The sequence below is a fragment of the Pinus tabuliformis genome, chromosome 5_2, assembly GCF_031772625.1.
Source record: "Pinus tabuliformis cultivar Carrire ecotype Pingquan chromosome 5_2, CPIR1, whole genome shotgun sequence".
Classification (NCBI taxonomy): domain Eukaryota; kingdom Viridiplantae; phylum Streptophyta; class Pinopsida; order Pinales; family Pinaceae; genus Pinus; species Pinus tabuliformis.
In genome coordinates this window covers 432,254,825-432,326,913 of record NC_142306.1, presented here as the reverse complement: position 1 = coordinate 432,326,913, position 72,089 = coordinate 432,254,825, and the positions used below count along the sequence as shown (strand labels likewise).

At 35.2% G+C, this 72,089-nt stretch overlaps 1 pseudogene; it reads left to right on the top strand.

Annotated features, from left to right (window-relative positions):
- The first annotated feature begins 45,666 nt into the window (after positions 1 to 45,666).
- LOC149159492 (putative pectate lyase 18) lies at positions 45,667 to 52,590 on the top strand (annotated as a pseudogene).
- The last annotated feature ends 19,499 nt before the right edge of the window (positions 52,591 to 72,089 follow it).

Sequence of the window (72,089 nt, the reverse complement as noted above, 5' to 3'; positions counted from 1 at the left end):
TCAAGCGCAATTCATGCACCCAATATATTGGATGGCTCTGGATTGGATCCCTAAAGGTATTATCTCCAGAATACGAAAAATTTGCTGCAGATTTTTATAATTAACTATAAATTAATTAATTATAATTAATAATAATTATTTATTTTTTTATTTTATTAATTAATTATTTAATTAATTAATAATATTAAATATTTGATAATAAAAATAATATTAGCAAAAAAATAATACAAGATAAAAATAAAAATAGTAGTAGTAGTAGTAGTAATAATAATAATAATAATAATAATTAGTAATTTTAAAATAATTATTATGAATGGTTGCCCATGCGGCGTTGGACCATGGTTGGCCATGGTTGTCAAAATGTGACATTGGACCATGTTTGTTAGAATGTGACATCAGACCACAGCTGATATTATAAACCCAAGGTATAAAAACCTTTAAAAAACATGGTTGGCCATGGTTTACAATCATTGATTTTCATACTAAGAAAATCTTTGTAATAATGCAACATTGTACCATCGTTGATTTTGATATAGAGACAATCTTTGACACAATGTGACATTGGAGCATCATTGGTCATGATTGTAAGCACAAGGCATTTATATTAAACCCTATGATAAATATTATAAACCCTATAAATAATATTATACAGTAGGAATATGAACCCTTAGATTAATAAACCCAAGGGGATAATTTTAAACCTAAGTGATTAATATTATAACCGCAAGGTATATAAAAACTAAGATAAATATTATAAACCCTAAAATAAACATGGTTGACTGTGATTGACCATGGTTCATTTTCATATTCAAACAATCTTTGTCACAAAGTGACATTGGACCACGGTTGATTATGGTTTAGGATGATTGATTTTCATGTCGAGACAATCTTTGTCACATTGCGACGTTGGACCATAATTGATTTTCATATTGAGAAAATCTGTCACAATGTAACGTTCGACCATGGTTGACCATGGTTGACCATCATTATAAACCCAAGGCATTTATATTAAACCCTAAGGATTTATATTATAAACCCTATGAATAATACTACACCCTAGCAAAATAAACCCTTAAATTATTAAACCCAATGGATTAATATTATAAGCCGAGGGGAAAAATAAACCTAAGGGATTAATGCTACAAACCTAAGGGATTATCAACCCAAGGGAGTAATATTAAACCCAAGGGATTAATATTATAAACCCTGGGTATATAAACCCTAAGATAAATACTATAAGCCTAAAATAAACATTGTTTACCATGTTTTACAATGGTTGATTTTCATATTGAGACAATCTTTATGACAATGCCACATTTGGCCATAAGATTAATATTATAAACATTATGAATAATATTATACTTTAGGAATATGAACCCTTAGATTGATAAGCCCAATGGATTGATATTAAAAACCGAAGGGACTATAAACCCAAGGCAATAATATTAAATAGATGCAACATTGGACCATGGTTGACTATGGTTGACCATGATTGTAAACCCAAGGGATTTATATTAAACACTAGGATTAATATTATAAACCCTATGAATAATATTATACCTTAGGAATATGAACCCTTAGATTAATAAACCCAAGGGATTGATATTATAAACCCAAGGGAATAATAGACCCAAGGGATTAATTTTAAAACCCCAAGGTATTATAAACTCAAGGGAATAATATTAAACCTAAGGGATTAATATTATAAACCCAAGGTATATAAACCTAAGATAAATATTATAAACCCTAAAATAAACATGGCTGATCATGGTTGACCATGGTTCATGTTCATACTTAGAGAACCTTTGTCACAAAGCAATGCTGGACCATGATTGATCATGGCTTAGAATAATTGGTTTTCATATTGAGATAGTCTTTGTCACATTGCAACATTGGACCATGGTTGGTTTTCATATTGAGAAAATCTATCATAATGTCATGTTCAACTATGGTTGACCATTATAAACCCAAGATATTTATATTATAAACCCTCGGAGAATGAACCCTTAGAATAATAAACCCAATGAATTAATATTATGAAGGGAATAATAAATCCAAGGGATTAATACTAAAAACCCAAGTGATTATAAACCCAAAGGAGTAATATTAAACCCAAGGGATCAATATTATAAAACCTAAGATAAATACTATAAAAAATAAAATAAACATGGTTGACCATGTTTTTCCATGGTTGATTTTCATATGGAGACAATCTTTATTATAAACCCTTAGATAAATACTATAAACCCTAAAAAAACATGGGTGACAATGTTTTACAATGGTTGATTTCCATATTAGGAGAATCTTTGTCACAATGCAACATTTGACAATGGTTAATTTTCATATTAAGCCAATCATTGTCACAATGTGACATTGGACCATAGTTGTGCATGGTTGACCATGATTATAAACCCAAGAGATTTATGTTAAACTGTAGGATTAATATTATAAACCCTATGAATAATATTATACCCTAGGAATATGAAACCTTATATTGATAAACCCAAGTGATTGATATTATAAACCCAAATGGCTAATATTATAAACCTAATGTATATAAACCCTAAAATAAATATTAGAAAACCAAGGGAATAATATTAAACCCAAGGAATAAATATTATGAACTCAAGCGATATAAACACTAGAATATATATTATAAACCATAAAATGACCATGATTTATCAAGGTTGTTTTTCATATTGACAAAATATTTGTCACAATGCGACATTGGACTATGGTTGACAATGATTGATTTTCATATTGAGACAATCTTTCTCACAATGTGACATTGGACAATGGTTGACCATGGTTGATTTTCATATTGGGACAATGTTTGTCACAATGTGATGTTGGACCATGGTTGACCATGGATGACCATGTTGTCACAATGTCATGTTGGACCAAGAGACAATATTTGTCACAATGTGACCATGGTTATTGACCATGGTTGACCATGATTGGCCATGGTTGACCATGGCATATTTTCATATTGAAACAATCTTGTCATGTGACATTGGAACATGGTTGACCATGGATAACCGGGGTTGTTACAATGTGACATTAGACCAAGAGAAAATCTTAGTCACAATGTGACGTTGGATTGTTAAAATGTGACATTGGACCAAGAGAAAATATTGGTCACAATGTGACGTTGGATTGTTACAATGTGACATTGGACCAAGACAAAATCTTGGTCACAATGTGACGTTGGAACATGTTTAACCATTGTTGGTTTTGAAATTAAGACAATCCTTGTCACAATATGACATTGAACCATGGTTTACCATGACTAACCATGATTGATGTTAACATCAAGACAATATTTGTCACAATGCGACGTTGGACCATGTTTGATTTTGATATTGAGATAATCTTTGTTGGACCATGTTTGATTTTCAGATTCAGATAATCTTTACCATGGTTTATTTTAGTGTAAAGTCAATCTTTGTCACAATGCAACGTTGCAACATGTTTGATTTTCATATTGATATAAGCTTTGTTGGACCATGTTTTATTTTGATATTGAGATAAGCTTTGCTGGACTATGTTTGATTTTCATATTGAGATAATCTTTGTTGAAATGTGACATTTGACCATGTTTGACCCTAGTTGACCATGATTCATTTTCATATTGAGAAAATCTTATGATAAATATTTTAAACCAAGGTGATTTTCATATTGAGAATATCCTATGATAAATATTTTAAAGCAAGGTACATAAACCCTATTATAAATGCTAAAATAAACATAGTTGACAATGATTGGTTTGTATATTGAAACAATATTTGGCACAAAACAACATTGAGCCATGTTTGACAATGATTTATCATGACTAACTATGGTTGACCATGACTTTCGATGGTTGATTTACATAAACCCTATTATGAAGACTAAAATAAACATAGTTTCCCATGATTGATTTGCATATTGAGACAATCTTTGGAACAACACGACATTGAACCATGGTTGACTATGATTTACCATGACTAACCATGGTTGAGCATGACTTTCCATGGTTGATTTTTATATTGATACAATCTTTGTGTAAATGTAATGTTGGACCATTGCTGACCATAAGCTAGAGTGGTTGATGATTGATTTTCATATTGAGACAATCTTTGTTGCAATTTGACATTAGACCATGGTTGACCATGATTATAAACTCAAGGGATTTATATTAAACTCTAGGATTAGAATTATAAAACCATATAAATAATATTATACCCTAGGAATATGAACCCTTAGATTAATAAACCCCCCTTAGATTGATAAACCTGAGGGATTGATATTATAAGCCCAAATGAACAATAAACCTAATGGATTAATACTAAAAACCCAAGGTATTATGAAACCAAGGGAATAATATTAAAAAGGGATTAATATTATAAACCCATGGTATATAAACCTTAAGATAATTACAAGGAACAATAAACATAATGGATTAATACTAAAAATGATATTGATATTATAATCCCAAATGAACAATAAACCTAATGGATTAATACTAAAAACCCAAGTATTATAATACCAAGGGAATGATATCAAACTCAAGGGATTAATATTATAAACCCAAGGTATACAAACCTTAAAATAAGTATAAGGAACAATAAAACTAATGGATTAATACTAAAAACCCAATGTATTTTAACACGAAGGGAATAATATTAAACCCGAGGAATTAATATTATAAACCCAATGTATATAAACTTTAAAATATGTACAAGATTGGTTTAACCCCAAGGGAATAATATTAAACCCAAAAAATTAATATTATAAACCCAATTTTAATAAACTTTAAAATAAGTACAAGATTGGTTTACGGTTCCCCTAAACTAATTTAGTATTAATTTTATTGTGATTATAAAAGTATTAATTTTATTGTGATTATAAACTTTATTTATGTTAAAGAAATATAACAATTAATATATATAAGAAAATGTTAGTGATTATATAAAAAGTATAGTTTTTAATTAAAATAAAAAATAATTGTTTTAAAATTCAAAAATATATATATATATATATATATATATATAAAATAAAGAATAAAATAGATTTATAATTTTATTAATTCTCAATTAAAAATAATAAATATATAAAAAAGAAAAGTTATTGTAATTATCACTACAACTCAAATCATAAAATTTTATATTCCCAATCAATTTATATTTTTTAAAGTTAAATAAAATTTAACTTGAATTATGTTATTAATACATAAATGTTATACCCCTTAAACCTATCACCATATTCTTTCCATGTAGACATTGCATTCTTGGTCGTTTCAACAAATGAAATTGTTTTTTGATTGTTGGTCATTGGTGATTACTGTGAGTGATTTAGTTTCCTTTTGATACGTTGTCCACCGAGCTCGTCTTCCTGTCTAGTTTGTGCATTGCCCCTCGAAACCTCGCGTCGTTTCTGTTTTACAGCATGAGCACAGCAAACAACTATTGCCTATTAAGAACATGCTTCACTAATTCAATTACAAGCGACTCCGTTATAATGTCCTAATATTTATTGTTCTTTGCACCAAGGATTTCCTGAACTTATCCCATTGTAATTTCTGTCGTAAGACAAAGAATGCATTCAAATTTCTACTTAGACCTTTCGTTGTCAATTAAAACATAATTACCAAGTTCAACTGTAACTGAAAAAAAAATCACAAATTTATCGATTCGGTTGGATACGGTGAGTAATTCGCCCAATTCCAATTCAGTACGGTCTCCACCGGTGAGCTTTATCTATTCGTTCACTTTCTCGCAGCCCGTGTACATTTCATTTTGTGCACATTGATATAAGCGATACCTGAGTATATAAGGGAGTGATGGAAGGTTTCAATGCCATGTTATTTGCATCATTACCAATAATATGATAAAGAATCCACTAATGAATGTGATAAAACAGGTATTGATCACACTGTAATATATTATATATCGAGCAGACACAAGCAACCTTGCATGTGAGTCATTAGGGAAGTTGCGAGAACGCGTTGAAGACAATTATATAACGCACTATGGATGTGAAGGTAAAAATGTTGTCTTTCTTCTATTTCCCATTTTGAAATTTCCCACTAGTTTCTTTTCTAAATTCCCCAATGAATTACCTTCCTCTTTCTTTCGAGAAACTACCCTGACACGATTTCGTAAAATCCCTCTTTTCCCTTGATTTTTTTCCATATCCTATTTCATTTATCCCTCTGGGTGATATTGTTTCTAAAATCCCTACTATAATATTCCTTTCCATTCTAAAATTTTTCCCTGTTTCCCACTTCTTTGTTTCCTCATGAAATGATTGCAAAATTTGATGCAGTCAATCCAGAAGGCATGTTCGAGAAACACCAAAGGATGGATAATAAATTTTTCTTGTATAATGAGGCAATTTTTTTTTTAATTCCATCTACATAAGCATGTCCTATCAGATTCTTTATTTGGTAAAAGTCTCAGGTGCAAGCACATCGTAGTGTAAGCAGGTTTGGTGCAGAAACATAGTTGACTATGAAAGAAATTTACATAGTGCTGGAGTGGTTTATCTGGCATATTTATGAACCTATACTTTTCCTGCACTTGTGTTAATATGTTATCTCATTCCAAGTTTTAATTGATGCTTTGTTTCGTTATTTACTAATCTAGGAACAAATCTTTCAAGTGCAAGATGTGTAAGTTTTGAAATCTAATCTTTTTAATATGTGATGAAGTATGTCTCATTGAATTATGATGTTGACTGTGGGATGGTACTACTGTCCCATAAGCTGCACACCCTCCTTGAAATAATTCCGCACTGCCTGACCATTATTAGCTTACACATAATCCGATCATTGTAGCTGTTGTGCCACTGTTGCCTATATCACCATTGCATCCAATCATTACGATTCACCTATAGCCGGCTCACACGAATCAACACCTGATATGGGGGGGTTGTTCCATCATAGCCAGGTGAGTGGGTCTGCAAAGATGGAGGATGACGAACCTATGACATAAAACTCTTGACGTACGTTGTAGTCACTCAAAAATTCCTTTGAGGATGTGAACAGAGCGAAGCACAGTGTGGTTTGAAATGGCACCTTTGAGGAGTGAACTGCTGTCTTTGCAGGAAATTGAACAAAACACCAAGTACAGAAACAATCCTACACTATTGCAAGAATCTAGGTTCCTGCCATTCCTACAGAAGTTTGACAGGTTCGACATGGTAGTGGTATTAGAGTTCGCAAGGATGTTCAAGAAAGGTCGAGCCAGGGTCGGGTTCTTAAAATTCAAAATTACAAAGGAGTTCATTGTACAAGCCACTGGCTTTCCACTTATAGGGGAGTGCTAGATTAAAAAGGAGTGGCTCGTGAAGAAGTGTTGGCACCGGTTCATGGTTGACAAGAAAATTAAGGTCAATTGGAGAAAGGGACTTCCATAGACTACCATGGTCGGGAAGTGGCGAGACCTACTATTTATATTGTAGAAGTTTGTAGTTAGGGAAGGACATTATACCTTGGCGTTTGTATATCACCTTTGATTGTTGTTGCATCTCGAGGCAAGAAAATTGATTAATTTTCCTCACTTCTTGCTGAGGAGCCTTGAGAAGATGGTGAAAAATGTGCAGTGGAATTGCAAGCCAAGTTGAAAACAAGCTCTTTCATCATGAGCTTATTACGATTTTCATCATGAAGAAGTTAGAAGAAAAGGGGATAACGTGTGGAGCATTTCTGAAAGAATTCCAAGTGAGGGGTGCATAAGAGTCTGCTAGCACGAGTACAAGTAAGAAAAGAAAGGCAGAGACATTATCTCCTACCGAGCAGCAAGGTAAAAGTTCACCAGTGAAAGTAGAGAAGAGGGTCGTTGAGAACACTCAACCCGTGGCAAAGAAGAGGAATACTGTTGCCCAAGGAACGAACCAGTCGAGTTCTCTAATTGTAATCAATGAATCACCCCAAGTTTACCTGACAGTTCATAATCTCTCGATGCTTGCAGATGTAGTGGTACACATTGTGGAAGATGAGGAGAGTGTAGAAGACGACGTCCAATTGTCAACATTTGCCAGCAGGCTAAGGAGCAGAAAGACAACATCGACACCGCATAGTGGTGAAGTCCACGGAGAGGAGGACGAAGAGGAAGCACACACAGAGGGTCTTGATAATTTCAGTGAACCAGACGTAGATACCCTTAATGATTTCTAGGAGTAGGGTACTTAAGATCCTACAATTTTTGAAGGTCAGGGTATTGAAGACCTTGCGTGTTTGAAGGACAGGGTATTGAAGTCCCTGTAGATGTGGAAGAATGGAGAACTGAAACCCCTACTAATTTGGAAAGACAGGGTGGTGAGTCCCTTGAGAAGCTGGGAGAACAGGGTGTTAAGAGCTCTGAGAAATTGGGTGATGTCATAAAGAAGACTTTCGACAGACTTTACCTTCATTATGATGGGACCTGTTTCAAGTCCATGGCAGAAAATACATTCACACCCGAAGATCTTATCACAACACCCTCCACTCTCTTCCTCAATAGCAAAATAGTAGATCTAGAGAAACAAGTCCATGACCTGGACGCTTTGAACCAGGTCACGAAAGAGCAGAGTTGGTAGAAATAGAGCGAGGTGGAGTTACTTGTAGATGTAAATAGGCAGAAGAAGCAAGTAAAGGTATGGAAGTATCAGGCTTCCAAATTCTATAGATGCCTCAAGAAGGTGACTAAATAGCTACAAAAGGCCCAAGACAAGAAGCCAAAGATAGTTAAGGCAGGAATAAACATTGAAGTTCAGGACTGAGGAGCTTTCCATTCATTTTTGAAGGTATTTTGCAGAGGTAAAACATTGTGTGAGAAAACACAACATTTTAGGGATGGGAGGATGTTGGTATCCTAAATTGCCCTATTTTCTACCCCATTTCCATCAAAATCAACCTCTGTTTTGTCTCAATAAAAAACCCTTCTTTCCTGCACTAGTACAAGATAGTTACCCATTCTTGCACATGCTCATATTTTATATTAAGATTTGTTATAGCACTTTATTAATCATTTTATATGGATTTCATGCCTATTTACGTACCTCTTCTAACTCATATTAATTTCCTAGAGTAATCATGGAACTTAGTATTAATTATGAATGAGTGTGACTAGTGCAGGTAGATTCCTGCATCGCCACGAAGATTGTTCGAGATTTCCAAGAAGCCAAATCTTCCACGAGGATGGGTCTTGATACTTTACTCCGAGTCTAGCTACTGATGAACTGAAGTAGGATAATAGGCGGCACACAATCAGGGAATATTTTCCAAAGTTAGGTTATGGCCAAGCAAAATTCATGTGTATTATAACTGTTGGCCAAGTTTGTAATTTTGGTTTCTAAGTTTGTTCGATGAAAAGGCCTGAACAAGAAATGTTTGTAATTAGTGAATATGGCTACAGTCGAAAGGATATATATGATATATATCATAGGTAGGAGGAAGCTAGTAGACCTTCAATTTTAATTTTGTTTTATGTAATCTCGTTAACACCTCAGGTCTGGGGTTGAACTGCTCTATTATGCATTTTTGCCGAATCAAGTAATACAAGAGAACTACCATGATTTGCATACATAACGTCTAATTTATCTTTGATGTATATTTGAAGTGTTGAGCTTTTTAGTTCCTTGGAAGGGGAACGAGCTGGTTGGCTAGGGCCCAGCCCACCCAGCTCATTTACTCCTATCGCTTTCATTATTCAGAATGACGGCGTGGATATTTCTTTTGTAGCTATGTGATGCCATAGTTTTAACCATTATTTTTCAATTTTTGAATTAAAATATCATTTGTTGCTAATGTGTGAAATGGATCTGTGGTTTGAGAGTTAGCTCTATTTACTTTGTTTATGAAATATCTTTCTTGCATTTCCTTCACTCAATCTTTTTTTTAACTCGTTTTCGATCAGATCGTGAAAGGATCTCTTTCCTGCACAAGTGCATGTGGTTACCTACACTGTGTATTAATCATTCGTTTGTAGTGAACAATGAATCACTTACCTCCATATTATTTCCAATTACTTCGCAAGTGAATGAATAATTAACTTAGTAATTGTCTTTAGCGTTATAAGTACATCTTTAGAGGATCTCGAAGTAGTTGCATAAAATTACCATAAACATATTATAATTTCAATGAACATAAGCATTTTGAATGGATTACTAATGTTAGTTAACACATGCAAAACGCTTAGATTATTGTTCGATTCTTTTGAAGTTCTTTTATTTCATGAAGTTATTTCGTTTACAAGGTTTAATGAATTGAGGCATTTCCTTTTTCACAAGCAATTTACTTTAGAATTTCATTTAGAGTTGCAATTCTTTTTAAGCACATCTTTTAGTCATTTCAAAAGTAACTTGGAAATTGGGTGAAAGAAGCTCTACCTCAATGGAAGAGTTGATCTCTTGTCACAAAAATAGAGTGCTCTAAGCCCTTAGGCTTAGAGCACCTTCATTAAGGCACAAGTCTTTAGTAAGGAAGGTCAAATATACTTTTATACAGAGATACTATACCTGAACTAGTGCAAGTAGATTACAATAGTGCAAGGACAAGTTGTTCGTATGGAAGGAATATGAGAAGGAAGACAAAATTCTGCAAGACCCACTTGTCAGACTATTAGCCATCCATCTAAAGATGAATATAGCATTTATTTCCAACATTTAATATTGTTTCCATTTCTGGTAATCTCTTTACTTGATTTACATGTAAATTATCTTTTACATTCCAGCACTAGAGTTGCTTTGGTGTCAATTACCTTTCCAATTGTCTTCTGTCTGATTCTGTAAAGCATTTCCTTTAGGAAGTCGGGTTAGAGATAGGAAAAGTTCATACCATTTCTGGCATTTTCTGTGCTTTATCTCTAAGTTTACGAAACCCTCGAGTGGACAATTAAGTGTTGAGGAGTTTTCTCAAGTGCAATTCCTGCACCCAACGTACTGGATGACTCAGGATTGGATCCCTAAAGGTATTATCTCCATAATACAACAAATTTGCCACAGATTATTATAACTAACTGTAAATTAATTAATTATAATAATAATAATAATTAACTATTATTATTTAATATTTAATTTTATTAATTAATTAATGATATTAAATATATAATAATAAAAATAATATTACCAAAAAAAAATACAAAATAAAAATTAAAATAATAATAATAATAATTATTATTATTATTATTATTTTAAAATAATTATTATGAATGGTTGACCATGCGGCGTTGGACCATGGTTGGCCATGGTTGTCAAAATGTGACGTTGGACCATGGTTAACCATGGATTACCATGGTTGTCAGAATGTGACGTTAGACCACGGTTGATATTATAAATCCAAGGTATAAAAAACTTAAGATAAATATTATAAAAAACATAAAAAATCATGGTTGGCCATAGTTTACGATCGTTGATTTTCATACTAAGACAATCTTTGTCATAATGCAACATTGGACCATCGTTGATTTTGATATAGAGACAATCTTTGACACAGTGTGACATTGGACCATTGTTGATCATGATTGTAAACACAAGGGATTTATATTAAACCCTACGATTAATATTATAAACCCTATAAATAATAATATACACTAGGAATATGAACCCTTACATTAATAAACCCAAGGGATTGATGTTATGAACCCAAGGGAATAATAGACTGAACAAATTAATTCTAAAACCCCAAGGTATTATAAACCCAATGGAAAAATATTAAAACTAAATGATTAATATTATAAATGAAAGATATATAAAATCTAGGATAAATATTATAAACCCTAAAGTAAACATGGTCAACCATGGTTGACCATGGTTCATTTCATACTCAAACAATCTTTGTCACATTGCGACATTGGACCATAATTGATTCTCATATTGATAAAATCTGTGAATGCCACGTTCGACCATGGTTGACGATGATTATAAACCCAAGGGATTTATATTAAACCCCAAGGATTTATATTATAAACCTTATGAATAATATTACACCCTAGGAAAATAAACCCTTAAATTATTAAATCCAATGGATTAATATTATATGCCAAAGGGAACAATAAACCCAAGTGATTAATACTACAAACTAAAGGGATTATCAACCCAAGGGAGTAATATTAAACCCAAGGGATTAATATTATAAACCCTAGGAATATAAACCCTAAGATAAATAATATAAACCTAAAATAAACATGGTTGACCATGTTTTACCATGGTTGATTTTCATATTGAGACAATCTTTGTCACAATGCCACATTTGACCATAAGATTAATATTATAAAGCTTATGAATAATATTATACCTTAGGAATATGAACCCTTAGATTGATAAACCCAATGGATTGCTATTATAAACTGAAGGGGCTATAAACCCAGGGGAATAATATTAAACACATGCGATGTTGGACCATGGTTGACCATGGTTGACCATGATTGTACACCCAAGGGATTTATATTAAACACTAGGATTATTATTATAAACCCTATGAATAATATTATACCCTAGGAATATGAACCCTTAGATTAATATACCCAAGGGATTGATATTATAAACCCAAGGGAATAATAAACCCAAGGGATTAAATTTAATACCAAAAAGAATTATAAACTCAAGGGAATAATATCAAACCTAAGGGATCAATATTATAAATGCAAGGTGTATAAAACCTATGATAAATATTATAAACCCTAAGATAAACATGGTTGATTATGGTTGACCATGGTTCATTTTCATATTCAGAGAATCTTTGTCACAAAGTGACGCTAGACCATGATTGATCATGGTTTAGAATAATTGATTTTCATATCGAGATAGTCTTTGTCACATTACAACTTTTGACCATGGTTGATTTTCATTTTGAGAAAATCTGTCACAATGTTAAGTTCGACTATGGTTGACCATGATTATAAACCTAAAGGAGTAATATTAAACCCAAGGGATTAATATTATAAACCCTAAGATAAATACTATAAACACTAAAATAAGCATGGTTGACCATGCTTTTCCATGGTTGATTTTCATATTAAGTCAATCTTTATTTTAAACCCTAAGATAAATACTATAAACCATAAAATAAACATGGTTGACCATGTTTTACCATGGTTGATTTTCATATTAAGACAATCTTTGTCACAATGCAACATTTGACCATGGTTGATTTTCATATTAAGCCAATCTTTGTCACATTGTGACGATGGACCATAGTTGTGCATGGTTGACCATGATTATAAACCCAAGGGATTTATATTAAACCGTAGGATTAATATTATAAACCCTATGAATAATATTATACCCTAGGAATGTGAACCCTTATATTTTTTTTTTTTCTCGCTAAAATACTAATCTATTATATATAGAACAAAAGAAACAGTACATTCAAGAGATGCATCCTCAGAGGCCTGAACCTAAGGGAATAATAGACCCAACAAATTAATTCCAAAACCCCAAGGTATTATAAACCCAATGGAATAATATTAAACCTTAGTGATTAATATTATAAACACAGGGTATATAAACTCTAAGATAAATATTATAAACCCTAAAATAAACATGGTTGACCGTGGTTGACCATGGTTCATTTCATATTCAGAAAATCTTTGTCACAAAGTGACATTGGACAATGGTTGATTATGGTTTAGGATGATTGATTTTCATGTCGAGACAATCTTTGTCACATTGCGACGTTGGACCATAATTAATTCTCATATTGAGAAAATCTGTCAATGTCACGTTCAACCATGGTTGACCACGGTTGACCATGATTATAAACCCAAGGGATTTATATTAAACCCTAAGGATTTATATTATAAACCCTATGAATAATATTACACCCTACGAAAATAGACCCTTAAATTATTAAACCCAATGGATTAATATTATATACCAAAGGGAATAATAAATCCAAGTGATTAATACTACAAACCTAGGGATTATCAACCCAAGGGAGTAATATTAAACCCAAGGGATTAATATTATAAACCCTAGGTATATAAACCCTAAGATAAATAATATAAACCTAAAATAAACATGGTTGACCATGTGTTACCATGGTTGATTTTCATATTGAGACAATCTTTGTCACAATGCCACATTTGATAAACCCAATGGATTGCTATTATAAACCGAAGGGACTATAAACCCAAGGGAATAATATTAAACACATGAGACATTGGACCATGGTTGACCATGATTGTACACCCAAGGGATTTATATTAAACACTACGATTATTATTATAAACCCTATGAATAATATTATACCCTAGGAATATGAACCTTAGATTAATAAACCCAAGGGATTGATATTATACACCCGAGGGAATAATAAATCCAAGGGATTAATTTTAAAACCCCAAATAATTATAAACTCAAGGGAATAATATTAAAACTAAGGGGTTAATATTATACATGCAAGGTATATAAACCCTAAGATAAATATTATAAACCCTAAAATAAACATGGTTGATGATGGTTGACCATGGTTCATTTTCATATTTGGAGGATCTTTGTCACAAAGCGACGCTAGGCCATGATTGATCATGGTTTAGAATGATTGATTTTCATATCGAGATAGTCTTTGTCACATTACAACACTGGACCATGGTTGATTTTCATTTTGAGAAAATCTGTCATAATGTCACGTTCGACTATGGTTGAAAATGATTATAGACCCAAGGGATTTATATTTTAAACCCTAGGAAAATGAACCCTTAGAATAATAAACCCAATGAATTAATGTTATGAAGGGAATAATAAACCCAAAGGATTAATACTAAAAAACCAAGTGATTATAAATCCAAAGGAGTAATATTAAACCCAAGAGATTAATATTATAAACCCTAAGATAAATACTATAAACACTAAAATAAACATGGTTGACCATGCTTTTCCATGGTTGATTTTCATATTAAGACAAACTTTACTTTAAACCCTAAGATAAATATGACAAACCATAAAATAAAAATGGTTGACCATGTTTTACCATGGTTGATTTTCATATTAAAACAATCTTTGTCACAACGCAACATTTGACCATGGTTGATTTTCATATTAAGCCAATCTTTGTGACATTGTGACATTGGACCATAGTTGTGTAGGTTTGACCATGATTATAAACCCAAGGGATTTATGTTAACCATAGGATTAATATTATAAGCCCTATGAATAATATTATAACCTAGGAATATGAACCCTTATATTGATAAACCCAAGTGATTGATGTTATAAACCCAAATGACCAATATTATAAACCTAATGTATATAAACCCTAAAATAAATATTATAAACCCAAGGGAATAATATTAAACCCAAGGAATAAATATTATGAACTCAAGCAATATAAACCCTAGAATAAATATTATAAGCTGTAAAATGATCATGGTTGACCAAGGTTGTTTTTCATATTGACAAAATCTTTGTCACAATGTGACATTGGACTATGGCTGACTATGATTGATTTTCATATTGAGACAATCTTTCTCACGATGCGATGTTGGACAACGGTTGACCATGGTTTATTTTCATATTGGGACAATGTTTGTCACAATGCGACGTTGGACCATGGCTGACCATGGATGACCATATTGTCACAATATGATGTTGGACCAAGAGACAATATTTGTTACAATGTCACCATGGTTATCGACCATGGTTTACCATGATTGGCCATGGTTAGCCATTGTTGACCATGGTTGGCCATGGTTGACCATGGTGGATTTTCATATTGAAACAATCTTGTCACATGACATTGGAACATGGATGACCATAGATAACCAGGTTTGTTACAATGTGACATTGGACCAAAAGAAAATCTTAGTCACAATGTGACATTGGATTGTTACAATGTGGCATTGGACCAAGAGAAAATCTTGGTCACAATGTGACATTGTATTGTTACAATATGACATTGGACCAAAAGAAAATCTTGGTCACAATGTGATGTTGGAACATGGTTAACCATTGTTGATTTTCAAATTGAGACAATCCTTGTCACAATATGACATTGAACCATGGGTTACCATGACTAACCATGATTGATTTTAATGTCAAGACAATCTTTGTCACAATGCGACGTTGGACCATGTTTGATTTTCATACTGAGATAATCTTTGCTGGACCATGTTTGATTTTCATATTGAGATAATTTTTACCATGATTGATTTTAATGTCAAGACAATGTTTGTCACAATGTGATGATGTTTGATTTTCATATTGATATAAGCTTTGCTGGACCATGTTTTATTTTCATATTGAGATCATCTTTGTTGAAATGTGACATTTTACCAACGTCGACCATGGTTGACTATGATTGATTTTCATATTGAGAAAATCTTATGATAAATATTTTAAACCAAGGTGATTTTCATATTGAGAAAATCCTATGATAAATATTTTAAACCAAGGTACATAAACATATTTTAAAGCAAGGTACATAAACCCTATTATAAACGCTAAAATAAACATAGTTGACCATGATTGATTTGCATATTGAAACAATATTTGGCACAACATGACATTGAACCATGGTTGACAATGATTTACCATGACTAACCATGGTTGAACATGACATTCCATGGTTGATTTAAGGAAACCCTATTATAAACGCTAAAATAAACATAGTTGACCATGATTGATTTGCATATTGAGACAATCTTTGGAACAACACAACATTGAACCAATGTTGACTATGATTTACCATGACTAACCATGGTTGACCATGACTTTCCATGGTTTATTTTTATACTGAGACAATATTTGTATAAATGTGATGTTCGACCATGGTTGACCATAAGCTATAGTGGTTGATGATTGATTTTCATATTGAGACAATCTTTGTTGCAATTTGACATTAGACCATGGTTGACCATGATTATAAACTCAAGGGATTTATATTAAACTCTAGGATTAAAATTATAAAACCTTATAAATAATATTATACCCTAGGAATATGAGCCCTCAGATTAATAAACCCAAGGGATTGATATTATAAGCCCAAATGAACAATAAACCTAATGGATTAATACTAAAAACCCAAGGTATTATAAAACCAAGGTAATAATATTAAAAAGGGATTAATATTATAAACCCAAGGTATATAAACCTTAAGATAAGTGCAAGGAACAATAAACATAATGGGTTAATACTAAAAATGAGATTGACATGATAAGCCAAATGAACAATAAACCTAATCGATTAATTCTAAAATCCCAGGTATTATAAAACCAAGAGAATGATATTAAACTCAATGGATTAATATTATAAACCCAAGGTATATAAACATTAAGATAAGTACAAGGAACAATAAACCTAATGGTTTAATACTAAAAACCCAAGGTATTTTAACACCAAGGGAATAATATTAAACCGAATTAATTAATATTATAAACCCAATGTATATAAACATTAAAATAAGTAAAAGATTGGTTTAGCCCCAATGGAATAATATTAAACCCAAAGAATTAATATTATAAACCCAATGTCTATAAACTTTAAAATAAGTACAAAATTGGTTTACAGATCCCCTAAACTAATTTGATATGAATTTTATTGTGATTATAAAGTTTATTTATCTTAAAGAAATAGAAATATAACAATTAGAATATATATGATAAAATTTTAGTGATTATATAAAAAGAATAGTTTTTAATTAAAATAAAAAATAACTGTTTTATAATTCATTATATATATATATATAACAAAGAATCAAATAGATTTATAATTTTATTAATTCTTCATTAAAAATAATAAATATATAAAAAATAAAAATTATATTAATTATCACTGCAACTCAAATTATAAAATTTTATATTCCCAATCAATTTATATTTTTTGAAGTTAAATAAAATTTAACTTGAACTACGTTAATAATATATAAATGTTATACCCATTAAACCTATCACCATATTCTTGCCATGCAGACATTGCATTCTTGGTCGTTTCAACAAATGAAATTATTTTTTTGGTTGTTGGACGTTGGTGATTACTGTGAGTGATTTAGTTTCCTTTTGATACGTTGTCCACTGAGCTCATCTTCCTATCGAGTTTGCACGTTGCCCCTCAAAACCTTACGTCGTTTTGGTTTTACAGCATGAGCACACCAAACAACTATTGCCTATTAAGAATATGCTTCACTAATTCAATTATAAGCCACTCCGTTATAATGTCTTAATATTTATTTTTCTCTGCACCAAAGGATTTACTGAAATTATCCCATTGTAAATTATGGTGTAATGCAAAGAATGCATTCAAATTTCTAATTAGACCTTTCGTTGTGTATTGAAATATAGTTATCAAGTTTGGTCGTACTTGAAAAAAAAATCGCAAATTTGTCGATTCAGTTTAATATGGTAGATAATTCGCCCAATTCGAATTCGGTACGGTCTCCACCGGTAAGCTTTGTCTATTTGTTAACTTTCTCGCAGCGCCGTGTACATTTCATTTTGTGCACATATGATTTAAGCGATACCTGAGTATATAAGTGAGGGACAGAAGGTTGGCATGTTATTTGCATCATTATCAATAATATGATGAAGAATCCACTAATGAATGTGATAAAACGGGTATTGATCACATTCTAATATATTATATATCGAGCACACACAAGCAACCTTGCATGTGATTCATTAGGGAAGTGACGGGAATGCATTGAAGACCATTATATAACGCACTATGGATTTCCAAGGTAAAAATGTTGTCTTTCTTCTATTTCCTATTAGTTTCTTTTCTAACTCCCCCAATGAATTACTTTCCTCTTTATTCCGAGAAACTACACTTACCCAATTTCATAAGATCCCTTTTTTTCCCTTGAATTTTTTTCACATCTTGTTTCGTTTATCCCTCTTGGTGATATTGTTTCTGAAATCGCTGTTGTAATATACCTTCCCATTCTAAAATTTTTACCCTTTTCCCACTTCTTTGTTTCCTCATGAATTGATTGCAGAGTTTGATGCAGTCAATCTAGAAGGCATGTTCGAGAAACACCAAAGGATGACGAATAAATTTTTCTTGTATAATGAGGCATTTTTTTTTAAAGTTTAGCTATAGAAGTATGTCCTATCAAATTCTCTGTTTGGTAAAAGTCTTTGGTGCAAGCACATCGTAGTGCAAGCAGTTTTGGTGCAGAAACATAGTTGACTGTGAAAGTGATTTACATAGTCTTCAAGTGGTTTTTCAGAGATATTTATGGGCCTTTACTTTCCTGCACATGTGTTAATATGTTATCACATTCCATGTTTTAATTGATGCTTTGTTTCATTATTTACTAATCTAAGAACAAATATTTCAAGTGCAAGATGTGTAAGTTTTGAAATCTAATCTTTTTAATAAGTGATGAAGTATGTCTGATTGAATTATGACGTTGACTATGGGATGGTACTACTATCTGATAACGTGCACACCCTCCTTGAAATAATTCCACACTGCCTGACCATTATTAGCTTACCCGTAATCCGATCATTTTAATCGTTGCGTCATCGCCACCTATACTTTCATTACATCCAATCATTACAATTCACCCATAGTGGGCTGACAAGAATCAACCCCTGATATGGAGGGGTTGTTCTATCATAGTTGGGTGAGTGGGTCTACAAAGACAGAGGGTGATGAACCTTCAACATAAAACTCTCGGCAAACGTTGGAGTCACTCAAAAATTCCTTCATGGATGTGAACAGAGTGAAGCAGAGTGTGGCTTGAAATGGCACCTATGAGGAGTGAACCATTGTCTTTGTAGGAAATTGAACAAACCGCTGAGTACAGAAACAATCTTTCACTTTTGCAAGAATCTAGGTTCTTGCCATTCCTACAGAAGTTTGACAGGTTCGACATGGCGGTGGTATTAGAGTTCACAAGGACGTTCAAAAAAGGCCGAATCAGGGTTGGGTCCTTGAAATTCAAAATTACAAAGGAGTTCATTGCACAAGCCACAGGCTTGCCACTTACAAGGGAGTGCTAGTTTAAAAAGGAGTGGCTCGTGAAGAAGCATTGGCACCAGTTCATGGTTGACAATAAAATTAAGGCCAATTGGAGAAAGGGACTTCCACAGACTACCATGGTCAGGAAGTGGCAAGATGTACTATTTATATTGCAGAAGTTTGTAACTGGGGAAGGATGCTATGCCTTGGCGTTTGTATATCACCTTCCGTTATTGTTGCAATTCGAAGCAAGAAAATTGATTAATTTTCCTAACTTCTTGCTAAGGAGCCTTGAGAAGATGGCGAAAAATGTGCAAAGCGGAAGTGTAAGCCAGGTTTAAAACAAGCTCTGTCATCATGGGCTTATTATAATTTTGGTCAAGAAGAGGTTAGAAAAAAGGGGGATAACGTGGGGAGGGTTTCTGAAAGAATTCTGAGTGGGGTGCATAAGAGTCTGCTAGCACGAGTACAAGTAAGAAGAGAAAGGTGGAGACATTGTCTCCTACCAAGCGGCAAGGTAAAATTTCACCAGTGCAAGCAAAGAAGAGGGCCATTGAGAACACTCCACTCATGGCAAAGAAGAGGAAGACTAGAACCTCGATGAAGAGGAAGACAGTCGCCCATGGAATGAACGAGTCAAGTTCTACAATCGTAATCGATGAATCACCCCAAGTTTCCCCCACAGTTCATAATCTCTCGGTGCTTGCAAACATGGTTTCACACATTGTGGAAGATGAGGAGAATGCAGAAAACGACGTCTTGTTGTCAACATTTGTCAACAGGCTAAGGAGCAGGATGTCGACACTGCATAGTGGTGAAGTCTAAGGAGAGGAGGAGAAAGAGCAACAACACATAGAGTGTTTTGATAATTTCAGGGAACCAAACGTAGAGACCCTTAATGATTTCGAGGAGTGGGGTACTTAAGAACCTGCAATTTTTGAAGGTCAAGGTATTGAAGACCCTGCAATTTTTGAAGGTCAGGGTATTGAAGACCCTGCGGTGCTCAAAGGACAGGGTACTGAAGTCCCTGCAGTTATAGAAGAACAAGGAACCGTAACCCCTACTGATTTGGAAAGAGAGGGTGCTAAGTCCCTTGAGAAGCTCAAAGAATAAGGTGTTAAGAGCCCTGAGAAATTGAGTGCACAAGGCACAGAGATTGGTGAGGGCATCCAAACCCTTAGTGACAAGAAAAACCCCAGCATAGAAACCCTCGGTGATGTCATAAAGAAGACTTTTGATAGCCTTGACCTTGATGATGGTGGGACTTGTTTCGAGTCCATGGTAGAAAAGACGTTCACACTCGAAGATCTTAGCACAACATCCTCCACTGTCTTCTTCAATAGCAGAATAGTAGATTACATTATTTTAACATTACATTAATAAATCAATTAACCATTAAGATCGCTTTGAATCGGTGTTTCTTAAAATTAAAACCACAGGTTCTACTTTCATTTTATTACTTTTTGGAATAAATTTCTATATAAAATTTTAAAAATAAATTAATTAAAGGTTAAGATATAGCTTCAAAGATGTTGTAATTTTCTTTTAACTTGGATGATTCGGGTGACGCTCACGGACTCTGATGCCTTTAAATAATATAAATAGTTTCCACATACCGTCATCCATCTTGTCAATTTAACTTCAATTCACCCGTTCAAGATTCACATTATTGGACACTTTGAAAATATATAGAAATGAGAATCTGTGTCAAACAATCTATTTCAAAAGCACGTTAAATCAAAGGAGGACCTTATAATTTATCCGGCCGATTTTCTTAGACGTTCATGGCAGACATGGGTGTAGGAGGAAGCATCGCTGAGAGATGGAGATTACTGGAGGGGAGCGACCAGTGAGAGGGATTCGTGGACCCTCTGGAGACCATTCTCAGGTAGCCTATGACACATTCATCAGCGAACACCTTTCCAAACACGCTGGCAATTGTAGATACGATGGACCTCGTTTCTTCAATGAGGTCAATTTAATGAAAGTGCCGACAGAGTGGGGATACAACCTCTGCAAATTCATCTACGCCACATCCGCTATTGATCTGCAGCTGGCGTTTTTTCTCACATCCCTCTCCCGCAAGGCGTCGTGCCTTGAATCCAACATTAAACTACATATTAAAGTTAAACTACGTATTACGTCCCCTTTTTAGGGCTTCCTAGTACTCCAGGTTCTGCTCCTATATCACGTTGCGGTCCGAGACGCAGAGCAGTGCTGGTGGCAACACAACATCTCGCAACCTCGAGGAATTAACAGGGTTACATGCAGGAAGGGCAATCGATGTTATTACAATGGAATTTCTAGAAAAAAAACTAATATTAAGTTCCTCACAGTCGTGCGCCGTGGATAAATGATCCGCGATCTGTCAACCGAAGGAAGAGATCATGGAAGCGATGTGACTTCCATTCTCGCTTACAGATGGTTGTTCTAGTTGGATTTAATTAAAATATTTTTGTTTGTAACAACCAGATGAAAAGCCACAATTAATCACAACCCGCTGATGCTTAATCATATGAAGAATATTCGACTGCCATGATCAAATTAAATCTTGATCGTTCATTAGTCACAACCCTCTGATGCTTAATCATATGAAGAATATTCGGCTGCCATGATCAAATGAAATCTTAATAATAAATTAAAATGATGGTCAATTCAAAGAAAATTGAGGAAATAAAATAAATTTATTTATATATTTATATTTTTTTAAGGAATATATTCGCTTATTTTTTAAAAATATATCTATTTATATTTTACAAAGAAAATGTAAAATATTTTAACATTAATAAAATAGTTCAATTTATTTATCAATAAAATTTAATTTAACTAGATTCTAAATCTTAACGCTAATTTGAAATTAATATTTATATTTTAATTTAACTATATTTAAACTAAGCAATAGTTACTAATTATTATATAGAACTTGTTTATTTATAAACTCTATAAAAGAGAATTGCATCATCTATAATAGAAAAATAATAATTTAAATATTTTAAAAAATAAATTTATATATAATATTATCAATTGTATATTAAAATATTGACATTGTTACCATAAATTATATTCATATTATCTCATTAGTATCCTAGTTATTAAGATTGTGTAACTCAAAATACAACTCTCTCTTAAAAGTTATAAATGGGCCAGTTAAAACATGTGTTTGATTCTGGAAAAGTAATTGTTTTCACAGTGAGATGAGGTGTTTTCAAACCCAAGCATCTCTCATCTCACAACATTACATCAATAGATATATTGTGACCTGAAGATGACTCGCACACGTTGGACGCGTCGGCAAAAATCTTCAATGTGATTTCTTTCGAAAAATTCTTTAGATATGTTAGCAATAAGTTAACCTAAAACTTGAAGAGATTTTAAAATTATAATTTTTAATTTAGTTATCTCATAAATATAAATTGTAATTTGTTGTTGGAGCATTTTTTATTTTTTTTTTGTAAATTGAAGATAGGTTTTTTATGCTAATGATTTTGGGTCATTTTATTATTTAATTTTGTGAATGGAAGAGGGAGTGGCGTTGTCTGTTTAAATTTACAAAGATTATATAAAATTGAACAAATTAATAATAATTAAATAGTAACAATTTTTCACTAATCAATTATGTAATTATAAAAGAGATATGAAATATCCATTTAAAGAAGAAACTTAATCAAAATTTGATATAATTAAGAGAAAATTGTTCAACATTTTATTTTGAAAATTCCCCCAAAAAAAATCTAGATGTATTGTATAGCCACCCTCTATCACTCTTATTACATTATTCCTACAAAATAAGACATGTCCATTAATGTAAAACTTATAATTATGTATTCACTAATATATTTATTATTCATCCATCTATATTAAATTTATACTAAAATAAAAATTCCAAATAAAAATAAAATATATTTTAGCCCAGGATACTGTTATGAAATGCATGTAATTATCCTTGTATAAATATTACTTATTTATAATGTAATTTTGAATTGGATTCACATATTTCTGAAAATATTTAATCTATATACACATACTATTGAGACCAATATCAACAGTACCAATGGTCATGTTATGTTCATCCCTTCAATTATACATTTTCATGGTAGGAAGGAAACTAATATAACCCCTAAAATTTCTATGTCATCTACATTCCATTTACTCATGGTGAGAGGCTCATGGTCGTTGAGGTGTGAGGATTTAATGTAGCTATAACATGCCCCCCCATAATACCTTCTGAGTTTCATCACATGGCCTACCCTCATGGAAATGTGTAATTTGAATATATTAAATTATTTCAAATTTAATAAACTAGAAATTGCACCAAATGTTAGCATATGGAAGAAGAGCATAGATGAAGAGAGATGTGTTATGTTATGCAACCTAGATGTTATCTAATTAGACATTGTTTCCTCTGCAATATAAATTATTGCCTTTAACAATAGGTAATAAATTAAATTAACTTATTACAATGGAGACCCCCAACTTCACTAGGTATGTTCTATGTGGACAAGTTATATGATAAGGACTAGATGTACTAACTTTGTTGGACACCTAATCCTCTAAGGGTTGGTGTATAAGCCGAATAGTCTAAGGAAGTACAAGAGAACTTGGAATACGAAACCAAAGGTCATGTGAATGTACTATAAATGTATATCATTGTCAATAATAAACAACCATTCATGTCTATCATTCATGTGTTTTCTATCTATGTGTCTTAACATGGTATCAGCTCGAGTACCTTCCTAACCTGCTCAATTTTGTGTGAGCCACTAGTTTTGTGGCATTTGTGTGCATTTCAGCTTTTCCATGGATGGTGTATATTGGTTGTTTGTTCTAAAATATGATTAAAGCTCTGCCTTAAAATTCATTGAATGTTGTGAGCATTGGTTGGAATTTGAATTGTATGGTGAAGCTTATGACGAGAGCTCTGTAGGTTTTAACCCCATACAAAAATTACCTGCATACGAATTCTAAAACATAGAAAATAAACAATGTGAGAGCATAACACGTAAAACATATATACATAGATATTTTCCTCTGGATCCCAAAACCAGAACTACCAGATTGATTTTTCATTATATTCCTTTCAATGTTACAATACATATTAATACATGTTGAAACATCCAATAACATGGACTGAAAACCATTGTGTTCAAAACCATGTGCGAAAAGCATGCAAAAAACCGTAGGTAGGTCTACCCAACCTAATATAGGATCCAAAAAAAAAAAATTCTACGGGGTACTGCCCGGGACCTCGTAGAGGGGTGCTACCTGCTCCCGTCAAACCCCATCATCAGGGGGGGTTGTCGCCCTCCCTGTTACCCCCTCGTTGGGCAATCGGCACAACGACGGGGGGGATCCGAGCCCCCTCTAACCCCCTGGTTAACTACATGGGATAGTCATGGAAGGAATATAACACAACCAAACATTCTCCCACTTGTTGTTTTCTTTCCACAGGGGGCCATAGGAGGGCTTACTCATTTATCTAGCCCTACAATGCCCATTGTTTCTCTACACCAAGAGAATTCTCAGAGCTCACAGATTTTGGCAATGCATCTATAGTATTCTTCAAAGTGTCAACCTTTACCAGCAACACCTTTTTTAATTCTATCATATCCCTCACAAAGTGATACTGAAGATCAATGTGTTTTGTCTTTGAATTGTAGCCAGCGTTCTTTGCAAATAAGATTGCATTTTGGCTATCATAGTCTATCCTTATAGCTCCCTGCACTAACCCCATACTTAAACACAATCTCTGCAACCAAAATGCTTCCTTGCTTGCATGAGTGGTTGCCATGTATTCTTCCTCTGTAGTTGACAGTGCCACTACATATTGTTTCTTACTCATCCAACTGACTACACCTCCAAATAGGTTAAACACATACGCACTTGTAGACATTCCCTAATCCAGATCTCCAGCCCAGTCTGCATCAACAAAGACACGAATATCCAAAACTCTGTCCAATCCTGGTCTTCCTTGGTAGCACAAACCATAATCCCTAGTGCCATGCAAATACCTAAAAACCCACTTCACTACTATCTAATGCTCCTTCCTTGGTTTTGACATAAAACTACTCAATACTACCACTTCATGTGCAATATCTGATCTAGTACAGACCATCGCATATATCAGACTACCGACTACACTTGCATATGGAACACAGGACATGTCCTCTTTCTCTTCTTGTGTATTGGGACACTGTTCTACAGATAACTTCACACCTACAGGAATAGGAACCTTCACTGGTTTACTATGTTGCTTATTAAACCTCTTCAGTATTGTATCAACATACTTCCTCTGGTTTAACGATAGATTCCTCTTTTCTTGATCTCCTTTAAATTCCATGCCCAAAATATAGTTTGCAGCACCAATATCTTTCATGTCGGATTTGGAGGACAATTGGGTCTTCAAATCCTGGATAATTTCTTTGTCATTTCCAACCAGCTACATATCATCCACATACAAGACCAGATAGATGACACGATCACCAATTAATTTAAAATACACTTAGTGGTCTACTTTTCTTCTGGTGAAGCCAAGTCCTCGTATAAATGTATCAAATTTTTGATACCACATCCTTGGTGACTGTTTTAACCCATACAGAGTCTTATTTAACTTGCATACCAGTTCTTTCTTACCCTTCACTGTAAACTCTTCAGGTTGCTTCGTGTAGATCTCCTCTTCCAGATCCCCGTGAAGAAGTGATGTCTTCACATTCATCTGTTCTACCTCAAAATAAAAAGTAGCAGCAATAGATAACAGTAATCTAATAAAAGCTACCTTGGTAACAGGAGAAAAAATATCATCGAAATCAATTCCCGATACCTGGGAATAACCTTTTTCTATCAACCGAGCTTTGTATTTCTCCAACTTTCCTTCTGCATTTGTCTCCTTCTTGAAAACCCATTTGTTTCCAATTGGTTTCCTTCCAGCCGTCAACTCCACTAGATCCCAAGCCTCATTTTTGTGCAAAGATTCCATTTCATCAACCATGGCCTCTTTCCATAGTTTTCCATCCTCTGAATCCATCGCTTCCTTCAGAGTTCTAGGATCATCATCAGTAACAGATAAAGAAAAATTTGAACAGAAATCATATGGACTATACCTTTCTAGGTGCCTTCTTTCTTGAATTGATCTTCTCACTCCTGGAGTTTGTGGTTCTTCATCTTCTTATTCCTCCTCTGTTGTAAAGTCTAATTCTCCCTCGTTAAGCTAAAACTCTATCTTCTTAGGTTACTTTGGTTGGACTTCATGTTTAATAACATCTTTCACCTCTTTGAACATCACATCTCAGCTATACACAAACTTCCTTGTTACTAGGTTCCAAAACTTATAACCCTATAAACTATCCTTATACCCAATAAAGATTCACTTTTCAGATTTACTATCCAACTTGGTTCTTTTCTCCTTTGGAACATGTACATATGCATCACATCCAAATACCCTCAAATTTGAAAGAGAGGGTTTCTTACCAGTCCAAAACTCTTGTGGAGTCTTATCCTCCAACGCTGATGAAGGTGGTCTGTTGACCAGGTAACATGTTGTCTCCACCACCTCTACCCAGAATTCCTGTCCTAACCCAGCACCACTAAGCATGCTTCTAGCCCTTTCCATCAACGTCTTTTTCATTCTTTCTGCAACTCCATTTTTCTCAAGTGTGTATGGAGTAGTTTTCTGCCATGCTATACCACACTTCTTACATAATTCTTCAAATTCCTTGCTCCAAAACTCTCCACCGTTATTTGACCTCAACACCTTTATCTTCTTCTCTGTCTCATTTTCCACCAGAACCTTATATTCTTTAAAACTATCAAGGACTTCAGATTTCTTCTTAAGAAAATATATCTATGTATTCCTTGAGAGGTCATCTATAACTGATACATATTACACAGACTTACCTAGTGATGGAACCTTCACAGGTCTAAACACATCACTGTGCACAAGCTCTAATATATGTTTCGCCCTCTTACCACCAGAGGGGAAACTCACCCGATTCTGCTTCCCATATACATAATTTTCATAAAAATTCAAGTTCCAGAGAGCTATTACTCATACCTTATACCATACCTTTACATGAAGTATTTGAAATCCCTTCTCTCTAATATGTCCAAGCCTTTGATGCCACAACATGGTCTTCTCTCTAGAGACCACTAGACTTTCTGCTCCACTTTCAGGAACCATAGAACTGTTGCACCCATCAACAATAGTGCTACCTTGTTGCTTGTACAGAGTTCCAATCTGAACTCCCCACATCAGTACTAGTGCTCCCCGAACCATCTTGCAAGTATCCTTCTCGAACACTGTTTTTACACCTGCATCATCTAGCTTGCTTAGGGAAATCAGATTTTTCGCCAATGTAGGAATATGCAAAACACCCAGAAGTGTTCTAACGCTTCCACCTTGCAACTTTAACTTTACCTTTTCATGACCAACGATTCTAGACTTCCTGTCATCCCCTAAGAAGACATCACCACGATCATATTTCTCATAGTCATAGAACCACTCTCTATGGGGAGTGAAGTGAAAGGATGCACCTGAGTTAATCAGCCATGCCTCATGATCGACATGTGTACTTGAAGAAGCAAAGTACACATCCCCAACTTCATCTGAGGTGGTTTCTGCCTCAGCAGAAGGAGCATCATAAATCCCTTTCCTTTGTCAGGAGTTTTAGATTTACAGTCCCTTTGGTAGTGCCCTTCCTTTCCACATTTCTAGGACACCACCTTTACAGGTTTTTCTAGAGATTTAGATCTCCCTTTAGATTTTGATCTCCCACTCAATGACTAATTTTTGTTTCTATTCTGGAACCATCGTCATACAGACAAGGAAGCACCATTCTAGCTCTCCATATTTTTCCACCTCATCTCCTCCATCAGTAAGGATGAGACTATTCATCAAACTGCAAGGCAGTTGCATTGCTACCTATTGCAATAACCAGACTATCCCACGAATCTGGTAGAGAACACAACAAACTAATGCACTTATCTTCATCTGAAATTTTAATATCAATAGATAATAACTGACTTAGCACAGTATTAAAGTGCACTCAGATGCTCTGTCACTGAGTCTCCATCTTTCATCCTCTGGTTATACAGTGTTTGCTATAGGAACTGTTTATTCACTAGAGACTTAGATTGGTACAAAGTCCCTAACTTGTCCCATGGAGCCTTAGCTATAGCTTCCCTTGATACATTCAACAATACTGAATCTAAGACACACAATTGTATTGTTCTCTTTACCTTCTGATCCATCTTCTTCCATTCTTCATTAGACACTCCCACTGGTTTAGCACCCAAATCTACCGCGATCCACTGATCTTTATCCACCAACAGATCCTGCATATTGAGTTTCCACAAATCAAAACTATGACCATTAAATTTCTCGATCTCTATCTTTCCACTGCTCGCCATCTTCTTTCAGCACCAGAATCGATCTCACAGATCTTCCACTGAATAGGGCCTACCATAAGCCCGAGTGAAACCCCTCAGCAACAAAGGCGTCCCCTTGAAGCCAAGACATCTCTGATACCAAATGTAGGTTTTAACCCCGTACATAAATTACTTGCATACGAATTCTAAAACATTGAAAATAAAAAATGCGAGAGCATAACACATAAAACACATATACATAGATATTTTCCCCTGGATCCCAAAACAAGGACTACCAGATTGATTTTTCATTATATTCCTTTCAATGTTACAATACATATTTATACATGCCGAAGCATCCAATACCACGGACCAAAAACCATCATGTCCAAAACCATGGATCGAAGAACCATCGCATCCAAAACCATGTGCGAAAGCCATGCACAAAACCATAGGTAGGTCCACCCAACCTAATATTGGGTCCCAAAAAAAAAGAAAAATCTCTGGGAAGCTGCCCCAGACCCCGTAGAGAGGGGCTACCTACCCCGCTCAAACCCCCAGTGATGCCCCTACTGTGCAATCGGCACAACGAAGGGGGGGATCCGCCCCTCCTCTAACCCCCTGGTTAAATGCGTGGGCTAGTCATCGAAAGAATATAACACAACCAACAAGCTCTACGTTGAAGCAGCTATGTATTCTCTGTACATAAAATTGAGTGATTTTATATGTCTTATGTGTTGAAGGAGAAACATCCATCTATTGAAGTTAATTCTATGGAATTGAAGCGCATTGATGTGGATTGAGAACGAGAATGATACCTATTTTAATCTTTGTCTAGAAATCTGCCCCATTGTTGTTGACTACACTCAAAGTACACAATATAATAACTAGGCATAATCCTCTACTCCGAAGGTCGTATTTCACCTAATTTCCTCACTTGTCCTTTTTTTTGGAGGGAATACCTTTGAGGTAAGGTGAGCTCAATACATGAACCTAATATTGTAGGAATTTAATATGAGCTCAATAGCTTCAACAAGAACGGATGTATCGATATTTCTAAACGACAAGACAAGATGTTGCCTAAAGGTGTTATGGTGTTAAAGGGTTAGGACCCAAAGTAGAGACAAATACGACTGGCTCAACATTTAATACTGCCTCAACCGAGGACTATTTGATACGCAATGTCATTGTGTTATAGTTGCTTCACCTTCCAACTGCGTGGTAAGTTGATCAAGTGAAGCTCTAGCTTGCTGAGTCAATAACTGTTGTGTGGACCGAGGGACTGCCCCCAACATTGTTGGTGTTGGAAAACCTCCAATAGCTAATTGTAAACTCGTTGATCTGAAACCCTCTACTTCATTGCTTTCGAAGGTACTAGTTTGTGATTGATTATCAAAATTGTTTAGTGCAAATTCATTCCTCATACGATTTGAATAATGGGACAATGTTGTCAATGAATTGAGGATAACCGTGGCTTGATGAAAAGGCCTTAGCAATGGTGCCTCCACGCAAGATATGATCAACCTGTGGCTGATTGGTATCTAATGTGCTACCATCATTGGCATATATAATATGTCGCCTCTCCTCTGACATTTGTACATACCATACTTGTGGTCGTTGATTGAATTTCATTCTTATTTCATTGAAAATTGAGTCAAAACTATGTCAAATTGCCTTCAAAAATGGCTTACTATCACCAGCACAGCCCAGTGAAGGACACAACATGCTGCAATGAACTTCCCGCATAGATCCAGTGCACTAAAGCGCACTATCTTGTTAGAAAATTATATATTACGGAGCAATGGAGCACATAAAATACTGCAGAAATATAAACACAGAAAATGCATAAAACAAGAGAGAGACACAGATATACGTGGTTCACCCAGTTTGGGCTACGTCCACCCTGAACAGCCAGTCCTTCCTTTCTATTATCCATCAAAATGAAGAGACACAACCTACAGCAAATCCGTTGTAATATCCTCTATTTTCTCTCACAGTCTCACCTCTCTATTTCTCGCTCAGAAAATACACATCTATTTCATAGCCTCAAATACAATGCCCTCATACAAAGAGAGGGGATTTCCTTCTAGGGCAAAAAACCCTAAACTAAACCTAAGTTATACTGTCAGATCATCTGCCTAATGAATTGCCTAGATTGACTAGAAATTACTATACTTTTACAAGGAAATTTTACATCTATTTTTGGCTTCGGGGGCGCTGCCCCCGAGCCCCCACTGGGGGACCACTGGCCCTCGAACCCCCGCAGGGGGGACAAGTCCCCCCTGCACTGCCCTCACGTGGAGGGGTGTACAAACTTCCTGGGGTATAGATCCAGCTGAAACAAAGACCTCTGAACAATCATGCTCCACACACAACATGTCTCTCACTGCAGCCTGCGCTGATCCCTTGAGGGTCAGTTTCCCATCTAGGAGGTGAAGTTTTTTGCCAATTTTCTACTGTTTGAATTATTTGCTGAATGTCAATGATGTCTTGTCTCTGAAAATAGTTTTTCATCTCCTTAGCTGGCCCTACTTAGACTAGGATTGATAAATGCTTCTTATGTATTTACTTTTTCATTTTCAATATATAGTCAAAAGTTAGTTTTTGGGTCGATTGATCTTTGTCGAAAGAAAGTGTCGTAAAATCGTCTTTTCATTCGAAAATTGAATTGTCGTTAAGTCTTCATTCATGAAATATGGATTGATTGATGTGTGCATATGAATAGTATTTTCGTTGAAGGTGTCATAATTCCTCATTTCTTTTAAAACGAAAGTGTCCTAAAGTATTCTTTTACTTGAAAAGAAATTATCGCAAAATCATCATTTTTATGAAAAGAGTTTATTGATCGATTGTGCATTAGTTTTCCTTTTTCTTCATTCACATTAAGGGAAATCGAAAAGAAATACATGCATGTTGCATTGAAAAAGTTTGTGAATGCTTGAAAGGAATAGCTAGGGAAATTGCATTAGGTGTGCTCTTTGCTCTTTGTCAAAGATCTGATTGCTCTATATCTACTAGCTAAGGGTTTTCATTGTTAAATTGAATGGAAAGAATGCTTATCATATTAGTTGCATTTTAGGAATTTCAAACATACATCTCGTGGTGAACCTTGAAAGGAAAATTCTAAAGAAGATCAACTTAAAATTTATCTAAATTTACCTAATGGAGCATTGTCACCTAATGAAAAACATTTAGAGGTCTAGGCTAGAAATGTGTTCTAGCATCGTAAAATAAAGTAGTTGTCACTAACTTGTCTGTAATACATCCCAAGTTTGATACCTCATTCCATGTATGTGAGTATATCGTAGCTCGTCCACGTACCTTCAGCTATATAGGGCGGTGTTACAGTACGTAAAGTATATGGGAATGCTTTCACTGTGCAGTTTTGTATTAGAGAGCACTTATACGGATTGGGCCTCCACATACTTTCAGGTATATATGGGAGGACAACACTAGGTTGCTATCCACCCTTAGGTAATCGAGTTGCCCACCTTGTACATTGTGATACATTGAACACAGCATTCAGGGACATTGCCTTCCCGTACTTCTTGGTTTTCCAGGAGGTATTCTGTAGTTCACAGTTGCTTGGTAAAACTTTTGCCTAGATTATCCCTTTTTTGTTTTGTTATAGTACTTTGATTAAAATAAATTTAATTGATTGAGGATAACATCCTCCATGCTCGCTCCTTAGTTGACCTTAGGTTGAAACATATGGTGACAAATTCGGAGTCCACCAATCAAGGAATTCCTTTCAATGGGAATCTTAGTCCTTTTCCTCATTTCGGAAATATCGGTGCTCCTTATATGGCTACATTATCCCTACTGAGACTTACCATTGGCTTGCCAGTATGGTTGTTTTCAACCTCCTTGGTTCAAAATGTCGTTATTTCTCCGCAAATAAGTACTCCTCCAACTGGACAAATCAACCTCCAGTTGATCCCAAAGTTGACCCTTTGCATTCTTCCTCAGTTGTTTCTTCCTCCCCTTCTTCCTCTTCGCCTAGTGAAAGTATTGGTACTAGTAACCAGGTGGCTAAGAAGAAGAAGAAAGGGAAGAACAAGAAGAAGAAGAAAATTCAACAGAGGGGCAACCAAGCAAACATTGCTTTGAATGCAACATCTTATCAGAAACCCTCCGTCAAGCCTCACAAAGTTCGATATCCATGCAAATTTTGTGTGGGAGACCATCTTCTTTGAAATTGTTCTGATATTCCTCAGATATTAGAAGAATGGTCTTCTCGTTCACATCATTCTATGTCGTCAACTTCTAGAGATCATGCTGGTGACACACCATCAACTAGTGGTAGTAAAGTTCATGGACTAAAGGGTAAAGTTAAGTTTCCCTGTAGGTTCTGTGAAGGGAATCACCCCATTCACTTTTGTCCCTATCTGGATGAAGCCCAAAAATTGTTGGATAACCTTCCTGCTTCACCGCAGCGACTTCCAACTGGTTACAGGAAACTCTCCCTGAATCCTTCACTAGTTGATGAATTGACTGACCAAAATCAACCGTCGGTCAAACCCACTCTCTCTGAAAGTGAATCCTATGAGTCTATACCCGACCCAAATCAACAGGTCGAGGTAATAGTTGACTCGATTTCACCTTCAGCTAATCGTACCTTTCCCGAAGAGAGTGAATATGATACCTCTCAAGTTCTTTTTGCTTCTTCAAATTCTAATGAACTTGGGGGTAGTCCTCCTGTTCCATCAAGACAGGAGGAAAATCCTCCCACTATTGTAACTTAAGGGGTTAATTCTCCAGTTTCTACAGTACCTCCTCCAAGTAGTCTGGTCACTTCCTTTAATTGGAATCGACTGGCAAGGTTCCGTATTCCTTCTTATGTGCCTTTCCAAATCATAGTATAAGTTTGTAATATGATTGTATCAGTCACTATTATAGATGAAGGTGAATCTATGAGTATCCTTTCCTCAACTGCTTGGCAAGCATTGGGTTCACCGTTGCTTGTGACTGTTACCCAAAATCAGTTGGCTTTTAACAGAGGAACCAATCAACCATTAGGGATCCTTCCTCAGTTGCCTATTACTTTGGGAGGAAAAATCATTTATCTAAATGTGATGGTAGTCCCAGAACATTTAGATTACAATTTAGTTCTTAGGCACGACTATGTTTATGGCATGGGAGTTATTTTTTCCACACTCTTTCAAGTGATGTGTTTCCCACATGAAGGAAGAATTGCCATCGTTGACTAGCTTTCATTTCCCGATCCAAATATGGCTTCCAGTCAACCATCTTACCTAAATGGTCCTTTTGTACCATTGGTATCATCCCCACCATGGGTTAATTATTTGGCGACCTATTCCATACCTACATCAACTGATGATCAATTCAGTTATGTTGTACATTATGTACTGTGGGCAATGGAACTAGATCTCTCCTTCATGAGCTCTTATGAGTTGTGATCCAAGGAATATGAGGACAGTTCCTTGTCGTGTGCCAACCTCATTAAGAAATGAAACAAGGAATATCAGGATAGTTCTTTTACTGTGTCAACCTCGTTAAAAAATGAAACATGCCTACGAGAATAGTTCATTGTCTTGTGTCAACCTCATTAAAAAATGAAACAAGGAATATGAGGATAGTTCTTTTACTGTATCAACCTCATTGAAAAATGAAATAGGTCCATGAGGATAGTTCTTTTACTATGTCAACCTCGTTAAAAAATGAAATAAGTCCCTGTGGATAGTTCTTTTACTGTGTCAACCTCATTAAAAAAATGAAACAGCTCCCACGAGGACAGTTCCTGGTCTTGTGTCAACCTCGTTAAAAAATGAAACAAGGAGTATGACCATAATTCCTTGTCTTGTGTCAAGCTCGTTAAAAAATGAAACAATGAATCTGAGAAAAGTTCCTTGTCTTATGTCAAGCTCATTAAAAAATGAAACAAGGTCCCTTGGAGCAAAGTTACAATTCAAGTCTTTAATTAGATCTCATAAAATCCCAATCGAGTCTTTCACTTGATCTTGTAAATGAACCTTCATTCCATCCACCTGATAGCCACAAGTAGTCTACTTAAGTGAATGTAATGAAGCTTGGGGGGCATGCACCTAATGGTAAATTCAAGTTTCTCTGTAGGTTATGTGAAGGGAATCACCCCATTCACCTTTGTCCCTATCTAGATGAAGACAAATAGGTGTTGGATGACTATCGTGCTTCACCGAAGCGACTTCCATCTAGTTACAGGAGACTCTCCATTTCATCATGCTGGGGGCATGTAAACTAATTTCAAGCATAGTTCTTCATTTCAAGCTTGTGAAAAAATGAAACTAAAGTCAAGCATAGTTCTTTGTTTTAAGCTTTTGTAAAAATAAAACTAAATCCAAGCATAGTTTTTCATTTCTAGCTTGTGTAAACATGAAACTAAACCTAAGCATAGTTCCCTATGGTTCAAACTTGTGAAAATATGAACCCATTTCCATTTTAACCCTTGTGATTGCCATTCTATCAGCCACTTTCATCAGATGAGCTTTGGGTGTTTTCATCCCATCGCCACCATCCCTTTGGTCAATCATACACTTTCACTTGGTTGTTTTACCCTTTTTTGAGGAACAGTTGCAATGGGTGGTCTTATTAGCCAACCTCTTCACATAAATAAACATGTTTTGAGAAGTTCCAACATCACCGAAACCAGTTTCTACCCTAGACACCACTCATTCCTCAAAATGGATTCCTCGTTAAGCTCTTTTCAAAATTTCTAAATATGAAAATATTGCCAAGCGTTTGTCCTTTCCAGCTCGTTAACGGATTGGAAATGATATTTCTCTTATATTATTTTATGCTTCTTCGGACTTGAGAGATTAACTTACAAGAAAGAACATGTGGAGTTTTCTTTTTGTACCTTTTTAAACTCTCTAAAAATGAAAAGGACTGAGTTATCTTTGTTGTTAAACTCATAAAAAACATCAAATAGCGACAAACTTGTCCATCTAGACAAGACTAATTTTCAACTTCGCTAGACTCGTTAAAGCATAAAATAGTGTTGGATTCACCTGAAGGGTGGAATTATACAACAAGCATATGTTATCCTCCTCAAACTTGATAAAAATAAAGAGGTACTGGTCAGCAATGACTGGGGAAAATGGGAAGAAGGGGTGAACACTTTATGGTAGCAAGTTGCTCTTGAACATGACACTTTCACCTCATCACCGTGATTATGTCGGTTGGGTCATTCAGCTTGATGGTTATCACACTGTTGGTCTATCATACCATCCATTGCCTTGTTTTGGGTCAATGTTACTAATTCATTTTAGTGTCGCCAACATGTTCAAGAGAAGTCATTCAGTTAAAACTTCATCCTTTGCAATATCGTAAACCTTGATTTTGACGACTGCCATTCTTGAACCTTATGTCGTCAGTCAAATTCCATTTCTAAAATCACTACACTTGTTTTGTGTCGTTGATGAGGGATACATCAAGGCGCTCCTATGACGAGTCGCTTCTTATCGACATCAACTCATTATCCAAGAAGTTGACTTAGAAACACCCATTCAGTACCTTGAGGCTTGCATACATCAATGGCAGGTTTCTTGCTTTCAGCGATAGGCATACATCAATGGCCTTAAACCAAAGTACTTTGTATGATATTAGACATCAAATCATCCATTCACACCATGCAAAATGTATTATAGTACCTTGAGGGTCATTATCATTATCGGTAATTCCTCTTGCGTCTATTAATGGCTTACATCATTGGCTGGTAATCAAACGATGTCTTCCCATGTTTGACTTTAGATCATCTATTCACATGGTTATACTTGTACTTGAGCAAAGGATTGAACAAGTTTGAAGACCTCAGATCTAGTTTCATCCATCCGCGCTGCGATATTTTCAGGAGTGCTAAGTCAAATGTACAATGGCCTTACATTCGTGGTCATCCATTCAAGGGTCTATATCTATAGATAACTATATTTCTACATCTATTGAAAGTTTATAAGCTGAACATGGGTATGCCTTCCCTCAGCATGTTCATGAGAAAAAATAAAATTATCATGGTATATGTATTGTAATTAATGCAGGTCACCTTCCACTTCGAAACCTCCTCTCCACGTGGTAAAGCATTTCACTCGACATACATATTTATGACTTCATGCTTTAGGGGGCAACTATTACAGATCCATTTAGGCACATCAACCCCAACTTCGAGATTAGTACTATTAGGGCCCATCAAACCCTAATTCAGTTGTTACATGCCCTAATGAAGTCAACAATCAAAATTCCTCCTTCCCAAGAGATTCCATGACTGAAATCATCTAAATATTGCCTCTAAGAAGATCTGCATAGGTAGGCATTTATTAGGGTGCACTGCAGTGCAGCCCAGTACACTGCCATGGTGCATTGCAGTGCACTTGAGCCCTCTTTGGCCTGCATTGGGTGAATTTGAGCGAAATATGCATTGTGGTTTGGAATATTATTATCCATACAATGCTTCCAGAAGTTTCCCAAGGCTATCCACTCCTTTGGGCTCGAAATTGGATGAGGGAGGAAGTTAAGGAACATCAATCCCTTTATCCCTTCTCCCATGGAACTAAATCCTATGTTTGGGGGGACATTCATTGTCACCATTTATGACATAACTTCATTCACCTATAAAAAAACCACTCTTCCATGTGATTAGGGGATGGAAATCATGGAATTATAGGGAGATGCTGTTAGTATGAGACTTGAGTTGGTTTCAAGTATTGTAATGATGTCAAAATGTCTTGCTTGTCATGAGGAGAGGATGGGATTGAACTAGAGGAGTGGCACTTAATCAACCAAACTGGATTGTAACTCTTCCTTTTACTAATAAAGTGCTCAAATATTTTTCGATATCTTTGTATTGTTATTGATGCTTTCATATGTGTATTATGCACTTTATTCCATTTTATGTCTAATCAATAGATCATTATCATATTCTTTGATCGGTTTTTGTCTTCTGTCTATGCGCAGGTACTTTTCAAGCGGATTAAGTATGGAAAGGAGCGACAAAATTGGTCAAGGGAGATAAGGAGTAAGTGAAATATTTACGTAGGATTCTTTACTGTCTTATTTTATTTATTGGTTATAGAAAAAGTAGAGAATGCTTTGCCATGTTCTGCTAGACTTAGCTACTAGTCTAAGGGTTTAGGCATTTATCCATAGACACTAAAACTTCCCAAGAAACTTAGTGAAAGGGATTCAGTTGAGAGTATAATGTAAAAACCACCAAAGACATATTTCAATTTATTTGTTTGAGTTAAAGTGCTTTGTGGTTCGAATTCGGTGAGATAATTATTTAACTGAGGACAGTTTTCTAGATTCTGTGACCTTGATTCGGATCTTCACAGCACCACATTGCCTTTTGAGAACACTTTGAAAGTTGAGGTTGAGTTGGATGACCTCACATAGGTTTCTCTAGTAACCTGCATGTATTATTACTACCCATGTATATTTTATTTTGCAGGAAGGGTGGTTTTCATCAGAATAGACTGATGTTTGATGCACCTAAAAGTTTGAGATTGCCCATCTCTAATTTATGGATAGAAGTTGCTTCCTTTCCAGTTATATAAAATCAGGACTAAAGAAGTGAACCTGCTAAATGCGTTGGAATTTGCAAAAACTAAATTCCTGAGGTTTACATTTGTCAACAACATTGCATAGGAGGGTTGACATTGGGACACCTTGCCTCCAGCTCCATATCATACACATGATCAAGCGATGTGTCAATGGCATGCATGATGTTGAAGTTGTAGAGCCTGCTCAAAAAGGAAGAGCAATGTGAGACACCAATTGTGTGGGCTCCTTGATTACTGCATATAGGAAAATTTAGAATTTTCCTCTGCATTTAATTGGCTTTATTTATTTGAACCCGTTTGATCAGTGTTTCCCTTTTCATTGGTGTTCTCATTATTTTTTGGTTTTCACCTTCAAATCAATATCATATTCTAAAGGCTCTGTAGCTCCATTGAGCTTGATCTTCCCCTTGAATATTTTCAGAGCATATGTGTCATTACTGTAATCCATATCAGATCATCGATTTTGTCGAGAATGGCCAAAGTCTATGAAGTATTAGATTTTTTGAAAACTATAATACACTCTACAACTAATGACACGGTGGAAATAAACAAATCATCTCTTGCTGACATTAGAATCTGTCTACAAAATGCAGAAGAGAAGATTGTTTTTTGCAACTAGAATCTCAGTTCCAGCAAGATGAGCTACAACAGAAAAATCATCATTCTTAATTATTTTCTGTTCAGAACATTCCTTTATTCAAGATTGAGATAGACTCTCATCAGCAACAAGAATATGAAGTTGAGGTTGATTCAGTTCCCAGTTCAGTAGAAAATTTGCATGTAAGAGCAAAAATTCAATCTGCACTTCCGAAGCCCATCATCAGACCTTGGGAAGAGCTTATCCACAACAGGTCTTCGATATGATAAGGAGGTTTCCTCTTATATGCCAGATTACTCAAAACCCATTCAATTTCGGAGTGCTAGATTCCTTCATGACAATTCACCTTTAGCTTTTCCATATTTTGCTCCTCTTCCACAACAAAAACATCAAATTATAAAATGCCAACACTGTGACTAAGTTGGCCATATGAAAGATCATTGTTTTGATCTTCATCCATGTAAGCACTGTCATAAAACCAGTGATTCTTCAAATAGATGCTTAAGAAAAAACCTCCTGCAAGAACAAATATTCATCTTGGATGGATCACTTCTTGGCAATGGGCATCAACAACCAAGAAAATATTTCAATCATACATTTGAAATTGTTCTAGAGTATTGAACAGTCTTGCAGTTGATTTTTCTTCATCATCTCACCTTGTATCTGACAGGGGGGGAAATGATGGTCATCTACAAGCTTCAAAGCCACATCAAGCGAGCTTGAGCCACAACCTTCTATACTAGATTCAAAGTTGTATCCAGAAATAAAGATTCTCTTAAACATGTCCGCAGTTGGTGATGCATCTTCAAAGAATTGGAGACACTTCGGCCAGCAGAAGACTTCAGCTTCTTGCCGATTTTGGAAGAGTTCTAGGAATTGCATTAAGCATTCCAGAGTTGTTGGTCACCCTTAAACCATCATAGGTTGAGACCTCCCTTCTCAGGTTGAGTTTCCCTATTTCAAGGTTGAAGGTTTCCCTCTTCAAAATAGAAGGAGAACTTCCTCTAGCAGAACACCTCGACTTCATGCCAGAATTGGAAGAGTTCCGAGAACTACACTAAGGATTCTAGTGTTAGTGGCCATCCTTAAACCACTGCCCTTTATACCAACATTTCAAAGAGCACATTCAGCCTACTGCTGCCACACATTTTTTCACATTTTGTATTACAACTCTCTTCTTGGACTCATACATAACCCTTAAGATTAAGGGGGGAAATGTTGGACACTTAATCCTCTAAGGGTTGGTGTGGAATCTGAATACTGTAAGGAAGTCCAAGAGACCTTGGAATACAAAACCAAAGGTCATGTGAATGTACTATAAATGTATATCATTGTCAACAATAAGCATTCACTCATGTTTATCATTCATCTTTTGTGTTTTCCATGTGTTTGTCATAACACACTTCACAAATTTCCCTCGAGTTACATGTATACTACCCAATAATTGGTTTAGAGAAAGGTTTATTTTTTCTAATGGTAATGGATTTTGGGGCTTTCCGCAAAGATTATAATTGTTTTTTTTAAATCTTTTATCCTTTTTATGATCACATTAAGAATGAGATGATTTCTTTAGAATGGATCCTAGCAGTGTGCTTTTCTGAACTGAAGAGATCTTTGCTCTTCACATTGCAAATAATTCCCATGTATTAGTTGAAATGCATCCGCTACAAGAAAAGAAAAATGAATATCTCACAAAGAAAAATGAATATCTCACAATATCTATATACTTTATTACTATTATTATTATATATATAGATATATTTCTCTGAATTAACTAAGAAATTTTGCTTTTTTACCAAAAAAAGTAATAATAATTCAATATCTAAAAATATCTTTACAACTTCACAATATCTATATACTTCATTATTTTATATATATATATATATATATTTCTCTGAATTAACTAAAAAAATTTCCTTTTTTACCAAAAAAAAATAATAATTCAATATCTAAAAGTATCTTTATAACCTAGTTAAAATAATACTTTAAAAAAATAAAAATTTACAACAAAAATATAAATATTACTTACTAAAAATTTATCAATGGAATTCATTGAGAATGACAAATCTATTGTTTATTCTTGAATTACAAAGTATTCACTATCTAAATTAATTGACAATAATAAATCTATAGTTAATTCTTGAATAACAAAATTTTCAATATCTAAAGATATCTTTATAACTTGGTCAATATAATAATCTTAAAAACAGAGTATATTTTACCATCTTAACCCAAAAAAACAAAGTATATTTTACCATCTTAACCCACAAAAAAATTGTTTTCAAACATTTTATTAGCCATTGAGTGATCGCATTATATTCATAAATCTCTCAATGCGTTCGCCACAACTCTGTATTCATATGCTTCCCTAACTTTCTACATCTTAAAAAAATCAGATATTTCAATTCGACATCTTAAAAACAAAAAATAGATATTAAATTTTCTCATACATATAAAAATTTACAATCTACAAAGATGTTAACTCATATGTCTCACATGAAAAAATTATGATTAAACATTACCATGTTCTACTCACTGTCTCAAGAGATCAACTATTGGTCCTCACCTTGTAGATAGGCTCTGGATTTTGGGTTTTACATTTAACGTAATTGCATGTAACCAAATATATATATATATGTTAGGAAAATATAAAGAAAAAGAGTTAAAAACAAATCAATTCATCATCGAAACTTCAGGATGAGGATCACTTTGCTATTCTGGAAAAGGAATCTTTGAACTTATCATAACTGTAATGAACTCAAAACCAATTACATAAGGTCAGGATCTGCTAACATGAACATGGACAAGTTATACGTTGAGATCTTATGGGATACTAATCCCACATAGTTTATAAGACATACTAGCATGCCTTAGGAGTAAATTCCAATGCATTATATGGACGATAAGATCTTTTGCCAGGGATGAGGAATTGGAAATAGATATTATAGATATATTCATTGATTTTTTCGTTGTTCCACTCACTACATGTAACCTTAAAGTAATTTTAATAATAAACAATAGCAAGTATGCACAATTATAGGTTGAAATATTGTGAAGAGACTATTTCTTCTTCTCGACAACATCTATTCCATCTGATAATGTGATCTTAGCATGTTATCCTACGAATTTGGAGGAAGATCTACACTATGATAGATTTTTTTGCAGCATAGGAGAAAATAGCTATGGGGCACAATTTAGTACAACCAAGATAATACCATACTTAGGCAAAAAAAAATTACAGGAGCCTTTGGGACCCTAGCATTGATGTATAGATTCTTAATTGATTGAGGACAAGAAATTTTGGGAAGTAGGATTTTAATATCCCCAACCTACTGTTGGAAGATGGGATTTTATTTCCCTTAAGTTAGCAACAAGGACAGTTTTGAGGACTCTCTATTTATAATAAAAGGGGAAAAGAATGAAATTTTTAAGGATTTGGTATTTTCCCAAGATGTTTGTTGATAGTATTTTCCGATGGTATTCATCGATGGTATTATATCAATTATAAAATCTTGGAGAAAACATATTAGAAAACTATATAGGGAAAAGGAATAAGGAAGGGAAGATATGGAATTTGAGATCTTCTTCATTGTCATTTTGAGAGCTCGAGGGAGTTTTCAAGTAAGGGTTTCAGGTGAAAATCTCAGCCTAACATCGGTGGGATTTAATCTCACCTTAGCTGAGAACCCAGCTACAGTGGTTCCTAAAATCACCCTAGTTGGAACCCAACTTCGGTGGTTCCTTAAAACACCCTAGTTGGCTCAATTTCTTCTTATTGAAAGGGGAGGTTATTCACATTTATTATTTTTCTGAGCAATGGTTTCATTCCTTGTAAGTAAAATTCGGCCCTCGATTCTTCCATGGTGCAGAGGCTGGATTGAGGGACCACAAAGGAAAAGGTGGCGCCTAATCTCAAGATCGACCCTTCAGTTCACAAGGTCTCAACATTCATTACAGTTTGAATCCCATTGCTGAGTCATGATTTGGTTGACAGTGTCCCACGACTACAGGATTGAGAAACCGCTGATTTGAAGAGGCAATAACTCAGCAGCAAGAGAGAATTGCAAAGGAATTTACAACATTTGTGGAAGTTGTGTCAAGCTATATACAATGTCAGTTAATGCAACGGTAACATAGCAGTGAGGATTGATAACACTTTGGGTGAAAAGAAGGGGCCATCGTTGACCCAACTATGACTGGGTTATCATGGAAAGAAGCCAACAGGCAGTTGCCACAGATACACCCTAAATCTTCGCAGTATCAACTCTACAGGGAGCGTACCCTGAAAGGTCGCACAACCATCATGTCGATCTGAGAGATATCGTTGAAGAATTGTTTTGATAGGAGCTATGTAGTACTACTATGAATGCCAAGAAATTGTTCGACAGGGTGATCGTGGGTCTTCACCATGTGGGACAGGTCGTTTAATTTCCCATAAATTATACACATTATCCTGAAGTCACTTCATAGCATATTCTTTGACTGTTAGAGGGTGGACATATTTGGAGTTCAAGTCTGGGTGATTTCTTTATGTACATGTGCTTCAATTTTTCCTTTTAATAAAATCTTCAACCTCGTACAAATTAACAATTTGCCGCTCGTCTCTTTGTGTATTAAAATTTCCATAATTTAGATGAGGGCATCATAATGGCGTTGGGTGCAGATTCAATTTAATTAAATATAAGTTTTTTCGCTTGATATAATCTAACAGTTTAAGATGATTTATAATTTGTTATTTCTCTATGTAAAGGGGGCAATGTTTTGCATAAAGAATTAAGACAGCTTCTTAAAGATTAAAGAATATAACACATGCTTAGCTATAAAGATTTATGTAAAGAGAACTTAATGAGTAGGAATGTAGAATGACTATAACTATAGTATACTCCTCCATATTTTGAGTCAATGAAGGAAACAAAATACATCATACAAAAGAAATATATATGGATAATATTTGGGGAATTTTTTTATTATTATAATGATTGAAGTATAAAAATTAATAATGTATATATGTTTTTTCAATTGTGTTTCATGGTCACTCAGTGGTTGTTACATCCAAAGGTAATAATCTAGGCAGATCCACTCGAAGGGAACTATCCGCCGACTTATTTGGTCTGCGTAACACCAAATGTCTCAAAGAGATTTGACCCCGTAACATCCCAATTGACAAGATACTTAGCAACAAGAACTCGACCAACTAAACTATCTCTTAAAACTATATATATATATATATATAATATATAAAATCAATTGTATTTAATCTAATTTATTTATTTATTATAAAAAAATATAATAATTATGATAATGTTTGAAGTATAAAAATTAGTAATGTAAATTTTATAAATTTCAAATAAAATATAAAAATATAACACGATAGTCTTAACTTTATAGATAAATTTAAAGGTATAAATTTTCAATCATAAATCGTGTATAAACAAGGGTGCTTAAAGATTCAAGTAAATGATTGTGAAAAGTAATATTAATTTATTTTATTTATATATAAAAACAATACTTTCAAATTAATTAATTTCATCTTTATATTGATTAAATTGATCAATGTTAAATCTAAGACTTTTGTGATCTATCTTGTAGATATATTTCTTTCAGAATAATCACATCATGTTATGATTACTCAAAAAGACATTTATCTACTGAATTGATCAAATTAATACATAATTTTTCATATGAGTTTGGCTGAATTTAAATCCATATATTAAACTTAGATAATTAATGATTTGACATCTACCTAACATTTACATGCTAAACTTAATCTCTTGAACGATTAGATGTTTAACTAAGATTTAAATGTTAGACTTGATCTTAAATTCATATTAAACGTAGCGATTACATATTTACCTGAGAGTTACATGTTAAACTTATCTGAAATTCAGATGAAACGTGGATTGCAAGTTATGACATGTGAAAATACTATGGTAGAGATTTGACGGGTAACAATTAGGGTTGGGAAAGCCAATATTCAGAAGTTCACAATATTCCGTATTTTGTCTGGAGTTTCCCTCACCATGTGTATCACTGAAAGAGCGGTACTGCAGTGTCGGTAACGACAAAACGGTGGAAGCTATAAGAAGGCCCCGGCATTTGCAAGAGTGGATCAGAGCAGAAGCAACCACCACCAGTGTTCTTAGTGTTGTTGTTTCTTTGAGAAGACAAACGTGAGTCGTGGCGGTCAAAATGAGGAATCAAATTAGTATTTTGAGCTGCATGCTGTTGATTGCAATACTCCGTTGCGTCCATGGCGGGGCGCCAAAGCCATTTGAATCAAAATATGGAGAGAAGTTTATGGGACGGAACATAGTCGAGGCACCGGGCAATATAACTAGATCCACGTTCCCTGTGGAGAAAGATCAGAGGAACGGAGCGAAAATAGTTCAACAGTAAGTAAATCGCTCACTGCGACATTACATTGTTAATCTCTCTGTTGTTTTTTTTAATTATTCGATGTTGGAGGTTGAATTGACAGAGGAAGAAGAAGCATTATTAACAGTACAAGAGAAGAAGAGGATCAGAGCGTGTTGTCATGTGCAACGGGTAATCCCATCGATGACTGTTGGCGGTGCGACCCCAACTGGGAGCGCAACAGAAAACTGCTAGCGGATTGCAGCATTGGATTTGGCAAGGATGCCATCTGAGGAAAGAACGGCAAGTTTTATGTCGTTAAGGATGCGGGTGGTGATGCCGTGAATCCATCCCATGGCACACTGCGTCATGCTGTGATTCAGACGGAGCCGCTGTGGATCATCTTCCAGAATGACATGGTCATCCAGCTCAAGGAAGCGCTGGTTATTAACAGCTTCAAAACAATCGATGGACGAGGCGCCAACGTTCACTTTGGTAAGGGCCCGTGTATCACCATAAACGATGCGACAAACATCATCATTCATGGCATCCACATTCATGACTGTACAAGTGTAGGAAACGCTGCAGTAAATCACGGAGATGTGTTGGTGTACATGCACTTAGACTAGCTGTGTTGGTGTACATGCACCTAGATTAGCTCTAGTTAAGCATGTGGCACATGTACACATTAACATAAGATAAAGCACACCTAGCTTTAGTTAGCTTTAGTTATTGCATGTACAACTAAGCTTAACTTAGTTGCTTTTATTTATTTATTCTAAAATTAATATTGTAGAATTAATTTTCATTCTTTTCTCAATTCTTGCTCGCTTCCTTCCTTCTCTTGCAATCTTGTTTATTGTTTTGCAGATCTAGATCTGTGTATCTCAAAAATCTTACATGGTATCAGAGCACAGGGATTTGTAATCAATGCACAAGCAATTTTATTTGCAGGTTCAGAAGATTGAAGCAACAACAAAGAATGGAGTCTAAATTGGAGTTTCCACAATCGGCAATTCTCACTCCATATAATTATTTTGAATGGAAGCCAAAGATTCAACTTCATCTCAGAAGTAGAGGCTTATTTCGAATAACCATGGAAACGGAAGTTGAACCAACATCGGCAATGGAGAAAACAAGATATTTCAATCGCATGGACGAGGCCTTCGGCATCCTATGTTTATCTATTTCTCCGGAACTGCTATTTCATGTTGAATCATGTTCAACTCCAAATGAAGTATGGAAAATTTTGGAAGGATTGTTTGGAAAACAGGATGAAATGCAAGGTCACATTCTCGAAAATGAGTTAAACTCATTAGATCCGAGAAACTTTGAGAATATTCAAGATTTTTTCACAAGGTATAAAGCCTTGTTGGTTCAGCGGAAAGGATGCGGGATCGACAAATCCAAGCAAGAAAATCAGTTGATTCTTTCCATTTTATCAAAACTTGGTCCAGAGTATGCAATATTCGTCGCTACATTCCACACAGTCAGATCTGCAACTGGTGCAGCTTGGAAGATGCCCTCATTGGATTCTTTTATTCAGTCTTTGATGCATGAGGAAGATAAGCTCATCAAAATGGGCACACTTAAAAATTCCAAAGCGCATGCACTTACTGTGCATGCAAAAGGAAAGGCAAATTCCAAAGACCATCAGAAAGGAAAAGGGAAGAAGGATCCTGATCCAAGAAAGGGAGGACATCCCAAACCCCCTGATGGATCATCTGGCTCAAAGGAAAGGAAAGGAATGAAAGGGCAAATCAATGTGCAATTATTGCCACCGTGGTTTTCATCCTGAATCTGCATGCATGAAGAAGACTATAGATCTTATGGCGCAGACACTCCAGCAACAAAATCTTGGAGACCACATTCCTGAGAATGCTAAGAAGAAGTCTGGAGAAAAAGCACCAGATCCAAGAGGTAACGGGCATGCTTTGATTGCTCTTCATTCTGCACCACAAGAATGGATCATCGATTCAGGAGCTTCACATCATATGGCTTCTTCAAAGGAATCATTTTCTTCTCTACATGCATACTCAGGTCTTCCCATTCTCATGGGGGATAATTCTGTAGTTGCAGCAACTAGACAAGGAAGAGTGCAATTCGAAGATGGAATTTTTGAAAATGTCTTGCATATTCCAAGGCTTTCTGTGAATCTTCTCTCAGTGTATCAGATGACACACACAGGCAGCGGAAGGAAAGTGGAATTTACCCCAGATTCCGTGAGCATTTATGACATGCAAACCAATTTGAAGATTGCATCTAGCAAGGTAAATGATCAATCTCGTCTGTATACATTTTCTGATTTTGTTCCTCAATTAGATTCTATTTTTCTACTTACGCATGCAAATGAAGAAAGTAGGATTTGGCACGAGAGATTTGGGCACTTGAATTTCAGATATATGCAACAGCTTAGTAAGCAAGGGATGGTCAAAGGATTGCCAACCATTGAATTTTCAGATAGTGTTTTTAATGGATGTGCTCTTGGAAAGCATCCACAAGAAAAATTTGAGAAGAGGCATGCATGGAGAGCCTCTTCACCTTTGGAACTTGTACACAGTGATCTCATGGGTCCATTTCTGGTGCTTTCAATGAGCAAAGCAAGATATGTGTTGTCATTTATAGATGATTACACGAGATTCACTTGGGTTTACTTCTTGAAACTCAAGTCTGAAGTTTTTCAACGTCTAAAGATTTTCAAAGCGCATGCAGAAAATCAGTCTGGAAAACGCATCAAAATACTCCGCACAGATAATGGGATAGAATATGTCAACAAAGATATCAAGAATCTTTGTGATGAAGCAGGCATACAGTTGCAGCATACAGTTCCTTACACTCCACAGCAAAATGGCGTGGCTGAAAGGAAAAATCGATCTTTGAAAGAGATGGCTAATTGCATGTTGCATGCAAGATATCTTCCGTCGAAATTGTGGGCCGAAGCTATTAATTGTGCCTCATACATCCAGAATAGATCTCCTCATAAATCTGTTACTGGAAAAACACCTTTTGAGGCTTGGACTGGCATGCAACCTGAAGTTAGTCATTTCCGCATTTTTGGATCTCGAGCATGGGCCCGCATTCCTCCAGAGAAGAGAAAGGCTTTGGAGCCTCAAAGCAAAGCATGCATGTTTGTTGGATATTCTGATGAAGTCAAAGGGTACAGATTGCTTGATATCCACACTGAAGAGCTCTTTATTGAAAGGAGTGTAAATTTTGACGAAGATATTTCGCATGCACCAGTAGATGAACTTGTTACCAAATTTTCATCACCACTCATTGATGAGTATGCAGATGAAACTTCAGACCAGCATTCTGATGAAGATGAGTCTTTTCCTGTGACCCCTGTTAGACCACTAGTTGTTGAACATCGAGATCATACTTCTGCATGTAGTTCGGAAGATTCTCGACCACCTTCAACACAAAAATGGCACAGCATGAGTGATATCCTTGATGATCTTGCCTCTATCCCTCTGTTTGAGGAAGATCTGCAAGCACTCTTAGCTATGGAGCCATCCATGCCCATGCATGCTTATATGATGCATGGATCTGATCCACAAACTTATGCAGAAGCAAATGGGCATCCTGAATGGGAAGCCGCCATGGATGAGGAATATAACTCTCTCATTGAGAACCAGACTTGGGATTTGGTTCCGCTACCTTCAAATCGCAAACTTGTGAGATGCAAGTGGGTTTACCGGACCAAGAAAGCATCAAATGGCCAAGTTAGTCGATATAAGGCACGATTGGTAGCAAAAGGTTTTCAGCAAGTACATGGTGTTGACTATGATGAGACTTTTGCTCCAGTAGCAAAAATGGATTCCATTTGGCTAGCTCTCTCCATTGCAGCAGCAAGAGGATGGGAGGTGCATCATATGGATGTGAAGAATGCCTTTCTTCATGGTGATCTCGAGGAGGAAATCTACATGGAGCAGCCACCGGGATACATGCAGAATTCATCTCTGGTATGCAAACTAAAGAAGTCTCTCTATGGCCTCAAGCAGGCACCTAGAGCATGGTATGCAAAGATGGATTCTTATTTGTTATCTCAAAATTTTGTACGCTGCAAATCTGATTCCAATGTTTATTTTCTGAAGAAAATTGACTCCTTGTTGATCATAGTACTCTACGTAGATGATCTTTTGATAACGGGTAGTTCAACTTCTGTCATTACTAACATCAAAACTGCATTGCATAAGCGGTTTTCTATGACAGACATGGGCTTGCTAAATTTCTTCCTTGGACTAGAGATCCATCAGCATGATTCTGGCATTACCATTTCTCAACCAAAATAGGCCAGAGATCTTTTGGCACGATTTCACATGAGTGACTGCAAGCCAGCAGCCACACCTTTCTTATCAGGGATAAAGCTTGAGAATGGCAAACACACACCATTGGTTGATTGCACATTGTATCGCCATCTTGTGGGAAGTCTTCTTTATCTCACTCACTCCCGTCCTGATCTCTCCTATGTTGTCGGAGCATTTTCCAAATACATGCAGGAGCCACATGAGTTACACTGGAACGTTGCAAAGTGCATCCTTCGATATGTCCAGGGGACAATCACTTATGGGATTCATTATGCAGCCAATTGTTCTTTGAATCTCATCGGGTTCACAGATTCAGACTGGGCTGGCGACACCATTGATCGCAAGTCTACTTCCGTTTATGTACTTAGTTTGGGATCCGGCCCAATTTTTTGGTCAAGTAAGAAGCAGGCTGCCATTGCTTTATCATCAGCAGAGGCCGAGTATAGAGGAGAAGTCAATGCCACTATTCAGGCAATTTGGCTACAACATTTCCTATCTGAGCTTGGGATTAGTGTCCATCATCCAACTGTCATCTGGTGCGATAATCAAAGTATGCTAAAGTTTTGCAAAGATTCAGTGCAGCGGCAGTGTACCAAACACATCGAGATCCACATGCACTTCATTAGAGAACTCATTCATGATGGGATCATCGATCTTTAGTACTGTCCTAGTTCCGAGCAGATTGCTGACATCTTCACTAAGACTTTCACTGAGCAGAAGTTTCGATTCCTGCGAGATCGTCTCGGGGTGAAGGACACGACTGCCTAGCAGTTGTCTTTTCTCTACTTTTGCATTATATTTTGAGGGGGGGTTTTCTTCCCACTGGGTTTTCCCTCTTTCCTCCTTTTTATGCATTGTATATGCGTACCTAAAATGGTCGTGTTGCCGGGACTCATTCATTTTGCATCACACTCACCTAAGTTATGCTTAAGGGGGGGTGTTGGTGAACATGCACTTAGACTAGCTGTGTTGGTGTACATGCACCTAGATTAGCTCCGGATAGGTCTTTCCTTCCCATCCCTTACCAATTTCAATCACTCTCTCATCCATTCATTCAAATTCAATCAACAGATTCATATCCAAGATTCCCGTCCCTTCATCACCTGACATTCCCGGACCCATGATCAAGCCCGGAAAATGCACCTTTTCGTAAGCGATACTACAATGCCATAGACATCATGTTACCTGATAAAATAAAGATCGGGATCAGAATCAGGAGAAAGAGAATAGGATATCCCGGATCGAAGGGAGATCCTCGACGTAAGCATTTAGTTCAGTATCAGCAAAAGCACCACCTAGTTCAGGAGCAGGAACTGAATCGGGATCAATATCAGGTTTAGTGGATCTTGCGGCAAAGACAAAGACAGAGAGGAACTCTTCTGAAAGAAGGTTTGTAGTTGACCCAATAGGTTTTTCAAAGATAGATTCAACCGAAACCGGGGAATCACCTGAGATAGAGGGGTTCACAACCTCAACAGATTCAACCGAAACCAGGGAATCGGCTGAGAGAGAATAACTTATTGCTTGCATGTGGCACATGTACACATTAACATAAGATAAAGCACACTTAGCTTTAGTTAGCTTTAGTTATTGCATGTACAACTAAGCTTAACTTAGTTGCTTTTATGTATTTATTCTAAAACTAATATTGTAGAATTAATTTTCATTCTTTTCTCAATTCTTGCTCGCTTCCTTCCTTCTCTTGCAAGCTTGTTTATTGTTTTGCAGATCTAGATCTGTGTATCTCAAAAATCTTACAAGATGGGATTTCTATCTCAACAACGGGGTACATGGGTGGACCATTGCTCTATGTCTAACTGCGAAGATGGCCTCATTGACGCTATCAAGTCGTCCAGCTATATCACCATTTCCAACAATTACTTCACTTGCCACGACAAGGTAAGCAATCTCACATATTCACTCTATTTCATTCCTTCATTGCAATTTACTCTATTTCATTCCTTCCCTTCTACCTTCACAATGCTCTTCTCTTCTCCAATCGTAGGTGATGCTATTGGGTCACAGTGACGACCACCATCATGACAAAGTTATGCAGGCAATGGTTGCACTCAACCATTTCGGCGAAGGTCTCGTGCAACGAATGCCAAGGTGAGTAATTAATTGTTATTTCATTCATTTCCCCTCTTATTTTTTAATTTTGTTGTGAAGGAAAAGTATGAAATAGCTATTAAATGGATGTAGGTGTCGGTTTGGATACTTCCATGTGTTTAACAATGATTACACTAGGTGGGAAATGTATGCCATCAGTGGAAGTTCAAACCCCACGACACTAAGTCAAGGCAATAGATTTATGGCATCAAATCCCTTTGCTAAAGAAGTAACCAAGAGGCAAAACGTCACAGAAAGTGAATGGAAAAAGTGGAACTGGATATCAGAGGATGATATGCTACTAAATGGTGCATATTTCACGCCGTAAGGATCTCAGGTGCTTTCGACCTATGCAACCGGATACAGTGGCAGGCCAAAGAGTTCGGCCGTTGTGGAAGAGATCACCAGGAACACAGGCGTGCTCTCGTGCAAGAAAGGAACTCGCTCCTAACTGCAACTTCTTACCTACAATTATCACAGCTGAACTTGAGTAGCCGCAAACATTGCTTTTACTCTTGTAAACTGTCTTCTTCAATGTCGCCCTTCTTACACTTCTCAATGTCGCCCTTCTTATCCTTCACATTATCTTTTATAATAATAAGTTATCCCAATCTCGCCCTTCTTATCCTTCACATTATCTTTTATAATAATAAGTTATCCAGCATATTTTTTTTTCTCGGTAAATGCTAAATCTATTAAGAGAAATCAATATGGTACAAACAGGAAAGGCAAAAGACCGTCAGACCGGAAATGATGGATACATCAACCTCGGTCCCGGAAGAGAGATACAATCACAAAGCTACAGGAAAGACAAAAGACCGACAGACCGGAAATGATAATATCATCAACCTCGGTCTCGGAAGGAAGAAACAAACTCTGCTACCCCTGAAGATTCGATAGCAGAAACTAACTGACAGGCTGTTACCCCAGCGGGACAGTGATTACACTACACTGTTTTTTCCCTTTCTTTTTGTTAACTTTTGTCCAGCCTTCAGGAGGAGGATGGGCAAGAATAACTTGGAGACTGGAGTTCTCTATCATTGGGGATTCCTTCTCTGAATCAGAGGAGGAAGTCTCATGGGGACGCTTCTGGGAATTTGCTGAGACATGGGTGTGCACCATAATGTTCGTGGGCGGATCCATCGTCTGCGACATCTGCTCTGGTTCTGACTTTTTTCCCTCCTTTTCCATGCTTGGAACCTTTTCCATGCTAGGGGGGCTGGAGCTTCTGGTTGGCGGCGGTGGGTAGGGAGCCCAGCGCTTGGGCTTAGCATGAGCAAAGAGGCCCTTTTTTGCTTTAGCTGACAGCGATGGGCAAGAGATATGTAGGTGCCCTGTTTGGTGACAATGACGGCATCTGAAGGCAGTGTTCTCGTACTCTATCAACTGGGTCCAGATAGTGTCCTTGAATTTGAGATTGATGTACTCGGGCAGTCCCTTACTTAAATCAATCTCCACACAAACTCTGGCGTATGTATAGAGACCCTGCCTCTCTCTCTCGTAGTCTCCCTTCCAGAAGCTACCCAGGGCATTGCCTATTTTCCTGTATACTTCTGTACGCCACAAGTGAACTGGGAGATTTGGGAGCCTGATCCATATCGGAGCCTTGGTGATGACTGCTGTAGCTGGGTCAAAGTCGGGAAACCATGGAGTGAGGAAGAGGCCAGCTGAACCCATGAACCAAGGGCCTTCATCTAGGGCATTGTAGCAATGTTCCAGATCATCGAACAGCACTACGAAATACCCTTTTGCGCAGAAATAAACCTTACAGCGATCAGTCCAGGTGTCTTTGATCCAGTCGTAAAGATCCTGTGAGCGCGGCCAAAGCCCATTGAATCTGCAGATGATGGCTCTTTCAGCAAATTTCTGGGTTTCGTCTTCAAGATCCTGGAAAGATATATCAACTAATGGGATCTCCTCCACTTTGTCAACCAAAAAGGGCTTGGGTGAAGACTGTGTTGGTGGCTCTGTCTTTTCAGTCTGCTTGCCATGGACTGCATCTTTGTACGAAAAAGCTTTAGCTGAGGAAGGCTCTCCCCCAGCTCCTCCTCTAAGACGAAGGGAAAGGAAAATAGATGCATCTTTCTCAATGCCATAAAAGGAAATAGGAAAGAGATCCTCAAGATGTTTACCTTGGTAGAGAAGCCGTTGGTCTTCCAAAGGGATTCCCAATTTGATGTTCAATGCATGCTTGAGATTCCTCACTGGATCTGCTTGGCAAACCCATTGAAGCATAGTTTTTCCCGAGAGAAGCCTGATCTGAATCTGGAAGGCTGCGGATGATTCTAAAGGCCTTTTTCCCCAGCCAATTTGCGGAGTGGGGAGGCAGATGCCTTGGTTGAGATTCGATTCCGCCCTTGGTTTAGTGTGCAGGGGTGGCTTGCATCTGATTAGCGTCGTCCCTTCTTTTCTGGAAGCGCTGGTCCGAGGATATGCTAAGGGAGCCGCGCAATTTTCCTTGTTCTGTGCTTCAGCAGTCGTATCCTGTATTTGTCTCAGGAGCAGGGGCCGCGTGCTACTGTTTGGTGTCCTCCCTTCCTTTCTGGAGGCCGAGATCAGAGGAACGGCAGAGGGATCTACGAGATCTTCCTTATCCCTTGCTCCCTCAGTCTGAAGAGGGCGGAAAATGCATTCCACGGATGCAGAGGAACGGGTCCAGGCATTTCTTGAGATTTCTGCATTGCGGATTGCAGGCATTTTTTTTTTATCTGCGCCCTCATTATTCATAGCGAGGGTATCATGTGCTCCTGCCGCTTCAAGATAGACCCTGGAACTCTCCAAATCTTTCACTGCCTGAGCGATCCGTGATCCAACTGCGCCGTAGGGCCTGGAGATAACAGTGCTGGGGCCCGAGCCAGTGTTCCCTACGAGATCCTGATGTGGATCCGCTGCTAAGGCACAGCCCCTTGGTCCTTGCCCTGATCCTTCGAACTTCTTCACGCGCAGAGCGATCCAGGAGCTGGCGGCGGCCGAGGGCAAGGAGACGGTGGAGCTAGGGTTCGCCTTTTTTGTGTAATGATAATTGGTGATGCTAGGGAATTCAAGTTATCCAGCATATTACCAATTATCCTAGATTAAAAAAAAAATAATAATAATAATAATAATAAGTTATTCAGTACATATATGAAAAGATTCACGTTTATATGAAAATGTAAATTTTAAAAATAGTTATTTTAAACTTTATCGGCAAGGATTTATTCAAAAGAATTATGTGTCGTGTTTGAATCATGGTTTTGATGCAGGAAATCGATTTAGCCCCATCAAAAACTTTTGGGCATCCAAAACCTCGAAATTTGACAGCTATAACTTGGATTTTCAAAAATCACTAGTATATTGATTTTCACGAAAAAAAGCAGTCTAGTTAGACTAAGGCATTTTATGTGTTGGGTTGGCATAATTTAATATCCATTTTGGGGGACAAATCTGGACGAAACCTATGTAAATCAAAACCTCTTTTATATAAAAAAAGAGGGTTTGCTTATATATATATATATATCTCATTTTCCAACCAGCGTTAAATCATACTAGCATGTTCACAATTTCATATGTAAATTGATGGATAATGCCCTATCCATAATATAAGTGTGTAACTTACCTCATTTTCATTACATATCCATGTGGTTCTTCATATTTACTTGAGGTCATTAATAGATTTGTAGAAGTAAATTATCTTAATAGTACAAATCATATATATAGACCGTCAAATCAACTCATTCCTTCAAACACCCACTAAAAATATCCAACAACCTTATATAACTCTTGATATGGTCAGGATTCATATATATTCATGGCATGATGAAATTTTAGATGACAGTATAATCCCAAAAGTACCAAACATCAATCTAGCCAAAGCACATCAATCAATAAAGTCATGTAATTAACAAATCTAAAATGCAGTGAATTATTATTGTAAGTTATAGTGAAAAAAAAGACATTACAATATTAAAAGAATGATATTAGTTTTATCAACATAATATAATCTCATAATATGATCATTTATAAAAAAAAACCTGAAATTATTAAAACATATATATTAAAATGATGCTAATAGGAATTAGAGACTAGTGGCATGATTAGCATTGGAATCCAAAGTTTTGTGAGTCATGTTACAAACAAAAAATTGAATTTATAGTAATTATAAACTTAGACTAATAAAAGGTTGAATTGGACAAGAGTTTACACCCATGGGTTGGCATATGTGTTACTCTAGTCTACTAGATCTATTAGTTGATTTACTCAACTACACAATCAACCCTTCTATACCATCAACCTATATAATTGGTTTACCCTCTTATTTTAGTCCATTTTCAAGCCACATTCATGTATTGTTGAGTTAAGTTGACTTCTTAGACAATTGTGGTAATAAAGGAAAAGTTGAGTCCTAATGTCCCTTAGCTAAGCTAGGTGATAGTGGGGTGACAGAAGGTGTGATTCAAATGGAGCCACTCTAGGTCATATTCTATAATGACATGGTTATATAACTAGAGTAAGAGTTGATAACTTATAGTTTCAAAACAATCTATGAATGAGAAACAAACATCCGTATTTCTAAGAGCTTTTGTATCATGATAAAGAAATGCTATAGACATAATCATTCTTTCCATGTGCATTCAAATCTATAAGAATGTAAGAGACATATAGTAAACATATATCTTCTTCATAGTGGTTTGAGGAAACTAAGTCATGGATATGGGATTTCAATCTTCACAGGGAGGCAACTATGGGTGGACCATTGCTCCGTGTATAACTATGAAGATGGTCTCATTGACATAATTAATTAATCCATGTATATTCCGATTTTTAACGATTATTTCACTCACTACAACAAGGTTAACTTCAATATTCAATCAAAGACAATGTGTTAACTAATTAATTCATTGCAATTCACACTATTTTATTCATTCTCTTCTAGATTCACAATGATAAGATATTTAGGTTGGTATGTTTTTTTCCTATTGTAGATGTTAATGTTGGGTTAGACTCACAATTGCCATGATGATAGAATTATGTGGGTATAAGAAACCATTTTGGTGAAGGTACTGAGCATCAAAAGATGATGTGAATATTAATTATTGTTTTGTTCTACCACTTCCTATGTCATTTTGCAACTTCTTTGTGAAAGAACAACATTGTTAATATTATTATTTGTAGATTAAATTGTGAATTACATGAATGTAGGTGTTGGTTTGGACACATATATGTAATTAAAAGTAACTAGAATTCATGGCAAGTGTATTCCATCCATGGAAGTTCAAACCCCACTATTTTCATTTAAGCCAATTTAAAACAATAATGAAATTAAATAGAATTTAAACTAGAAACCAAAAATTTATGTGGTTCTTAGCTATGCATATCACATGAGATTTTGGGATATGTAATTGCATATAGTTTAACACCAAAGATGTTGGCCATTATGAAATGAATCACTAGGAATACAAGCAGTCTCTCATCAAATAAAAAGACTCAAAGTTAACTACAACTTCTTATCCACTATCATGATTGAATTGAAGCACCCTCAAATATTGTTATTATTTTCATAATAGTATCCCTCTCCTTTTAGCTCTCATTTCCACTCTTTTTTTTGTAAGTTGAATTACTTATATTTCATCTGGAAGAAAGTGATTATAGATCTTGACATTTAGGTCCATCCAGTAAAACATGACAACCCAAAAGACCAAGTACAACAAAGCCATAGAGAAGAATGTTCACTCCATTACATCTAGCATAGTTATCATTTCCACTGTGGATACGAACAAGAGAAAATGAGACCAAGTCTATAAGTACTTCTCTACATTGTTTTCATAGTTGAGGAGAGACCATGAAGTTCAAAAAAAAGAAACAAATTTCCTCTTTGCACCAACAAACCAAAAATAATTTCCAGCATGCCAAAGCAAAGCATGTCTCCATAAAATGCATAATTGACCTAAACTTGATTTCCACAAAATAAAATATAATTCTAGGAGCACTCCTAGATCACCATCATTTTGCTGAGTTAAAAGGTTAAAAAGGTTTATATAATTACAAATATTTTGAAAATTAGATCTAGTATTAGTATAAGATGCAAAGTCTAATAAAAAGTGATTTCCCTCTTCAACCCTTCGAGGATAATAGAGGTGTCAAACTCTTTCATCTTATGGAATTTTGGAAATCAATCAATAGCTAGTTTCACTCTAAAGCTCCTCATAATTAGTTCTAATATTGGCAATGTTCATTTTCTTCTTAGCACTAGTCAAGGCACAGAGATACTTTTTGTTTTTGAGATTGGGGTTAATCACCTCCTTTTAATATCGTATTTTTCTTTTTCCCTCCACCTATTTATTTTCCCAAAATTTCTCGTTGAATTTGGAAGTAATAATAATTTAATTATTATCCAAATTGTCAAAGATGATCTCCTTATATTTTATTACTTGTAAAATATATTTTTCTTTCTTTTAATACCCAATTTCTAGGTATTTATGTTATCAAGCTTTAAGGTTTCGTTAGTAGCATCTCTAATAGTTTTTCTATCAATTTTTCAATCATTATCATACCAAAGATTGGTAGTTCTACTATTCTTTTTATATGACACCTTGCTAGAGAACTTTTTAATGGTCGTTGTGAAATTATCATAGAGGTTTTCAATGTAATAAGTTAAGAGGTGTAGATCCCTATTTAAATACTTTAAGAAGCTAAAAATTTGTTCTCTTGTCCAAAAGTAGGTGCCTTTGACTCTCTCAATTGTCATGTATGTGCTTGTTTTTCATGGAAAAGTTTAGAGTTAAGGTTAAAGGTCTATTATGAGAGTCAATATCATGCTCGAGTCAAGATCATGGTCATTTAATAGGTCAAGATTTACAATCTAGCTCGAAATATGGTTATCTAATATTACATAATCTACAACACTAAGTTCAAGTGTATGAATACAAATCAATCATGGTCATTTAATAGGTCAAGATTTACAATTTGGCTAGAAATATGGTTATCTAATATTACATAATCTACAACACTAAGTTGAAGTGTATGAATATAAATCATTTAATTGTAGTTTGGCCACTTAATTACACCGTTACAAACTATAAAACCCTCAAAACTATAATGTTTAACTAACTCTATTTCAAATAAAATTTTAGATAAATCTATTAACTATATAAATTTATATATAATTTAAAATATCAAAACACAAGTATTACAATCATAATGACAAAAATTACTCTGATTTATATATATAAACTTAAACCTTCATTACTAAAAATATATCTTTATATTCACATGTGCATCTTTATATTCCAATAAAAATTGAATAAATGTTTTCAAGAAAAGTTTGGTTCACTTGAATACACCAGCTCTTGTTTTTGCCCATTTATATGTGTGCTTGTGCTGGGCTAAAATAGCTTTTGTGTTAGGGTATATTAAAATAGTAAGAAATTAATTAAAAATAAATAAATATATTTATATAAAATTAATTATATTTATTTATTTAATTGTAAAAATATATTATTAAAAATTATTATAATATTAAAAATATAAAAAATAATAAAATAAATTTACAAAATTTGGATCAAAATTAAAAATATAACATAATAATTCCACACTCACAAATAAGATCAAAAGTTATAAGTTTACCATCATAAATCTTGTCTAATGAGCAGTGGCTAACAAATAACGTGATGATGGAGCGTTATGGTAAATAATTGTGAAAAGTAATATTAATTGTGATGATGGAGCGTTATGGTATACAACAAACTTCGATCTTTTGACTTTTAAGCCTCCAACATTTCCCAATTTCTTCAAAACATAATTGAATATTGCAAACTTTTAGGGTTCGTTCGCTTTCATCGCTTTCTCATGTATTGCTTAAAGTTAGCATCCAGATAAAATCACAAGGTGTGAGGGCTGTGTGTACAAGTTGAAAATAAGTGAGTAAAAGATATTAAAATGAGTTTATCTATATTAAGATTATAGGTATTATTTTTAATTTAGCTATTTTACGACTATATAATAAGTTAACATAAAACTTCAAAAATATTAATATGAGTTTATACTTATTAAATTTGTATGTGTTATTTTTAATGGCTATATTATTTTTAATTTAGCTGTTTTACAAATATACAATAAGTTAACATAAAACTTCAAAAATATTAAAATGAGTTTATGCCTATTAAATTTATATGTATTATTTTTAATTTACGTTGTAATTTTTTGTTGGAGAATTCTATTTCAAATGGAAGATAGGGTTTCTATACTAGTTGTTTAGTGTTCTCTTATTGTTCAGCTTTGTGAATGGAAGAGGGAGTGGAGCTGGAGCTTTTTGAAGTTACAAAGTTTATATAAAAATGGATAAATTAACAATAACTAAAAAAATTTACTTTTTCAGTAATCAATTATATAATTATAAAAGAGATATGAAATATTTATTTTAAAATAAAACTTAATTAAAATTTAATATCATTATTAGAATAATGTTTAAGATTTTATTTTGATTTTTCTAAAAAAAGAAATCTAGATGTCTTATATAGTCTTCTTTATGCTCTTCTTATATTACTTTTACAAAATAAGACATACACACTCACCCAAAATTTTTAATTGTGTATTCACTAATATATATATGATCATCCCTCCACATGTCTCTTCCATAAATAATTTTAATTTCTAAAAATGTATATTATTATTTCCTCAACAATTGTTCCAATTTTCAATGTATTTTATTATCTTTTCTAACTTTCTTTATTTTTTCATGTGTTATTTCATTAAAAAAAAAGTAAGATATTATATCAAATTTATACTAATACATATTGTTAATGCCTTACTTCCATTTCAAATTCCACATAGAAAAAAAACTATTTTTACCTCAAATGCTTACTCTTATGAAATACATGTAATTGTCCTTGTATAAATATAAATAGATGGTTCAATCCATCTTTGATACACGCATAACAGCTCATACACTATGTACTTTCCACATTTTTCATAATGGAAATGACGATTGTTTCCTTATAAAAAATTATAGTTAATTATTATGTTAATTATATTATTATTATTATTATTATTATTATAATATTTTATTGTAATAGTCTTTATTATTATTGTTATTATAATTTTTATTTTTATTGTTATATTTATCAATAATAATAATAATTACTATTAATTATTATTAAACAATAATTATTAATTATAATAGGAATATTTTATTGTAGTTATTATTATTATTGTCATATTTATCATTGATAAATATAAATGAAATTTTAAGCTATATCAACTATATTAATATTTTTTATTGTAGTTCTGCTAGTTATATAATAATTAAATAAAAATATTAATGAATTTATTTAAATAAAAATATTAATGAATTTATGAGGCTTTCTTTTGAATCAATTGACCTCACGTTCTCGTATTCGTCTTCTTGTATCTTCTATGTTTAAGCGTGACTTCTGTAGACCATATAACGATGAAATATATCCATTTGAGTTCTAGATATCTGTTCCCACGCTTGGTTTCATCTTTGGAGCCCCACCGAGTCAGTCGTCGAATTCTACGCTGGCGAACCCACGTAGAGCTATAAATATAGAGGGAAGCATATCGAAGATGTCGTTGGAAAACCCACATGCAGCTGCAAATTGTAGGTCTTGGCTTTATTTTAAGACTGGAATCAGTGGGTAAGACACCTCAGTGAACGATTTGAGACTGTGATCTCTCCCCGAACTCCAATGGTAGGTAGCGAAAATGAAATAATTTGTACTATGAAATATTCCTCTCTTAAATCAGCTGAGTGCCATGGAGAAAGAAGCTTGATCCTCAAGCCAATGATTCGGCGTGCCAGAGTCAAATATCGTCCTGACTTTGAAAAGAGTCGCACCGCTTTACATCGTTCTCTTTTAGTTTCCATCTGTCACTACTCAAGGGTGTTGTTGGTTTAAATTATGATAGCCAGCTGGTCAACCGATAACTTTCACCGCTCTGATTGAATGCTCTGAAGTATATACATCCAAAATTCATTTTCCGCTTGATAACACGCTTGGTGTTATCAACTCGTAGATCCAACCATTAGGAATTGGAACGAGGAGACACACAGCTGATGATAGGATGTCTATCCAGAATCTTATGGTAAACGATCATTATTTCTATCCTTTTCAATATTTTCATCAGATCATCGTTCCTCTCCTTTTCAATATTTTAATCAGTCAGGCCATGGCGAATCTGAAATGGAAATCCTTATAAATTTGTCGCCTCGCTAGATAGCCCAGAATGATGACCTCAGTGCCGTAGTAACAAAATGCAGTAACCCAAATGTTTGGGTGAAGCCGTACCCGTATCCAGGATTCATTCCAAGAGGCGGATGCAGATTATTTAATTCCATCCCCAATATAATTTACAAGACTCGACCTATGGCGATAAAAATGAAAGAACTTACTGCATGCATCTAGAAAATGGTGGTAAATCAATCCAACCAATGCCGCAATTTCTTTCCAGTGAATGCAGAGGTGATGTTGAACATGCAGAAGAGTTGAAGTATATGCCTCTCAAGAGGAATAGCTGCAGCGGTGCTGAGGTGAATGCGGGGTCTCTCAGAACGAAAGATTCATATTCTTTCGGAAATACAATGACGTAATGGGATGAATCAATTTCTCTCCAAAATGCGTTCTATGCTGCCAGATCAAATCACCAACGTACAATATTACCTGTGTTATTTTTTTCCTCTACAATTGAGCTTACTCTCATCATGGTTTCCTCCTTGAAAACAATAAAATCTCCAAACTCCATGAAAATTGGCTGGAGCTACAGCAGATTTCAGAAGATATAAATCATTAAGAGTAGACTGTGTTCGCTCATTTAGAGTAGATCAACTTACTGCCGTTGGTCAATGGTATTCTTGTGATTTTCAGAGCGGAAAAATCAACGTTGTATCTGAGACTATATATCACATTCACCATCTCTGGCAAAGTCTCTGCAGTCGCGGCAGGAAAAGTGCAGGTGGTGCAGGAACGGGCATTAGTCCTCATGAAGTTGGTTTGTCCTCAGTTTATACCATCTCCTTGTCGACTGGCGGCTCTTCGGACTCTTCAATATTGGCAGAGATATCATTGAAAAGCCATTGAAGCAAAGACCTCTTCCTCACGGTAAAGTGTGGGAACAATGGAATCTTGTTGCCTTTAATCATACTGCTTATAGAGAGACAATCTGCAAGTGAATGATGATTTCTTCTCTACAAACGACACGGTGGTTTTCCACTCTCTCCACCTGAAGGTGCGTATTTATAGGATATCGTTACGAAAATATTTTGTTTGAAGTTTGAAAATAATAGTTGTAATGTCAATGAATGTTTAATAGGACCTCCACATTGTTGATGCTCCTCGCGGATAAGCTTTGACAAACACGTCACCCAATATTATCAAATCGGAGCATCGAATCAGTTTAGAAAAGGGTGATTAAAACTTTATATGCGCCATTACACCCACATTGTAATCAAGATATTTCTCAATAAAATAAAATTGCAGGTATTTTTTATTTGATTAATTGCTTGTTTGATTTTATTTTCATGAACTTCTCGCAAATTAGAAAAAAAACACTTGTTTGCCATTATTTTACTAACATTTGTAATGATCCCATACTTCCGTGGAATTTAGAAATAAATGTTTTTCCGGGTTCTGTATTGAAAACCTGGAATAGGTTCGTCTAACAATATTCCGCTAATGCATAAAGTTGTTAATATTGAACATCTATTGCTCAAAATGTGGAACGGGTTTACCTTGTCAATGTGCATCATTATTTTCTGAAAGTTTCAGTCTCAATTTTCCGTTATGTCCTGCTTTATAATGTGGAACAGTGAACATTTTATATCATGGTATTAAACTCAACGAATCTCTTTGATTCAATATTTCTCTTCTTAATGTCTTCTCAATTATCCGTGAGTGCAATTCCACTATGTTTATGACATAAAAACATCGGACCCCACAAAATTAAAGCAGTAGAAAATCCGAAACCTCTAAAAGAAACTTAGACTCAAAGTGTTTTTGCCACTCTTCTTCAATGAGCTTGAGAGTATCCTTGTTCACAAGGACTCTATAGAAAAGCAGGTTGAGCAGTTTCAAATCAAATTGGTGTATAGGACTTTATAATGTTCTTGTGTTTGTGGGACAAAATATATGTCTTAACCTAGTGATTTATTTTGTTTTAACAAAGTGATTACTTAAATCTTCAGTGATTTACTATTTGTTTTAATGCAATGGTTTACGAAAATCTATATAAATGTAAAGAACTCTCCTTTAAATTTGTACCTGTACATATAATTTTTGAAGAAGAAACATTTACATTTTTTTAACTATAATTTTTAGTAAAGTGTCTAGCTTGTAATGATTTACATATTTTCTACCTTTTAACCAGATAGGGTAGTTAGGTAGTTAGCTTCATGCATTCAAGTTTTTTAATTATGATATTTGGCTAGATAAATACTTTATTGCTCAAAAGGATTAACATGTAATACATGCTCTCTGAAAATTATGATAACGGGTTTCAGTGAATCGATTTTTATTAGTATCACGAGAAGCATGAAATAATATGAGATGAAAGAGAGTTGAGTGTGTTCATCAAATTTCATTAAAAATAAATAAATAAATTTTTAGTTACTTTATCGTCCAAATATTATTCATATGGATTCATATTTAAACAATAACCAAAGCATATTTAAAAATATTATTGCTATACAACTTAAATAATTATTATGAATTATGTTAATTAGCTAATTATTATAATAATAAACTTTTTGGTAAAGGTTCAGTAAAAAATTTTAGAAGAATAATATTTAAACGATTTTTGTTTAAATATACTTCATATTTATTATAATATAAACCTTAAATTCTATGGTGAAAGTTAGAAGGTGAAAAAAAATGAGAAAATATATAGGGTACACTATTTTACATAAAATAAAATAATTTATAACACTACCAAACAATAGATTTATTTTCAATTAAAATGTATAAATATTAAAAAAAACATAAATATAATATTTTATAGTTTTCAACTGGGGTGTGTGTAATAGTTAGTTTTAGTTAAAGCTGGGATCTAATGCATGACTTTTAACCTTCAAACGTTGACCTTACTACTTTAGAAAATGGAAAACATATGGCATACATGTCTACAAATGTATTTCCTGTACAAAGTTTCTAAATTAACAAACCTACGGCCTCTCTTTGCACCTTTTGGAGAAATGGCTAGTTTATACCATCGAATTTATTTATGTACTAATTTTGACTACATTTCTTAGTGAACATTAGGAGTAGTGCACTTGATAATTAACTGTATTTTAGAATTGTATTTTTTTTAATTTTACCTTTTTCTGCCTATTTTTGTAAGTAGTATGCAAAGACTATCATTCTCTATTTTTCAAATATACAACAACCCATTGGCAACCAATTTTATGCACTTATTGTGGTAGTAGGTTGCTCCTTCATATGAGATTTGATGTCTAGGAGGTGCTCGCTTTGTTCTCCCTATAAGTTCTAGATCACCATTTGATATTGGGTGATATTAGGTGATTCACCCATGAGGTGTAAACCAATTGGTTTACATGGGGTTTAGTCCCACCGACATCATAGGTTGAAACCTTATGTTGAGGGGTTGAGGATGGAAGCCACTTTTGCAAAATTAAATCCCCAAAGGTTGTCCAAGCTTGTCAAAGCCTCACATGATCACGGTGATAAGCATCCCATTGTGGGTGGATAGGTCCTATTCAAATGGGTGGATTGATATTCTTCCATCCAATACATGGGCTAGCTCCAACCTAGGCTAAACCTAGCTACAAAAAAAATGGTGGTTGGCTTAATCATATGGATTCGAGTGTAATAGTAGTTGGAGCAACTTGATAATGGTTGTTAGGAAACTCTAGGATACTTGGAATTTATGAGCACCTGGTGGTCCCGACACCAACCCATTGGGGGGATTAAGTTGCATATTTAAGCCACAATAAAAGTTGATCAAAGTTATTGTATGGAAACATGCTCATTATCATTGGTTGTACTTTTATTGATTGGTAATTTAAATTTGTCATGAAGACTAAACTTGTTGGTTTGATTAGAGTTTACATCACACGATCTTCTAGTTCAAATTTTATGGTACCAATTGAGGATGGAAGCCATTTTTGGGGGAATTAAATTATCCCAAGGGCATCCAAGTTCAGTGGAGCTTCACACCATCCTAGTTGCACGAATATGATCTCTCTAACCCAATATGGAAGTGATGTTGTAATGTTATGTTATGTAAAAATTTTGACACGGTTAAATTACATAAATAATAATAATAATAATAATAATAGACTAACATATTTGGACTCAATCAAATTAGATAAAAATAATAATAATATGATAATAATAATTACAATTATTAACAATTAAATCAATCTAGATCTATTTGAAATCTAGATCTATCAAGCTCCCAAACGAATCAAATCTTATCCTATCATGTTAACTAAGTACTTAAATCCAAGAGACTAATTGACCCCAACCCACTTTCAGCAATTGTTATTAATGTTTTTATAATACAATGATGTGTTAGCTCTTATGACATGTTTAGGTAATGTATATCTAGTTATCATGTATTTTGGTGAAGAAAATATTTGCAGTTTATTTCTAAAGACAACAACATCATTTGATCACTAACATATCGTTATATAATATAAATATTATTTTTCTCTACTCTTCTTTATGCCATATTTAGTCTGAAATAAATGAGTTTCATTCTTCACCTAAGCCAATCTACAATAAATCATTCTATGATGTAGAGTTCCTTTAATTCTCCTCTACTCTGGGTTAAACCAATTTTTAATTTAAAATCAACTATTCATTCTTTTAAATATGTAATTCTCTTAGATTAAGTATTATTTCATGTTATATGTTTCACTTTTATAATGTTCTTTCTTCTCTACTTCGATGCAATTCCCAGTGAAGTATACAGTAAGGTAATATATGTAATGTCCTGGCTATCAGGTTCATCTGGTTATAATCCCAGTTGAATGTCGATATGGTATTAATTTATTGTGTCTTAAAATTTATAAGGTTTGTGGTGTATATGTGATAAGCTTCTTGGTTCCGTTGGTTAATTCTCTATTTATTATCATTGATGTAATATATTACCACATACCATTCTTCTAGATGACTCTATGTAAATTTGGCTTTAATCTACTATGATGTGCTGGATACAACCCGACCCTAGATCACTAGGAATTGGATTTGATGGTCCAAAACAATTGGGTTTAGTTATGGTTGTAGCTTCCCCTTACCCTCCCTGCACTTGCACCTCATTCTTGCTTTTAAGCACTTAGCACATCTGCACTCTGACTTTTCGAACCTAGGTCACTGGTTTGTCGATTCCATGTTAATACAACATTCATTTCAATCTCTATTAGTTTATGTTATTAAACGGTCGAGTTTCTTTGCTAAATTTCCATGACCTGCAAATGAAGAGATGCAAGCTTCCACAACATTAATGTTTTCCTTGGCTTTTCCAGGGATGTGGAAAGAACATTTTCTCGTTCTTTAGTGTTCAAGGTCTCTATTGCCACTTATAGGGTTTTCAAGTTCTAAATCTTCACTAGAGAAGAGATTAAGGTAATGTTTTATTTGAGTCCCTTTACCATCACTACTATAAAAAAAAATTCTTTTAATTATTCTTACAAGGGTACTATCCCTATTGGGCTTACCCATCTATAGGTTGGAGCCTCAAAAATGCCAATCATTCAGGTATTAATAACAATTCCAACTTTTCTTTTCATTAGTTTGACCTTGCATCCCTTCTTGGTCCACTTCCTATTATTTATCCTCTTGTTAGGGCTCCTTGGTAGGTTCGTTTGTTGTGGAGTTTCCTCCATCATTTTCTTTGGGTTTGTCATTCAATTATTTAATCGACCTGGGAGTTTTTCCCTTTCGGGTTCTGACCATAACATACCTTTGTTTAACTAGTTACAAGAATTGATCTTTCATCTTGAAGACCACCCCGACCTGGATTGTTCATGTATTGTGTGTTCAATTTAAGTCGGCCATTTGACCTAGACCTTCCTTAAAGATTAATGTGACAGTTTGGCCATTCGAACCTTGAAATACTTTTTCCTAGTCAGTGTTTGAATTTTCAACAATTGTAATTATAGGTTTTTAGCAATTACTGATTTATGAAGACAATTTCCTCCTTGTTAATCTTGTGCTTTGTCTTGTCTATGTGGTTCTAGTGTGTGTGTGTGTGTGTATATATATAACACATTTTTAAATGTAAAAATAAATTTAGCTGTCAAAAAATTACTGAAATACTAGATATTTCCAAATTAATTAATTTAAACTAATGAAATTTTAAAAATCTAAAATAGATTTTAAGCAAAATTGAATTGAAAAAAATGGCAAAAAATACATTTCATTTAATAATTAAATTGAGCATTTAAATATAACTTAAAGATTATATTGAAGATGTAAGAATCCCAATCGGGATGCGGGCCGACAACTGGGACAACAAGGGTGCAGTAATGAAGGGTACCTAGGCACTCAATACCATCATCCCCCACGTGCACAAGGTAGAGGGTGCAGTTACCTTGGGAGTGATTGCACGGGAGGTTGGCAAGGTGGCGAGAATGGAGACAAGGCAGGGTATGATAGATGGCTAGGAAATTCGATGTGTAGTCTTAGTGTGGTAGCTTGTGGAGAAGGGTGGTATCACAGGGCTGGAGGAGAACGTCAGAGAGCGAAGAATGAGGGCCGTCGACAAACACCTTCAGACTTCGGGTATGTTATTCAGTTCCACCTTGAAACTGAAATTATGGTCTTGTTGGCATTTAGCCGGGATGCAAGGTGTTCTTTCTGGGGCATAGGAAATTGTTGGTGGAAATGGGCCATGCAACTGCTTGCCATGGCCTAGTTGTACGTCTATACCTTCTGTAAAATGGGTGAAACCCATGACTGCTAGGGGGTCAATTTCTTGTTGTTAGGATGAGAAGCTTCACGCTTTGTAAAAAAGGATAGGGCGAAGCTTGACTGTCGCAAGGTAACGTAGGAGGGGAAATTTATCTTAGATGGGGCTAGGGGAAATCAACTAGTAGGAGGCTTGGGATGCAATCATACCCGTGAATTGCAATGTGAGCATTGGGAAACCTGGAATGCATGTCGGGGTAATGGCAAAGGCCAAAAGCTCTGGGTGGAGACCTAGTTGGGGGGGATCGAGAGGGAAAAGCACTAAGTTTGAGGCAAAGGGGGAAAGGTATCTAAACTATAGCAGACATATAAGAAGATGCAAGGGGGTTTGTGAGCTCAACATGGGCATGGGTTGGTAGACCAGCATACAAATGAGAGAATGGGAGAGGGGGAAAAGGGCACCTCAAGGGGCTGCGGTCATGGCCTTTCCCATTAGGTGTTGCAGGATCTGACCCATCCAAGCATGATTGTGGGGAGAATTGGCAGAAAGGGGAAGCAAGGAAAGAAGCACCCTGCTGCAAGTAATAATGAATGGGTGAGGTGGTGCATATTTTCAATTCTGTGTTTCAATCTAACTTACTGCGGATGTCATCAGTGCTCAGGACAACAGATTATGGCTCATTCTGCATGAGGCCATGGGCATGGTAGGAGAGGCCTGACACCCTAGAACGATAAGGGGCTGAGCATGTCGGAGCCACTCAAGGGAAGAAAATCCACAGAAGATCTCATAACAGAGGCAGTGGAGGCTTGTTGAGAGGGGACGGATGTTGGCATCTGGAAAGTGCTAGAAGAATGGGAAGAGGAAGTGAAAGAAGGAAGTGAGACAAAGGAATAGATGGACAACTGGAGGACCATACTCCCAGATTCGGGAAACACCCATGGAAGGATCACTCAGTTCAAGCAAACTCTGTAATTGTATTGGCTAATGAAGAGTTTACTAGGCAAGGAAATGGAGCAGATCTTAGTGGGAATGGTAGCGACACTACAGGGAATGTTGAACTACAAGAATGATACGGAGAAGATCTTCTTTCAACAGCATAAATAGGACATTAGGCTAGACAGAATTAACAACTATATCCCTTGCATCCTAGAGTTGTACGACATGCCAGGAGCATCTGCCAAGGACCCGGCACTTGTTGCTCTCTCTCAAAGGAACAGAAGGAATAGATTCCTACCCATGCATAATTTTGTCTTATGTGAATAGCTTTTAATTTCCATGTTGCAATTATTAGTTATATAGTTATGTAGTGTTTGGTCATGAAACAAAGGCATATCTATCATCGATGGAAATACTAAGACAATATTATTTTTGGATGGCTTACAATGTAGACCGGTGGCCAACAAACTTGGTTTCCCTTTGGTTCAAGTTGAGTCTACTCGGTTTATCAGTGTGGTGTAAACTTGTTTATGTTTAATAGAAAATGGAATGGTCCTACAAAGTTTAACAAAAAAAGGATTAGATTCAAGATATAAATTTAAATAAATAAAACTCAAATATTTAAGAAAGGATAAAAAAGTTATTTTATTTTCTAAAGATAAAATTATGAATTCAAAAGGAAGAAAATGATATTATTTAAATATAAAAATATAGTAATGGGTATTATTATATTAAAAATACATTAAATGGATAAAGGTGATATATATATATATATATATATATATATATATATATACACATACATACATATATAGATATATCTATATATACATATACATATAAGGAGCTTTGAAGACCTCGGGGAGAATTTGTTTGGGTTGGAGCTAGGTAAGCTCTGTAGTGATCAAGATCTCATAATTTGCAACAGTCTAACGAAGTGGCCCAATTCTATCCAGATGACCTACATCATGGGCTTAGTAGCAGCGTGGTAGACTATGTTATTTCCGATCTCCCTTTATACAACGAAATAATAAAGTTTGACATTTTAAATGACCACAAGCCTAAATATGATGATAGGCCTTTACTTATAACTCTCAATTTTGTCATGCATAGAGATCCCATAGAAAATAATCCTTATAGCCAAAAGAACTTAATATTTGATAGAAGTAAAAACGATCTCTTTCTAAATGAATTAAAAACTAATTTGCTTCCTCTATCTAGTATACACAACATAGAATACCTCTATCATAATTTTACTACAACCCTCTCATATTCTATTAACAAGTTCTCAATTGAAGTTTCAAATAGTAAAAGAAGTAGCAAAACTAACCCATGGTATGACAAAGATTGTAAAAGTGCGAGGAGAGCAATTAAGGAAGTTGTTGATGAATCTCTTAAAATGGGAAAGATAAAAATATACAAAGCCCTAACTAAAAGGAAAAAGAGGCAGTACATTCCTCAAAGACAAGAGAATCTCTTACACCTCTCTAAGGTAGCTCCTAAGAAATTTTGGAGGTAGATTCTGACTAGGAAAACTAAAGATAATAGTAAAATTGCTCTACACAATTGGAATTCTTATCTTAAAAAGCTTTATGAATCTCCAAATGTCATGGATAACTTTGAAACCCTAATCACAACAAAAGAAGTTTTCTCTTTAGAAGATAGTGAGTTTTGGGTTAATCGCCTGGCTAATGGGAAAGCCAAGGAAATTGAAGGTTACGAGGTGGAAATCATAAAGAATGGAGGTCCTGTCCTCATCCCCCACATCCACAAGCTTTTCAATCAAGCAGTCAAGCAAGGGTTCCCTAAACCATGGACTGAGAGCCTCATTATCCCTATTTTTAAAAGAGGGGATACAAATAACCCCTCTAATTATCGGGCAATTATGATCAGCCCTCTCTTAGCCAAGTTATACGGTATTATTTTGGAAATGAAGTTGAACATATGGCTTGAAAGTGAAGGTAAGTGGGCTAAAGGCCAAGCGGGTTTCAGAAGGCATCACTCAACAACATACCACCTCATTACACTTAGGACCATTGTCGAGGAATGTCGTAATGATAAATCCAATCTCTTTTGTTGCTTTGTGTACTTTAGAAATTCTTTCGATACAGTTCCTAGAAACAACTTTTGGAATAGATTAGAAGAGCTAAAGGT